Source organism: Salvia splendens, chromosome 12 (assembly GCF_004379255.2).
Source record: "Salvia splendens isolate huo1 chromosome 12, SspV2, whole genome shotgun sequence".
NCBI lineage: Eukaryota > Viridiplantae > Streptophyta > Magnoliopsida > Lamiales > Lamiaceae > Salvia > Salvia splendens.
Window position 1 is genome coordinate 12188139 of NC_056043.1, and position 70964 is coordinate 12259102.

General features: G+C 37.8%; 7 protein-coding genes across 8 annotated transcripts; 4 read left to right on the forward strand and 3 right to left on the reverse strand.

Annotated features, from left to right (window-relative positions):
• Positions 1 to 17896: 17896 nt before the first annotated feature.
• Positions 17897 to 20050, forward strand: LOC121758672 (mitochondrial outer membrane protein porin of 36 kDa-like). Its single transcript, XM_042154051.1, has 6 exons — positions 17897 to 18050; positions 18153 to 18220; positions 18783 to 18893; positions 19054 to 19140; positions 19225 to 19433; positions 19577 to 20050. The coding sequence occupies exons 1-6, from the start codon at positions 17996 to 17998 to the stop codon at positions 19881 to 19883; spliced, it is 837 nt and encodes a 278-aa protein (XP_042009985.1). The 5' UTR covers positions 17897 to 17995; the 3' UTR covers positions 19884 to 20050.
• Positions 20051 to 20302: 252 nt separating this feature from the next.
• On the reverse strand, positions 20303 to 23537 carry LOC121758671 (serine/threonine-protein kinase PBL34-like). Its single transcript, XM_042154050.1, has 7 exons — positions 23418 to 23537; positions 22672 to 23321; positions 21916 to 22250; positions 21677 to 21812; positions 21350 to 21486; positions 21144 to 21267; positions 20303 to 21032 (listed from the first exon to the last, which is right to left on the reverse strand). Exons 2-7 carry the CDS (start codon positions 22853 to 22855, stop codon positions 20506 to 20508), a joined length of 1443 nt encoding a protein of 480 aa, XP_042009984.1. The 5' UTR covers positions 22856 to 23321; positions 23418 to 23537; the 3' UTR covers positions 20303 to 20505.
• A 14517-nt stretch (positions 23538 to 38054) lies between these two features.
• LOC121757023 (uncharacterized protein At1g27050) lies at positions 38055 to 39717 on the forward strand. The gene is made up of 2 exons (XM_042152486.1): positions 38055 to 38486; positions 39132 to 39717. The coding sequence occupies exons 1-2, from the start codon at positions 38148 to 38150 to the stop codon at positions 39417 to 39419; spliced, it is 627 nt and encodes a 208-aa protein (XP_042008420.1). The 5' UTR covers positions 38055 to 38147; the 3' UTR covers positions 39420 to 39717.
• Positions 39718 to 45832: 6115 nt separating this feature from the next.
• On the forward strand, positions 45833 to 49218 carry LOC121757048. Its single transcript, XM_042152519.1, has 4 exons — positions 45833 to 46679; positions 47468 to 47667; positions 48499 to 48573; positions 48697 to 49218. Exons 1-4 carry the CDS (start codon positions 45980 to 45982, stop codon positions 49042 to 49044), a joined length of 1323 nt encoding a protein of 440 aa, XP_042008453.1. The 5' UTR covers positions 45833 to 45979; the 3' UTR covers positions 49045 to 49218.
• Positions 49219 to 53269: 4051 nt separating this feature from the next.
• Positions 53270 to 54105, forward strand: LOC121758170 (thioredoxin H2-like). Its single transcript, XM_042153604.1, has 3 exons — positions 53270 to 53510; positions 53584 to 53706; positions 53788 to 54105. The coding sequence occupies exons 1-3, from the start codon at positions 53367 to 53369 to the stop codon at positions 53917 to 53919; spliced, it is 399 nt and encodes a 132-aa protein (XP_042009538.1). The 5' UTR covers positions 53270 to 53366; the 3' UTR covers positions 53920 to 54105.
• LOC121758169 (dnaJ homolog subfamily B member 4-like) lies at positions 54095 to 56025 on the reverse strand. Its single transcript, XM_042153603.1, has 2 exons — positions 55395 to 56025; positions 54095 to 54834 (listed from the first exon to the last, which is right to left on the reverse strand). Exons 1-2 carry the CDS (start codon positions 55823 to 55825, stop codon positions 54387 to 54389), a joined length of 879 nt encoding a protein of 292 aa, XP_042009537.1. The 5' UTR covers positions 55826 to 56025; the 3' UTR covers positions 54095 to 54386.
• Positions 56026 to 57929: 1904 nt separating this feature from the next.
• On the reverse strand, positions 57930 to 63975 carry LOC121758012. 2 transcript variants are annotated; one of them, XM_042153452.1, is made up of 4 exons: positions 63178 to 63975; positions 60038 to 60634; positions 58351 to 58612; positions 57930 to 58266 (listed from the first exon to the last, which is right to left on the reverse strand). In XM_042153452.1, exons 1-4 carry the CDS (start codon positions 63793 to 63795, stop codon positions 58220 to 58222), a joined length of 1524 nt encoding a protein of 507 aa, XP_042009386.1. In that variant the 5' UTR covers positions 63796 to 63975; the 3' UTR covers positions 57930 to 58219. The 2 variants fall into 2 exon arrangements, with proteins under 2 accessions (XP_042009386.1, XP_042009385.1); XM_042153451.1 differs by having other exon boundaries at positions 58351 to 58633.
• Between the last annotated feature and the right edge of the window lie 6989 nt (positions 63976 to 70964).

A 70964-nucleotide genomic window follows, 5' to 3' on the forward strand; every position in this document is an offset into this window, starting at 1 on the left:
CAGCTAGAACTGGCACTGTGGTCAACTTTTCCTTTAGCAACTGGAAGCTTGCTTCACATTCTGGGGTCCCATTGACTTTAACTCCTTTCTTGAGCTGTTGAGTCATCGGCCTCGCTATTTTAGAAAACCCCTCAATGAACCTTCGGTAGCATCATGCCAGTCCTAGGAAACTCCGAATTTCATTAGGCGTCGCTGGTGACTGCCAACGTTGCACGGCTTCAACTTTAGCAGGGTCTACTCGGATCCCTTCTGTTGTCACTAAGTGTCCAAGAAAGTTCACTTTGTTAAGCCAGAACTCACACTTGCTAAACTTAGCATAGAACTTCTCGGCTCTTAACGTCTCTAACGTAGTTCTCAAGCGCTCCTCGTGTTTCTTCTCGTTCTTTGAGTACATGAGCACGTCGTCTTTAAAAGCTAGGACGACCTTGTCCAAATATGGCCGGAACACGCGGTTCATTAGGTTCTTGAACACGGCTGGGGCGTTTGTAAGCCCAAAAAGGCATTACAGTAAACTCGTAATAGTCATATCTGGTGCGAAGTGCAGTCTTAGGTATACCGTCTTGTCGAACTCCCAGCTAGTGATAACCCGATCTCAAGCCCATCTTCGAGAATACGCTGGCTCCTCGCAGCTGGTCAAAGAGGTCGTTGATTCTCGGTAGAGGTACTTGTTCTTGAGGGTTAACTTATTTAGCTCTCGATAGTCGATACACATTCGCAAAGTCCCATCCTTCTTCTTCATGAAGAGTACTGATGCGCCCAAAAACGATACACTGGGTCTGATGAAACCCAGGTCTACTTATTCTTGTAACTGGATCTTAAGTTCTTCTTATTTCTTGAGCGCCATTCTATATGGTGACTGAGATAATATGACTGATTCAAGTCATTCCTTTAGTAATTCATTTCGTCTGGGTGATGAAGCTATTTCTAATCTTAGATTTCATCGCCAGGTATTGAGTTCTCTAACGCTTGCATCGATCGTAAAGGTAGTCATTGAGCTGCCATAATGATCTCGTAACCTCTCGCTCAGTTGAGGTAGTCTACTTTTACCGCTTTCAAGGTGCTTTTGTGCTTACTGCGACTCTTTCGTCATGATTTAGTACAGACTTGTTCTACTCGCGTCAATCCTTGAATATTGGTTTAGTGCATGTGGAGGTGTTGGCTTCTTTCTCCCAACGCTACTGTCTCCATGCCCCTTTTGGTTCGACTGAGCGATTCATGGTGAAATAATCTAGCATGACTTTCCAAAGTGATCTAGATCTCGTGTCCAGATTAACACAAAACTCTATCGACAGCTCCTTTATGAGCTGCTTAATTGAGACGTGGCATATCGTAGAATAATTCGTCGCATTTTATTGCCAACGTTTGCCCTTGCTCTATATTATAGGGCTCTAAATCCTGTTCTCTTGCGATAACTTCTTTTAAAAGGAAAAATTCAATTTCTCCCTTCATAGTAGGGACGGTGAGGGTAGCGGTGCTATCACGCGTTCCTCTTCCCGAATGTCTCTCCAGCTTTAGCCTTTTTCCTGGCCACCTCTTAGACGAATCCCTTTTGCTGATGGGATTTGTTCCGTCAAACATAAACTACGAATACACTCGTACTTTCTCCATGGCTTTCATTACATGCCCATGATTGAGTCTTTGTTCTTGTGGCTTACTTATCTTACTCGGAGCAAGCATTTTGATCGTTCAAACTACCATATAGGTCTTTTACGTCTTCGGACATCATTTAATCCACAAATATTCCTTGATATTTCTCTACTCAAGGCTAGTTGCTTCTCTATACAACAAAATATTCGATCTTCCACCTGCTGGTCACAAGCGGTACGTAGATTCGAAGTATTTAACGCTTTGCTGTCGGTTATGCGACGCTTCTGGTTGGTGCATCATTTCCTGCACGTGTCTCCATGGGGACGTATTTATTATGCGTATCTGAAAGAAACTGAGACCATGCCTTTTTCTGCTAGCCTCGTATCAATAACTCGATGATTAATCTAATAGTCTTAACTTGGATTATTATTCACACAAGAGAGTATGACTGAAAATTTGAAGGGCTACTGAATACCCAACTGGACTAGAATAACATCTCTTGTTCAACTTATATGAATTTTCGTCGATAATCGACCTTGAAGGTAAGTATTGAGTTCATTCAAAGAACTACGTAGTTCAACTGGTTCCAGGCAAACTCTTAGAAGCTGAGGCTCACCCCTGGTGGGAGCTAGAATTAATCATGAGATAGGTCATGAAAACTGGATGGAAATGAATTAACTGTAAATTCCCATAGTAAGCTGCAAAATAGGACAATACAGTTGTCCAATTAAACTGAAAGGATCTGGGCATCAAGGACAGTGGTTCAAACATGTCATCGCCTAAGATGATCAACCACGAAAATTTATAAACGTAGGCGATTGCAATGAAGGAACATTGATCATGTTTCAAAGGCATCTTGATATGGAATAACAAAATCACATCAATGATTTCATAGGTTCATTAAGGCAACGCACTGAAATGAACTATTCAGAAAAAATCAGCTAGGGCAAGCTTGTTAGGGGAAAGGCGCAATATGCTTGCCTTAACTTCGAGCTGCAGAAAATTCCGAGACTAGAAATAATACATGTACTGGAATCGAGGTCGAAAAATTTCACCTTTGTAGGATTTCAAAATAGGGAGGTAAAAAGTTCCAGCACCACATGAAATTCCCTGAGGAAAATGTTTAACTGTCTTGATCACTCTGGGGATCACAACGTAAGCATCGTAAGAATGAAATTTCATTGCATAGGTCCAAGAAATCGAGATATAAATCTCCAATATTGTGGCTCAAAGGAGGCAACAACAAATAACGATGCTTGGAACATAAGAGTATCCCAAATTTGGGAACTGAAACTGAGTCACCGCTTTCCTGAAGAGAATGAAAGTGGCGTACTACTTGCAGAACGTGAGTCAATCAAAGGTCTTAATAGCCGACAGGACATCGTTGTCCCGGAGGTTCAAAGAATGTCTGAGGAATACGCTCATTCCGAAGATCATGGATATGAACAACTGTAGAATTTAGGGTTTACGACTGGAGCTTAAACAGTCAAAACTTTACTCTTTATGTACGATGAGTCAAAAGGACTGCAGTCCATAAGCTGGAAATGAGTCAAACCTCGCACAGAAAAAGAAACACTGACATGGTACTTGCGAGTCAAAACTAGAGTCTGAATAGACGAGGGTATCGTCCTTGGAAGGACTCTTAGAAGGGATTTCATTGGGAATCCAAGTAAGTACTATTGATTATAATCATCGGTTCTAGTTATGTGACACTCCCTTGTTTTTCTTGTGGAGTTCGCACATGATAAACGCGTTCTGGGAAACCATACATTCCAAGATGGGGTTCCTCGTGCTGTTAAACTGATAACCGCAGCTGGAGGTCATACTTTCATATCGTTCTCGATAACTTAGAACGCTGATTCTGGTAAAACATTACATTCTCCATCGTGCTTCGTAGCACGCTATAAGTATCGCTTCTGGATCACGTAGCCACTTGGGCTTGTTACGCCACATTAGATCACCTTACTAGATCGCGGGTACGATCTCTTTCCGTGTAGGGATGCATCTCCCGAACAGGCTGGAAAGTAAACTATTTTCGTTATAACTTGGTCTTTGTAAAGACATTGGGAACTTCTTGGTTCATCGTCTAGTATACATATATATATGTATACTATCTGTGTGCTTAAAAGAATGGACTTCCTTTAATTACTGTCTATAAGTAGTACAATAGTACTTTTTGGCTCGTCTTTTCTTTCTCATAATTCTTTGGAATTTGAAGCTTGCCCAAACTGATGGGTTTTAGTTGGTCTCGTCGCCCTGGAAGGCGGTAACAAATTCTCGTTCTGCTAGTACTTGATTCTGCATGTCTCACCTAAGGTACTTTTCTAAAGCACTCTAGGTTCACATACATAGTCCTCATGACATCTATACATTCATGTCAAGCTCTTTAAACATAAATCACAGATACATTAAGCATATCTCATGCAAAGTATCAGCTAGCACGTTGCGTCTTGCAAACTTTTCAAATAAACATTTTCGTTCCCATTTAGGGCTATGAAATTTTTTTTTTTTTTTTTTTTTTGAAAACTTAGAAAATTTCATTTTCCTTCTCAAAATGGAAAAATATTTTCTTTCTTTAAAATTCTCTTTTCTGGACGAGCGGGCGTCGACCCCTGTTTCTGGTGCAGTTGATCGTGTCGAGCTGAGGTGTTGGGATCTTGTACTGATCATTCTGTTCACTTTCTAGCCTAGTGCTACTGTTCTGGACTGAGGCTTAGAAAGAAGGTTCTTGGGTCAGAGCGAAAGAAAAGTGCTCTGATACCACTCTGTCACGACCACATCTCCCTAGTCAAAGAAAGTGTAGCTATTTCGCGACTAAACATACTGAACTGTCTTAACTCATCATAAAAGTTACTTAATTCAAGAAAAACATTGTCTGAATGTTATAAAGATAACAAAATACTGAATCAGAGTGAATTCTGGGACATTGTCTTTACTACAACAAGTCTAAGTCTGCGCAACGGAAGAGTTCCAAGACAAGTATAATATGTATGAAGACATACTACACCAGCTATCCTTCTACTTATTTAGCCTTCTGTCCCAACACCTCCTCTGCCTCGATCGATCAACCTGCACATTAAGGAAAACAATATGCAGGGCTGAGTACTTGATATACTCAGTGGCTTATGCCGAAAACTGTTTTCTTTTAATTGTCAGCCAAGCTGAGTGAACGCGGGGTTTTTCTGAAAACAAGTCCCGGTCACTAAAATCTGTTATTTCTTTCTGAAATAGACTGCAGTCTTTTAAACTTCTGATGATATGCCATATCAGCTGTGTGAATCGGGAATGTGGCCACATTATTTTAGGCTTTAAGTAATATACTTAAATTAGGCTTTAAGTAATCATTGATCTTGCATGAATGCATGCCTAAGCGTGTGCTCATTATTTTAATTTCTGCCTTCTAAAATTAGAAGTCTTAAATCTTTAATTAAATCGGTGATTTAATTTATTCTGAATCGGGCATTAACATTTCCCGCATTATCTTAAGTATTTTTTAAAAAAATACCTTCTGTGACCATTAAAGTCCGCTTAATTATTTTTAGCTTTTATTTCACTCACGGCTTATAAGTTCTTTTCTTCCGCGACTTAAGGAATTAATTCCAGAAATAAAATCTTAGGCCCATAGAGATTAATTATTCTGGCCCAGACTATTTTAATTTTCGGCCCAGCTTAACTAATTGGTCCATTTCTCTCCTCCTTCTAATTTAATCTGGCCCAACCTAGTTAATTCCAGGCCCAAGTGTTTTAAATTGGGAAGGCCCAATTAATCATACTCCATTCCTCCATCAGACGATTCCATCCTCATTTTCTCCTTTACAAAATTCCCAATTCGAAAATGGGGAAACCTAGCTCAAACCCCCTTCTCTTCCCCTTTCTTCTCGGCAAACCGCCGCCACAAGGTCACCGGAAACGGCTCGCTTCACCTCGCCGCAACATCTGGCTGCCGGCTCGGCGGGTTTGCGCTGTTGGGGCAGAGGGGCGTCGCTTCCATCCACTGACACGGTTCAGCACCGCCGCCGCGGCTCCTCTTCACGCCGATCCACCTTTGTCGCGGGGTAAACCACCGGCGTTCTGTCGTCACCGTCGCACTCCCCTCGGACAACGCCTCCTCTCGGCTGGAGCCCGTCATCGAACTGGGCTCGGCCGCTGTTCGGCGTGCTTCGAGGTGAGGCCCCGGTTATAGCGGTGCCTCGCGAGGCTTCCATCGTCGTTGCTGATTCGTTGCTGGTCCGAGACTCACGCCGCCGCTGCCGATCTTCTTCAGCGGTGAGCCGTCGCGTGTCACGGTTGTCTTGCGGTCGACTTCCGGCTTCACCGTCTGGTCGCCGCCAACTCCGACTACCTCTAAGCTAAGCCTTCTATTCGTTCGTTACTTAGATTATGCTATGGTTTCTAATCGGCAGAAGCTTAGTTCTCAAACTCTCTAAGTTCTCGTGGTAGATTCACTATGTTCCACCGCTTATGTTTTGATTACCGAGTGTGAGCTCTAATTACGGTATCCTAGCATGCTTGTGATGTCTACATGATGCTATAACTTGGTTAACTGAGTTTGAAGGGGATTGAGGTTACCTTCACTGAACTTGTGCTGCTATTTCTCACTTCTGGCCTTGTTCTCCCTTGCTGCCTCGGTTCCTCTCACTCTTTGACTCACTGATTTGCGATTGCTTTGTGATAACGAGGGAGGCAGAGGCTGAGGCCTTTTATAATTGTTGCATAACTGAAAGCCTGAAACAGGCTGTTATCACTGGCTGGGGAGCAGTCCTTGCTGAGCTGTTTTGGCTGTTACCTCTGCAGCCATTTTGCAGAGTGTACTCGTGAGACTGATGAGCTTACAGCTCCTGGTTGTGCTTTGATATCACAGCTGGATATATGCATTATTCCCTACATTCCTTTGCTTGTACACTTAACTGCATTTGTCTCCATATGAGGTGTAGTACTAGGTTTATTTATTGTTCCTGTTGGTTTGTGACAGGTGTATAAAGGAGATGGTATCTCATGGCTGATTCCTTGACTATAGCAGAGACACGAGCTTCTCATTGGGGTATAGGCTGGATGGAATTGCTTCATTTGTTCAAGCAACTTTCCAACATCCGAAGTAGTCGTTAGGGATTTCTAAAAATGTAATCGTGTAGCTCGACTTTTATTTTCGTCGCCAAAGATTGTAATTTTAGTTTGAGATTCTGAAAAATGTAATTTGTACCCTTTCTCAAGAAATAAAAACACTCTTTCATTCGTCAATAAAAGTTCTAGTATTTTATTTCATAACTCCCGAGAAATCTAAGTCTCGGCTATTACAGACGTCCACTACAAAAAAATGGTAAAAAAAGTAAAATGTGACAAATTTTGTGGGGCGAACAGAAATAGAAATATGTGACAAATTTTCAGGAACGGAGGAAGTAATATTTAGATTTTATAAATATTGTAGTAATTGTTTGGATATGTTAATTGGTTGATACGATATATGGAGTATATTTTAGTGGCAATTATAGAAAGTTAATTTTTTTTAGTACAATGATCACTAATTGCTCAAATGACAATATAGACTTTCATCGAATACGGCTTGCCGTAGAATTCTATATGTATCTAGAATTACAGTGCTTCTAAAACTTTGTTTATGTCCTTACAGATAAAATAAGTAAATAAATCGTTACAACCCGCAACAAGATTAATACAGAGCATGATGAATATGTGCTTGAGATGAAACTTCTAGACCCCGAGAAAAGTTGGGAATTGTTCTTGAAGAAGGCATTTATTAACAACACCAATGGCATATGTCCATAAGAATAAGAGAGAATAGGCCGACAAATCATGGAAAAATGTGATGGTTTGCTCTTAAAGATGGTAATCGAGAGAGGCATTATATTGAAGAGTAAACATGGTGGCAAGAGTAGGAGGGGAGTGTTTTTTGTATTTTTTTTGTTGTGTTTAGTTTGATGTAGAACCTTCCCTTTTATAGGGCTATTACAACTCTTGGACTTCCACTAATTTATTGTTTTGTCTAGGTAAATATCACCTATTTAATGTTGTAACAATTACCAAGTAGTTGGTACTTGGAATTTGGCTAACTAGCCGTTTGTCCCTCCTTTTGACACTCCCCCTTAAGTTGAGCAACGGTATCTCCGATGTTCAACTTGGTCAATATTTCTCTAAAACTCTTTGGATTCACTGCCTTGGTTAGAATATCAGCCAACTATTCTTCTGATGGAACAAACGGGAACTCTATAATTCCTCCTTCCAGTTTCTCTTTAATGAAGTGGCGATCGACCTCGACATGTTTGGTTCTGTCATGTTGTACTGGATTTTCTGATATGCAGATTGCTGCTTTGTTATCGCAGAATAGCCTACTCTTACGGCTTGGGGAAAAACCAATCTCTGTAAGCAATCTTCTTAGCCACATAATCTCCATGAGCCCACTTTTAATTCCTCGGAACTCTGCTTCAGCACTAGATAGGGCAACGACCTTTTTGTTTCTTGCTTCTCCAAGTGACCAGGTTGCCTCCAATAAATGTGAAGTATCCGCCGGTTGACTTTCTGTCGACTGGATTACTTGCCCAATCAGCATCTGTATAGCCATCTACTTCAAGATCCTTTCCCCTTTTTAAGAATATTCCGAAGTTTGACGTTCCCTTGAGATACCTCACGATTCGCAAGGCCGCATTCATATGTTCTTCTTGGGGTTGGTGCATGAATTGGCTAACAACTCCGACTGCATAGGCAATGTCTGGTCTGGTATGTGCGAGATAAAGCAATTTCCCTACCAGCCTTTGATATTTCTCTCGATTTGCAGGCTCAGCTCCTTCAATAATTTTAAGTCCATGGTTTGGTACCATTGGTGTCTCGGCCGGCTTGCAGTCTAAAAGGCCGATTTCTGCCAGTAGATTGAGAACATATTTCCTCTGTCTTAGAAATATTACATGCCTTGATCTCAATACTTCTATTCCCAAGAAGTACTTTAGGGGGCCGAGATCTTTCATGTCGAATTCTTTGAACAGATTGGTCTTGAGGTTATTGATTTCTTCTGTATCATCTCCTGTGATAATCATATCGTCAACATAGATGATAAGGCAGGTTATCTTATCTCCTCTCTTCTTGGTGAAGAATGTATGATCAGAAAGACTCTGTTTGAATCCATGCTTGATCATCGCTTGGCAAAACCTTCCAAACCATATCCTCGGGGATTGTTTTAAGCCGTATAAGGTTTTCTTCAGTCTGCACACCTGTCCAGGCCCAAATTCACCATCAAATCCTGGTGGAACTGTCATATAGACTTCCTTGTCCTTTTCCAATTCTCCATGGAGAAAGGCATTAGTCACATCCAACTGATGTAGTGACCAATCCTTACAAGCTGCAACAGACAATAATGCCCGGATGGTGTCAAGTTTGGCAACTGGGGAGAAAGTTTCATCGTAGTCAATCCCATATACTTGAGTGTATCCTTTAGCCACCAATCGCGCCTTGTATCTCTCGATTGATCCATCTGCACGCCTTTTTATGGTAAAAACCCACCTACATCTGACTGGTTTTTTTCCCTCTGGAAGAGTACACTTTTCCCATGTTCCATTCTTGATCAGAGCGTTGACCTCCTTCTTCATGGCTTCCCTCCAATGCTTGTGCTTGACTGCTTCTTGGAAAGACTGGGGAATTTCTTCTTCCTCATATAGGGCTACCTCGAAAGCTCGAGCCATTTCCGTGAGGTGTCCTCGAGCGATGTTTTCCACTGAATATCTTGTTTTTCTCCCTTTCCAGTCAGGAGAGTATCTCTTGGGAGGAATTCCCCTTGTACTTCTGTAGGGTAGTTCATACTGCTCGTTTCTGTCGTTTCCGCTCCTAGTTTCTCCTTCCCAGCTTATCCTGTCAATGTTAGTGATTTCCAATGGAACTGTGTTGTATTCAGAATCAGTTACCTCAGGATTTCCAAATGAGGTTGATGGCTGGGCGGTGTCCTTGAATTCCATGGCCTGACTAGTGGATTGTGATAGCTCGTTGGTATGACTCTCTTCACCAATTTCTTTTGTGATTGGTTTGGGTTCTTCCCTTGACTCGTCTCCCCCTCGGACAGATTCGGGTTGATGGGTGATGGATTTTGTTAGGATATATAGCCAATTTAGAGGATCACTATGTTGTTGATTCTCCCCCTGACCGCTAGATTGGCTGTAGTAGTATTCGGTTTCCACAAAGTCACAGTTCATAGTTGTGTACATGTGCTTAGTCACAGGGTCATAACATCGGTACCCTTTCTGATTAACCCCATACCCAAGGAAAACACATTTAACGGCACAGGGAGAAAATTTGGTGCGTTCATGTTTGGGAATGTGGACGAAAACCGTACAACCAAAGACTTTTGGTTCAAGAGTGAGATGAGTTGGTTTTTGTATGGTTTCGTGGTTGATAAAAGTATCGATGGGGGTTTTAAAGTTGAGGTTACCTGTTGGGAGACGGTTCATAAGATACACGGATGTGGCTATAGCTTCGGGCCAAAAATGTGTGGGTATTTTGGATTCGATGAAGATAGCTCTGGTGATTTCTAGAATATACCTATTCTTTCATTCTGCTACCCCGTTCTGTTCAGGCGTATAGGCACAAGAATTTTGGTGGATAAGGCCTTTTTCAACAAAGAAAGCTTTCATGTTGGCATTTATGTATTCCCTCCCATTGTCGGACCGTAGGACTTGGATATTTTGTTTATATTGAGTTTGGACCATACTGTAAAACTGGGTAAATTTGTCGAAAACCTCAGATTTATGTTTTAAGAAATATACCCAAGTCATGCGGGAAAAATCATCAATAAACAGGAGGAAATATCGGAAGCCCTGACCCCCATGGATTGGGGCAGGACCCCACACATCAGAGTGAATTAAGGAAAACGGGGTAGACACGTGAGTATTATTTAGTTTAAAAGAGTGACAGTGACTTTTGGCAAGATGACAAGTTTCACAATCAAGAGAGTGCATGCTAGAAGTAAACTTAGGAAACAACATTTTCATATATCCTATAGAAGGATGTCCTAACCGCCGATGCAAAAGCCAAGTCTTCCTTGTAGTTGATCCATGAGTCAGTAATGCCATACTTTGTTGAGCTATCTCGTCCACATAGTACAATCCACTTCGTTCAGTACCACGCCCAACTATCGTCCCCGTCTTGGTATCCTGTAATATGCAGAAACGAGGTTGCATTAGTAACTTGCAGTTGAGCTCTTGTGTCACATGACTGACAGACAAAAGTTTATTTGAGAAAGTTGGAACGAGAAGGCAGTTAGAGAGCCGGAGGGTTGGAGAAATTTTAATGGTACCCGCCTCCTCTACTCGAGCTAAGTCCCCTCCGGCAGTTTGGACATAGGCTTTGGTAGGTTTAGAGATGTGTAGGAAATCGGTTGGGTCAAAAGAGATTGTATTGGTAGCACCGCAATCAAAGATCCATTGACTATCTTTCTTTTCAACGGTAGTGGACGAGGTAAATGCTAAGGCTTTAAAAGAGTTGTGGCATGGTATAGTGGGCTGAAAAAGAGGATCATTTGATTCGGTTGGGGTAATTTTGGATTTTGTGGAAGTTTTGGGGTATTTTCTAGAGATAGTGGAAGTTTGAGGGTAGTTTTGGATAGGTTTATGGTAATGGGGTTTAAATGAAATTTAGAAGAATGAAGGGTGGGGAGTGGGTGGTTGGTTTTTAATTTAGGGAACCCTAAATCCCTAAACGTCCCTAAATCCGCCGCCTCCACTCCTTCTCTCGTCACTGCCTCTTCCATTCCTCCTCCATCTCTATGATTTCCTGGTTTCTTTTCCGATATATCTCCAATCGGTGATACGGTGGGGCCGCCGGTGATGTGGTTACCTTCTGACCATGCCCTAGCGATCGCGGCTGACGTCATCGCTTTTTCTTTGTTATCTCCGTCGCTGCTCGTCGGACGGCTAATCCCCGTCGGTTTCGGCTTGCTGGTGCTGCCCGCCGTGTTGACGGCGTTAGTAGCTCGCTCGCCGATTCCGGTTCTGTCTTGATTTCTTCATATCTTCCCACCAATCGGGAAATCCATGGAGATTGAAGCATGTTTCGGCGGTATGTTTCTTCCCTCCACAGTGGCTGCATGTTAATTTGTTTTTATCCATGATTTGGTGGAATTTGGGCGGCGGCGGTGGTCTGCTCCGTTCGATTGCTGCAAGGCCGACCCCGATTCATGTCTCCTGTGAGTCGCTTGTGGGTTTGAGAACTCGTTCATTTGCAAATTCTCGTCTCACCATCCCATATGCGGTTCTTACCATGGGTAACGGATCTTTATTTAGGATTTCTCTTTTAATGGCATCGAATCTGTCATCTAGGGCCCATAGAAATTGATATAATCTGTGTCGCTGCATGATCTTGTTGTATTTCTCTATTATTGATGGTGTGTCCATAGGATTTGGATCGCTTTCGTCGATGGAGATCCAGATACTTTGGAGTTTATTCCACAGTGATTCGAGGCTCATGTTCCCTTGCTTCATGTTGTACGCCTGTCTGTGCAGATCCGAGACTTGAAATGGATCGGCTCCACTTGCATATGTGATGGCCAGACCCTCCCACAGGTCTCGGGCCGTCGCATATTGTGAGACTTCATTGATGAGACTGGCTTCGACATTATTGATTATCCAGTTGAAGCAGCAGTAGTCTCTCTGTTGCCATTTCGGGTAACTGGGATGAGTGGTTGGAGGAGGGTCGGTTACTCCATTTATGTGAGACAATAAGCCCTTGCCTCCAATCGCTCGTTCCATCAGGGTTTTCCATAGAGGATAATTAACCCCATTGAGTTTACTTTGGACATGAACTTCCCCCAATGATTCTGGTTGGTTTGAGGGTGGAGGTGGTGGTTGTTCTTGGGTTTTTGGTGGTATATTAATCTGTTTGAGGAACTCGGCCAATTGGGCAGCGAACTCCCCTGGGAAATTTATCAAAGGTTGGTTGGTGTTTGTAGTTTCTGAGTCAGATTCTGACATGTCTATTTTCTGATTTTTGCAGGTTTAAAAGTGGCCGGGAAAGGTATATCCGGGACGGTGATGAGAATTTTCTGAGTCCCACACTGCAACAACCTGCTTTGATACCATCTTAAAGATGGTAATCGAGAGAGGCATTATATTGAAGAGTAAACATAGTGGCAAGAGTAGGAGAAGAGTGTTTTTTGTATTTTTTTGTTGTGTTTAGTTTGATGTAGAACCTTCCCTTTTATAGGGCTATTACAACTCTTGGACTTCCACTAATTTATTGTTTTGTCTAGGTAAATATCACCTATTTAATGTTGTAACAATTACCAAGTTGGTACTTGGAATGTGGCTAACTAGCCGTTTGTCCCTCCTTTTGACATTTGCCATTTGCAATTAATGTGGTAGGAGGCTTGCTTGTGGTTGTTCCTCAAGACAAGAGAAGATGGCAATAAGTTCTCGATCAAATAGATTCCAATATCCCCGAAAACACCATACCAAATATTTTGGGGTTGAGTTATCAGAATTTATGTCCCCAACTGAAATCATGCTTTTTATGTCTAGCCTTTTTCAAGGAAGACTTTACTATCCCTTCAAATGAGTTAATAAGCATATGGCACGCACAAGGCTTGATCAAAGAGAAAGGTAGTAGAAGTATTGAGGATATTGGAAGAGGTTATTTGAATGAGTTGATTCATTGAAGCATACTTCAAATTCAGGGTCTAACCATCGATGGTCAAGTCAAAAGTTTTCGCCTCCATGATCTTCTTCGCGATGTATTCTTAATCAAAGCGGAGGAGGAAATGGGCGTGAAGATTGTTAAGGGCTAGGAGGAAGGGTGTTTATCTGAATCCTTGTATAAACCTCGTCATCATGTTGTCTACAACAAATCTTCTGAAACTTTCTCCTCGAATCAGAATAAGTATTTCCGCTCAGTTTTCCTCATTAATGTAAGGGAGGAGCGTTGTCGTATGGATATTCCAACTCCTTACTGGAAGAGCTTTAAACTCCTTAAGATACTCTACCTTGATGGCTTTAGGTTTACAAAATTGCCCAAATCTTTACGATGCTTGCTTGGATTGAAGTACTTGAGAATACATCCAAATATCATTCCTTTGAAGCTTCTGAGTTGGTTTCCTGACTTTAAAAAACTCGAGTTTCTTTATGTTGAATGTGTTGAATTCTCTGATGTTGCAATGAAAATGGAAAGCTTGCGTGACTTCGGCACATATCATGTATACGGCAGAGCCATGAAAGTAGAGAAGTGGAAAAGTATTGAGAGTTTGAAGGGTATCAGGCTAGTGGATTTGGTGGATATGAGCTCAGGACTAATGCCTAATTCTCATCTTCGTGAATTGGGCATATTTGTATGCATATGAATGGCATGGTAAGAAAGGGAAGAGAAACCCTAGAGAAGATGACGAATCTTGTGAAACTAAACCTATATTTAGATACTTGGAATATGGAGGGCAGTGGGCTACATAGAACGCTAAAATTAATTCCCAATCTCGAGAGTCTCACATCACTTAAACTGAAAGCAGATGAATTCACTTTCATATGTCCAGCTGCGAGTGTGTTTCCTCCCAATCTCTCTCGCCTAGCGTTGGCTGGCATAAAAGATATTTTGATGGAAGAGTTGGGTAAGCTACCAAAGCTACAGTATCTCACCTTAAACCATTCTCGTGTTTCTGAACACTTTTCGAGGATGAAGATATTGCAAGGCGGGTTCCCCTGCCTCAAGGCCCTCTCCCTCTAAGAGGTATCGACATAGAAGAAGGTGGAATGTCGTGCCTCAAACAACTTCGTATCCGTAATTGCTCAGAGCTAGAGAGTACTGAGAATCTGCCCAGACACGTCATCATATCATTTGCATAAGCAAGGTAAAAGCTACTTAATTGGTTATGTTTTTATTCCTTTGTATACGTTTATAAAATTGGTCTCATTTCATGATCTGACTTGCAAAACATACATAAAGAAAGTGGAGTTCGAGTGATAAGTTGAACAACAACAACAAGACTCGTGGTGTCTTCTGGTTTATTATACTATCTCTGTCTCACTCAAAATGTCTACAATCTTAAGTGGCACGGAGTTTTAGGAAAAATTATTTAGTCTAATAACGTAGAGAGAGGAAAGGTAGTTGGGTGTTATGATGAAGAGAGATGAGAGAAGAATTTGTTTCCAAATATAAAAAGTGGACATCTTAAGTGGAACAAACTAAAAAGGAAAGGTGGACATCTTGAATGGGACGGAGGGAGTACTATTTCAGTTTTTTTGCTATTGAATGTTGATTGCGTTTGGGTTTTTTATACTCCAACAAGAAAAAGTAGTGAATGTGATGTTAGTGGATTGTGGAGTCCACATTATTATTGGTGTGTAATTGGTTAGAAACTTTCTATATTTAGACTTGATCAGGGAATTGCCCAAAATGATAAAATTAATCTATTGAGGACTGAGAGAGTATTTGTGAACCTCATTTGTAATGCTTTTTATTCTAGGGATAGAGATGGATTTTGTCTGTAATCAATTAGGCTGTTGTGTTGTTTTTGTTTTTTCGCTTGTATATGATTATATATACCTTTTAAACTTATTCAATCTTAAGAGCTTTTTGGGATTGTTGATTCAAGTCTATATTCTATTAGTATATAATTAGAATGATTGTCCAATTACTTATATAATTAGAATGAGGTGTAAATTAGGTTTTCAAGCAGTAGGTTAATATTAGAATTAATTGCCTTAGAGCATCTCCAATGGCGGACGTCCGGTCAGACGTGCGCGACGGGTGACCGGGACGTCCGCCATTGTGGCAGGGGAGGTCGGATACGGACGTCCCGTGAGGACGTCGGGTGTCCTCGGACGTCGGCGCGACGGGCGGGGGGACGTCCGCCATTGTGGCGTGGGTCGGACGTCCGATTTTTAAATTTTATTTAATTTTTTTTAAACTCTATATATACGGCTCGTTGAATTTTATTTCATTCGCACCACTTGTGTTAACAAGTTGTTAATTTTTCCCGTTCGTATTCGTGTTGAAATTTTATTTCTGTAAACGTAAATTGTTTTATTTGTGAATTTGTGATTTTTTTTTATTGCGGGAAGTCCTAGTGGGAAGGGCAATGGGAAGGGCGGATTGTGAAGGGGATGTCCTAGTGACGTGGCAGTGGGATGGGAAGTCCTAGTGACGTGGCGGGAGGTGTTTTCGGGATGTCCTAGTGGATGTCCGAGTGGGACATCCGCCCACTGGAGATGCTCTTAAGGTAAATTTACATCTCTGAAACATCTCTTGAATTTGATATGCTAGACTACACGCACTTTTATATATTTTTAAGGTTTGCACTTCCATACGCGTTACAGTAATTCTTCAACAATACAGGATTAGTGCACTAAGAGCATTAGCAATGGTTGGCTGATGGAGATGCATTCCCCATCGGCCCCATCGGCCAACCATTGCAGGGAAAGGGCCAATCAACCGCCCCCTCCCAAGGGCCGATATATCGGCCCAAGCCGATGAAGAGAGCCAATGATCAGCCATCCATTGTGAGGGATGGGTCGATCATCGGCCTATACCTCTTTTTTGTTTATTCCATTTTTTCTACTATAAATACCACATCTCATTCTTTACATTTCTCACACCAACATCTTATCTTCTCTCATTTTATTTCAATACATTCTCTCTCTCTAGTACAATATCAATGCCTTCCGGTAGCGATTCCGATGACGAAGTCATAAACCGAGTGGATGCGCGTGCTTGCAAGGGCGGCACGACGTCGTGAAGAAGCGGACCAGAATGCGGTTCCAAGGCCAATCCGCCGCCGTCAATCGGTCGACCATGACCACACTGAGGCTCACAACCGGCTGTGGATTACTTTATTTTAGTTTTATGTAAAATTGCATCTTGTTGTATTCTTTTTTCCAATGCTGTAATACAACAAAGATTTGCGTATTAATATTTTTTGCATTTAAATCTATTTATTTTGATAACATATTAAGGATAGAAGTGCTAAAAAATTAAAATAAAATAGTGATGATGTGGAAATGAAATGGAATGGGAAGGCCCTTCCATTGCATGGAGATAGGCCCTTACGTCAAATGCTGATGTGGAATGGGTTCCACTATGAATGCTCTAATACAAAGCCCCTACTAACATGAAGATGTTTTTAAAATTATGAATTTCTATTTTTTTATGCTAAATATTGTGCAACTAATATATGGTATGCAGCAAATTATTTCCCGAATGTGTAAATAATGATTACAGAAAATTTTAATTTTTCATAAATGATTATTGAAGGTTAATTATGTAGTAATACATTAAATTACATAATCATCGTAAATTTATTCTAAATATTAAATACCCAAAATGTCTAATTTTATATGTACAATTTTTTTTATATATATAAAATTGTTTTATTTTACTTTTCTTAAAATTCGTACCAAATTGAATGTGGAATGAACAAGTACTTAGTAATTAAAGGAAGAAGTAACATTTTTCTTATGATATATTGCAAGCCCATTTCCACCCACCAGAAGTTATGACAACAAAATCTACTCTCTCTCTCACCACGTAAATTCTAGTGCAAAATAAAACAGCTGCAAAAAGTTGAAGTTTACATAAATTATAGTACATAAAGTTTCATTTTGTTATTTTCATTTGGAAATATTAATTCTTTGTCTACGTGAAGTGCAAAATATTTTATAATTATTTCATATTGGTACAAAAAGTGTTAACATTGTTTTATGATTTGTGCGTCGTATAAATAAAAAGTTAACACTGTTTAAACACATACGATGAATTGTATTAAAATGAAATACGGATGAAACTTTTTATATGGCTTATGTAAACTTTGAACTTTTTGTATTAATATGAAATAAAGGTGAAACATTTTGTACTTATGTATTTACCCCTACAATATATTTAGAGTAAAGGTCAATATTGGTCCTAAACATATGACTAAAATACAAATTTGGTCCAAAACATTCATTTTTTTAAAAAACAAGTTCATAACAAATGAAAATGGCACCAAAGTAGTCCTTTTTTTACGGTTCCATCAAAAAACTAACGGTCAACACTAATTGCATAGTGGCATGACCGTTGTTTTTTTACAGAACTGTAAAAAAAGACCACTTCGACAAAGATTTCATTTGTTATGAATTTGTTTTTCAAAAAGTGAATGTTTTGGACCGAATTCATATTTTAGTCATATGTTTACTCCTAAAATTGACGTTTACTCTATATTTTATACGAGTAATTAGATCAAATCAAAATTGAATTATACAAAAAGTTAGTAGTACACTATGACCAAAAAATAATTGGAAGGTTGGTTTTTATCTAAAAATCAATCAATATAATTTTAGCTCTAAACAATCTGCATAATTTGACGCAACAAGTTAGGATCAGAAATTTGGAAAGCAGCTCTCCATCAAAAACACTCAATTTCTGATTTCTCTCTTTCTCCAAACAAAACAAGAAGAAAATGGTTTACGTGAAGGGTCCTGGCCTCTACTCCGATATTGGCAAGAAAGCCAGAGGCGAGTTCTTTTTCTTCATTTCCTTTTTGCCGTCATTTGCATTTTCAACTATTTCCTCTCTCTATTCCTTTTAATTTGCCCAATTTTCGTCGATTTTTTCAGATCTTCTTTACAGGGATTACCAGGGCGATCGGAAGTTCACTCTCAGTACTTTGACTTCAAATGGAGTGGTTACATTCTTATAAATCCAAAAATTGTATCTCGACTGAATTGCATGCAATCGAATAATGAAACACATTTTAGCTGTTGTAATTTAGAATCTGTGTGTGCTTGTGCTTAAATTTTCCCCTAATTGCTTTTTTTTTAATTCGAAAAAAAAATTCTTATAGACTGAATTCTCAGAAATGTGATGTATCATTATCTATGCAATCAGACTCCATGAATCCAGAGTAAACATGTTAATGGTGGATTGTTATCTATGCAATTGGCTTTGTTGTATGTTTATGTGTATGTGATGTGTAAACAATTCAATGATATAGTGTTTGCACTTGCAACTGTGAATGATGAGTGCTTGAGATGTGCTTGTTTTATTTAATCCGCACTTTAATGTTTCTCTTGTTTTTGTTTTTTTATAGATTGAGACATTTTTTTCCTCTGATATGCAACTTTCCTTTCTAGGATGATATGAGACTCTTGTTTCACTTGTTGCTTTGTAGTGCCACTTGCAAAAAATTGCGTCGTTTGGTTATTCCCGAATGGATCTGATTGTTGCGCTTGTATTTTTCCATACAGGCCATTACCTCGTCTGGGATTCAGAAGGGTGATTTGTTTCTAGCTGATATTAGCACCATTCTAAGGAACAAGAACATCACGACCGATGTGAAAGTGGATACCAGCTCCAATGTTAGTCGTTTCGATTTTTTTTCTCGGTGATGAATGGTTATAGCTAATCATAACATTGGTGTGTAACAGAAGGCCTAAAAGCAGATGATCAACTGTCCTACTGCAGGTTAAAACAACCTTGATTATGCAGATCATTTATCTGTCGTTATTAATGTTGCAGGTGTTCACAACTATCACTGTAGACGAGCCTGCTCCAAGGGTGAAGGCAATCTTTAGCTTTGTCGCTCCAGATCAAAAGTCCGGCAAGGTCTGTGCTTCTTCGATTTTGTTGTGTTGTTTGAGAGTGAACTGCAAGACTACATTCCGGGCTGTTGGTAACTTGTGATGACAGGTGGAGCTTCAATATCTACACGAGTACGCTGGAATCAGCACGAGCCTTGGGTTTACTGCTAAACCGACTGTCAACTTCTCTGGCGTGGCCGGAAATCACCAGGCCACTGTTGGCACTGACATTTCTTTCGACACTGCTACCGGGAATTTCACCAAATTGAACGCTGGGATCAGTCTCATCGCTACTGACCTAATTGCGTCTTTGATGGTGTGAGTCTTCAGTTCTCATCTCAATTTTTCGTGTATATAAAGATAGCATTGGATATGAGCTTGGTTGTCTGTCCAATTGTCTTGCACGAGTTTTAGCGTTTATTCGATTACCATGTTTGTTGGGATCCACCCTTTTTGGACAGGAACGACAAGGGCCAGAGCGTCACAGCGTCCTACTTCCACATGGTCAGCCAGCTGACGAACACCACAGTAGGAGCAGAGTTCACTCACGGTTTCTCGAGTAACGAGAACACCCTTACGTTTGGGGCACATCATATGATGGATCTTACAACTGGGGTGAAGGCTCGAGTGAATAACTACGGCATGGCGAGCGCGCTTCTGCAGCACGAGTGGCGCCCGAAAGCCCTCGTCACCATCTCCGGCGAGGTCGACACCAGAGCTATAGAGAAGAGTGCCAAGATGGGGTTGGCTGTGGCCATCAGACCCTGAAAAACTCACAAGTAATTATTGGCGGCAGCTTATCTTTTGGAGTTAAAACAGAGCTAACAATAAAGGTGATGGTCGTTATTGACTATGATAAAATGTTAAATAATTCTTTTTGGAAGTTGTAATCTACATTACCATTTCTTATTTTATTTCATCAATTCATTCATAAATCATAACTATTTCAAAAAAATTGATTTGATGATAGCAATACTTTTCAATTTGAAATACTAAAATTTACAAAGTCCAATTTTGTTCGAAGATGCAAGAAAAATATGTCAACAATTTGTATTAACCTTGGGGTGTTTATTTAGTTAATAATATTTCACGGTTTCTTGGTTCCAATTTGCCTAATCTTCTAGTTAATTGGGTTTGGTATTTAATTAAAGTTTTGATATTCTTGCAATGCGATATAGAAGTGGTCATTTTTGACAAGAAATCATCCCAACTCAATGGAAAAATGAATTAGAAAATCAATCAGAAACATGTGGGAGTGTATGAAAATTAGGGCAAAGTATGATCAAAGCCCCCACTTGCAAGAGACACTATCTACAACACTAAATATCTCGTTTTTTCCCTTACCACAACACGAATTCCTTTTCTTTTCACCTTCAACAACACAAACTAGCTATGGTTTACCGTTTGGTTTCGGTGAGTTATGAGCATACTGGTGGTAAGGCGAGGCATTGGACCCGTTCGGTATCGAGAGGCTTCTCGGGTGCTGCTGCAGCTGCCCGTTTCTTGAGAATGATCCCTGCGTTCTCAGCCCGTTGTTCTTCCCATTGGTGTTGGTGCTGACCCGGTCGGCCTGCATCGTCTGGAAGTAGTACGACGAGCTCGCCATGTCCTTGAGGTTTGGGAGGGGCTTTAGGGCTTCGACCACCTCACTCATCAAGGGCCGGGCTTTGGGGTCGCGGCTAAGGCAACGGGCTGCCAGCTGGGCGGCCTTTTGAGCGCCTTTGATGGAGAAATGGCCTTCGAGGCGAGGATCTATCAAACGGTAAAAGCGTTTCCGGTCGCCTAGATGGGGACGGGCCCATTCCACGAGATTGTGCTCCCCATTCGGACGGTTCTTGTCCATTGATCTCCGACCCGTGACCACTTCGAGTAGGACGACGCCGAAGCTGTATACGTCACTTTTTGATGTAAGATGTCCTGCGTGGAATCGGAGACGAGATGATCATAATCGAATTGATCAGACAAATATAAACCATCTACACTAGATAGCTTGAATCAGAAGGCAATGAGAAATGAAGGTTCATTTACCAGTCATGACGTATTCAGGGGCTGCATAACCGTATGTTCCCATCACTCGTGTAGACACGTGAGTTTTTCCTTCATCGGGGGCATCTTTAGCAAGTCCAAAATCGGAGAGTTTGGAGTTGTATTCCTTTAAGAATGCGATAGGGCCGTCAAACGAAAAATCTCAAAATCTAGCAATGATACACGTGGAGACCAAAGGTTAAACTTACAGCATCAAGCAAGATGTTAGACGTCTTGAAATCACGATATATCACTGGTCTTTCTGCCTCCTCATGGAGAAACGCGAGCCCCTTAGCAGCCCCTAGAGCTATTTTCATCCTGATCGACCATGGAAGTGGCAACGACCCTGCAAACAACAATAGTCGTATTATATATGGGTTATATATTGAAGAATAATCAAGAATGACACCTACCAGCAAGAAATAACGAACTATTAGATATACATATGCGCAAACACAAAGACTACAGAAGTAACTACAAAACTTGAATGTAAATGAAGTACGGAACGAGAAACCAAAAGAAGACCGAGGGTATACTTCTGAAAAGGTGGTTCTCCAAGCTTCCTCTGGGCATGAACTCATACACGAGCAGCCTCTGGTCATCTTCGATACAGTAGCCAATTAATTTAACCAAATTAGGATGAACGAGATCACCTAAAAAGTTCACTTCAGCCTGCCAAACAAAATAGCAAGTTGGAATCATCGGACGTATACAACAAACAAACAACACTAGTACTGAAAGAAGAATGAAGAGCGAAATTGGCAAAGCATCAAACCAGCCATTCTTTGTGACCCTGAAGTCCATCATGATTAAGGGTTTTGACAGCGACTGTGAGTCCCGTCCCAGGTTTAACAGGAGCTGTGCCGTTCTCTTCGATCCACCCCTTGAATACACAACCAAAACCCCCCTCGCCAAGGAGAGATTCTGGTCTGAAATTCCTAGTTGCCAACTTGAGGTCTATAAACATGAACTTGCGCAGCCGAGAAGAAACTTTGAGTTCTTCTTCGAGTTTGCTGCTGGAAGAATTGCTTTCAGCATTGCTAGTTGTGGTGGATGGGATTACCGGGGCAACCGGCTGATCTTTACTTGTCCCGTTTGTAGATTTACTTTCTGCTCAAATTGGCAAATGAAGAAGTGCTTGATAAGTAAAACACAAACAGCACCATCATAATAAGCCTAAAATGAATAGCTTGATTAAGCTAACACAAGAAGATTGAAACATTTTAAAGCTCAGACAGATATTTCTCTGCTCCAATCATCCATTCATCAATGTTCTTATCATGCTTCCTCACTCCACCTACATTGTTGCTAACAAAATCTCATATACATACTCCTACCTTCACAAAAAGATTCACATCAAACTACTAAAAACAATAAATCTAACAGCTAATGATCAATTTCTTGTGGATATTTTTGCCACAATCCCCTCAGGACCACCAAATCAACTAAACAGATAAGAAACAAGAAGATAAAAATGGATTAAACTAGAACCATGTTATAATAAGATTAACACAAAATGGGGAAATTTTACCATGAGGGGTGATGCCACTAAGAGAGTTATCAACTTTAGATCTTGAAGAAATACAGCTACCAATAAACCTCAATTTGATCCAACAACCAGTCTCCTCCGCAGCATCATCATCTCTCTTCTTCCTCCCCTTTGATTTCTCAACACCCCAAGATTCAACATTTAAGCCATCATCAGCTAACCCCATCTTCCACCCAAGCAAAAATCATCAAAAGCTTCCAAGATTTCCCAACTTTCCCACCTCCTCTTTGAACACCACTCAAATAATCATCCAAATCCCACAGAATCACCTCAAACAAACCATACCCATCTCAGAAAATAAGTCAAAGATCATTTTTTTAATCTCTCTTCAAGAAACCCAAATCTCCAATAGTCGAGTTTTCCTCTTATTAAAATCCCCCAAAAAGAATTAGGATGCAGGGGACAAAATCAGCTAGGGCCAAACACCACAAAATATTACCAGAATATTTCTCACACCTCCAAGAAACTATCTTTTCCTATCAAATTCAAACCCAAATTTTGAAGAATAAGTGAAAGTCTGGTTGAAAATATTGGCTGAAAATCTCACTGAGAGAAGGGGTACGAAGAGCTCAGAGATTGCAGATCACATGCTTGAAAAAAAAGGTTGCAGTAGCACTGTGCAACAAGCAAAGCTGGAATCAAATGGAAATAGTCAAATAATTAGTGATTATCATATCACTTGGAAAAGGAAAATAGAAAAATTTAAAAATAAATAGTGCCACCACTACCCAGAATTGTCTCCTCTTGAGAATAAAAAGGTAAAACTATCTCAGCTGCGGAAAACACAAAATTATGGTGACTGTTTCAAATTCAATAGCAGAATGAATAGGAAATTTAGTAGTACTCCAATTGGAAAATGTCTTCTCTTTGTGTGATGTGTGTAATAATTATTCATGTATGAAAACAAAAAGAAAAATATTTTTTTCCACAAATATAATCTCATTTGTTAATGACACAATTTTAATATAAATTTGATAAAATATACTAATTGGGAAAGAGAAAAAATAGATAAATAGGCAAAAAAAATAAAGAAAAAGAAAATAGAGTCAGGTATGAAAGAGAAAGATAAAAAGTGAATTGTCAATTAAAAATTACATTCTATTTTTAATGTAAGACTAATTTTGATGAACAGATAAAAATTAGAAAATAAGGTTATATTTTATAAACGATGTTCAGAAAATTGTGTGAAACATCGGTTTGTTTGCTTTTATGTAGAATTAAGATTAGACTAAAGTCCCAAAATGGTCCTTAACATATTGCGTTTTTTTTTATTTTGGTTCAAAACATTATCTTTTGAATTATTCAGTCCCTCACATTTGAAATCGGATCACATTTGGTCCATTTTGGACGGTTCCGTCAAATTTTTGACGGTTTTAATTATCGGGTCACAAATTCCGTCACTAATCCGTCACTAATTGGAAGAAACTGATCCGTCACAAAATCGTCACAAATTCCGTCACTAATCCGTCACAAAACCCATGTAATAAAATAACGTTTTGTTACATGGGCTCGAGAGCAGCATCGGTTCTAAGCCGCCACCTCCGCTCCTCCACCGCCGCGCACGCCCCCGCTCGCCGTCAAGGAACTAACCACCACGATCCTCAACCATGCCCATCCTCGGCCGCCTCTCGAAAGCAATCTCAATCCTCTTCTCTTCTGCGACGCCTCTGCCTTTCTCAATCTACGCTCATCTCTTCCGAATCTGTGCTTCGAGCAAGGCAATCATCGAGACCCGCAAGCTCGAATCCCATCTCGTCAACTTCAACCCCGACTCGCCGGTCTTCCAGCTTAACCGGGCCATCGAGAGCTACGGCAGATGCCACTGCGTGAACGATGCAGAGGAGCTGTTCGACGAAATGCCGAGTCAAGACGGCGGCTGTTGGAACGCGATGCTCACCGCGTATTCAAGGAACCAGGGAGGCAGAAGAAGCGTTGGACTTGTTCTCCGTGATGATTGGGGAAGGGATTTCTGCTTCTGATTCACCTTCCCGCCTCCACCTCTGATTCGCCGCCGCCGCCGCCCTACCTATTGCAATAAATCTCCCCTACTTAAATTAGTGACGGATTTCGTGACGGATCAGTTTCTCCCAATTAGTGATGGATTAGTGACCCAGTAATTAAAACCATCAAGAATTTAACGGAACCGTCCAAAATGGACCAAATGTGATCCGATTTAAAATGCGAGGGACCGAATAATTCAAAAGATAATGTTTTGGACCAAAATAAAAAAATGCAATATGTGAAGGATAATTTTGGGACGTTAGTCTTAAGATTAATAGTAAAGCAAATCGGAGCCTGCCCAGAGAAACGAGCAAACCTTGTTTTAATAACCAAAAAGCCTTCATGTTGTCTAAACAAATGAAATAGTAATAGTACTATTTTTGTCTCTTTTTCACCTTCCTTTTATAATGTATGAATGAAATGTTTATATTTTTGGATTTCTTCATTACACTTTGGTTTTAATTTTGCCTATTTACCTCATTCGCGTTTAAAAGAGCATTTGTCTTTACTTGTAGTCATCTTTCTTTTACCGAAAGTTTATGTAGGATTTGGTTCTACGAAGAACTCTCTTAAAGTTAGAACTGAAAACCAATCTGAATAATTGGATCATAAAATAGATGGTCTAGACAGGGGCGGAGCCACGATGGGGCCAGGGGGGCCCTTGGGCCCCTCAGCCATTTGGATAATACCTGTATATAATATATGTATGTTTAACATATTACGTTCTAGTGTAGTTGGTTAGGGTGCCGCCCTTTTATCTGATGGATACTAGATTCGAATATCCCTTGCAAGCATTCTACTTTTTAGTGAACTGTTCCTCTTCTTTGGATTCATATTTTATTAGAATTTTTGTTGATTTTCTCATATTCACTTATATTTAATGGATTTTTTTCCATTAAAATTTTTTATTGATTTTTTAAATAGTAATTTTGTATAAATCATTTTTAAATTGCATCATAAAAATAATTTTTATAATTTAAGAATAGATAATAATTCTTTGATTCTATAAATATTTTAAAATACTATTATATTTTATGAATAATATTAATTTTAATGTGATGCCATTTATATAAAAAAATTCTGAAATACTAGAAAAAATAGCTTTGTTCTAATAAATCGTGCTACACTCTAAAAAATCTGTTTACTAATTATTTTTTTCATCATCCATTTCTCACGTGTGGTTTTTATATTGTTCGCGTCCGAGCCGTTTCCGTGTTGTTAGCAATTGAACACAATTAGCAAATTTAATGGTAATTTGGGCCCCCCACCGTAAAATTTCTGGCTTCGCCACTGGGTCTAGATTTACTGTTTTTTATTACTCCTACTAGTTTTCATGTTAAGTGAGTATCTGTTTAAGAATATAATTGGAATACAGAGAATATCGGGGACAATTAGTTAAATATAACCTCTTTCCCTCTACCAAAAAAATATATCTCAAAACTTTTTATTCACCAAACCTATAAACTCATTTTTCACCTTTTTCAGACCTATTTATTATGTTTTGAGAAATTTTAATTATCCTTCCATAAAATTAAGTAATAAATAGATCTATGTATTCTTAAATGTGTAATTGTCAACTTTATCTAACTTATTAATTTTATATTGAACATAATTCATATATATAGGCTATAGCTAATATATACTCCATATTATATGGACTGCATATGGTCATACGCAAGTGGAAAACTAGTGTACGACAATGGAACACTGAGCTAGGGTCATATGCTGAGAAAAAATTTCTTAGTCTAGATATATCACATGGCAATATGATATGGTATGACCCACCAATATTATTTTGCTAAATGGAAATATATAACATACATGACCAAATGCTTATAATGGTATAATGTGATGTTTTAAGGAAACTTTTACAATTCCCATATATGAGTATATATAATCATATATCCACACAATGTACATACGCAAAGGTCCATCTTTTTTACTTTGAGTGAACTACACTAATAGTCTCTGATCTTGTCGAAAAATGTACTAATGGTCCCTACAAAATTTTTATAGCCTATTTGGTCCTTAAAAATTACATTTTTGGTACCTGTCGGTCTTTTATACCCTTCTGCATTTGAAAAATCTCCTAAATGCCATGGAGGGCATTTTCGGTATCTGGAAATTACAGTTTTGGTACATCTTTAATCATGCAATTATTTTGGACATACATAAAAGCAAATTTTACAACAAAAAATATTTTATTTTGAATTAATTTACTTAATTTTTTTAAATAATTACTTGAATAATGTATAGATTAAGCTTTATAATGAAAAAATTATTGTAGTTCACTTTAATATTTTTAGTAAAAAAATGTTACTTGCAAGAGTCGCTTGAATTTACGTTAGATATAATTCACTTAAATTTTAATTATTATATTTTAAAAATATTTTTCACTATACTATATTTTAATTAATATAATTAAAATATTTATTTTTCACTTAATTATAGTAACATTTAAATATTTATGTAATATTTTTTAAATAAAAATTTATTATAATTCACTATAATATTCTTCTCAAATTTAATGAATTTAAGTAAACTTTTTAAGTATAAATAAATCCCATAAAAAATTTTCTATAATCCACTTTAATATTTATATTAAAAAAATGTTACTGTTAAATATAATTTTTTTTTTCTTCACAAACATACAGATTAAGTTGTATAATAAATAATATTTAATTTTAAAAATAAATAAAGCATAATTAAAACATTTGATTTCTTATTTAAATTTTTAAAATCATAAAGCATCAAATATTATTTAAATGAAAGTATAATTGAGTTTATAGAAGAAAATGGTGATGGAAGAAAAAATGAAAAAAATTAAAAGGAGAATAGAAAAGTCCAAAATGCCCTAAAACTTTAAATATTCACACTAGTGGTGCCTAGGGTTACTTTATTCTTATCGTACAAAAAATGATATAAATTTTTTTATGGAGCATTGGTGCATTTTTCGATAAGATCAGAGACTATTAGTGTAGTTCACTTTACTTTTAATCAAGTAAATATGTTTTTGGCTATGTTTATAATTAATAGATTATATCTTTATATATATTTAGTTTTATCTTCGTTATTTTATAGTAATTGTTTTTTATTATTTAGTAATTATAGTAGATTACATATTATGTCTACTAAAGTTTTATCTTCTTAATTTTGTAGGTGATGTTAAACAATATAATCTCATTTTAATTGCATGAAATAAGATTGTAATTGTCACACCCCAACCAACCCCTTTGATGTATATTCTTATAATTATATAAATATAAAATTTTTAAGCAAATAACCTACATGTCAAATTCGTAAACACCCATATAAGATAAACCCAGAAATCAACATTTATCTATTTCATATTTCAAAACATTTTGAACTGTATTGAAACTCTCTCACCACTCTATATCTTATACATTGGTATACATGCAAAATGATGAGGAGGAGAAGGTTGCTATAATACGTCAGCCGCCAACCCTGATAACACGCGGAGTTTCTAAAACTCATATCAACCAAAATATCAGCAATATCTTTGCCTGAAAAATATTAGTGGTTTATATGAGCCACAACTCAGTGTATAAAAATTTCACATTTAATTTCACATCACATAAATATCCAGCATATTCTTTAACTATAATATATATATAGGTGTGATCAAATACAAACCCCTTATCTATAATACAAACTACAAACTTTAATCCTACACACTCCTTGTAAGTAATCAACGGTTAGCAATGAGATTCATATGTCAATGTCAACGCCTAATACAAATTCTGTCACTGGGGGGAATGTCAATGTCAACGCCTAATACCAATTCTGTCACTTGGGGAATGTCAATAATGTCAACGCCTAAAGTTTGTATAGTTTGTATTATAGAGGGTTTGTAGATTATCATGACCCTATATATATATATATATATATAGAGAGAGAGAGAGAGAGATGTGATCCTATAATAACTCTCAAATCACGTAATAACCCTAAAACTAAATATGAACCACACATATTTTCTAATCTTGTGGTTGAGATTCCAACTTAGATTTACTTCATAAAAAAGGCGCAGGGGGTAAATATGTCATTTCTCTCATTTAATTTCTGAATTTCGCTCTATTCTTTCATTCTCTCTCAGTTCGATTCTCTCATCTTCTCAGCGATTTTGTTTCCATATTCCTCTTCTCATCGATTTTGTTTCCAGATTTTCTTCCGATTTAGATCATTATTCCATAATCTCCAGATTTTGTTTTCATATTTCTCGCATAATTGTGAATTGTGACCGGTGAGATGTTTTCAATTTTGCGTTCTTATTTTCATTTATTACATGTTCAATTGCTGTCAGAATTTGCTTCGATGGAGTCTGTAGCAAATAACGAAGGTAATAATCATTATCTATTATTTAGCTTATTGATTGTGTTCATTTTTTAATTTATTGATTGTTTTGCTTCGTGTATTGAATTTGATTTTAGATTAATATTAGCTGTCGATTGGTTTATGTTTCTGATGTATTGAACTTCTTATTTAATTATATTATGTATTGCCGATTATGTGTTAAGATGATACTTTTGGCTTATAAATGTTAGGTTTACTGCATAAAATGATAGTTTTATCGGATAGAATGATACTTTTGGCTTATAAATGTTAGGTTTACTACATACAATGATAGTTTTGCCGGATAGAATGATACTCTGAGTTGATAAAATGATAGTTTTGTCGGATAGAATGATACTCTGAGTTGATAAAATGATAGTTTTGCCGGATAGAATGATACTCTGAGTTGATAAAATGATAGTTTTGCCGGATAGAATGATACTCTGAGTTGATAAAATGATAGTTTTATCGGATAGAATGATACTCTGAGTTGATAAAAATTATAGTTTTACTGATTTGTAGGTACGTACATTCCTGTTTGTGATGATGCTTTGAAGCTAATGATTGGTATGAAATTCAATACATTAGTAGAAGCATCTGATTTCTATGAACATTATGCTCGTTCAGTTGGTTTTGGCATTCGTAAACTGGGCAACAAATCAGTTCATGATATTATGTAATTATATTATGCATTGCCGATTATGTGTTAACATGATACTTTTGGCTTATAAATGTTAGGTTTACTGCATACAATGATAGTTTTGTCGGATAGAATGATACTCTGAGTTGATAAAATGATAGTTTTGCCGGATAGAATGATACTCTGACTTGATAAAATGATAGTTTTTCCGGATAGAATGATACTCGGAGTTGATAAAATGATAGTTTTGCCAGATAGAATGATACTCTGAGTTGATAAAATGATAGTTTTACTGATTTGTAGGTATGTACATTCCTGTTTGTGATGATGCTTTGAAGCCAATGATTGGTATAAAATTCAATACATTAGTAGAAGTAGCTGATTTCTATCTTTGTTATCATTTTATCATTTGAAACTATCATTTTATCCCCTGAAACTATCATTTTATAATTTAAAACAATAATTCATCATGGAATAAGGTATGAATTGATGATACAAAACCAAGTATGAAATAAATTCAAAGTAAATTAATCATGTTGTCATATGTAACTCTAAATCTACACTAAAAAACTATAGAATCTAAAAAAAACGAGAATCTCTGGCAAAATGATAAAATCGAGCAAAAACAAAAGTGAAATAAGTAATAAACTTCATCCAGCCTTCCTTCGATGATGCTTGAGCGTTTTCCCTCGACATATTCCAGAATTTGGATGATTTTTCCTTCGAAACTGAAAAAAGCAAGGGTTTGAAATGCGATTGGTTTGAGTGTGAGAGGAATTGAATGCAGCGTTTGATTCACGTTTTCTTCTTACCCGCCCAATTTTATAACGAAATGACAATTTTGCCCTTAATATATCCGAAATATGATAGTTTTATTTGATAAAATGATAGTTTTGTTAGATTAAATCTAGACCACATATTTTTAAAATGTGTGGTGGAGATTTAGTTATAGGGTTATCACACAAATTGGAGTTATCATTATAACGCGCCCCTATTATATATATATATATATATATATATATATATATATATATATATATATGGATGTATTCATTTCCTTTTTGTATCTTTTGTTCTTTGTTCTTTTTAATCTCAGCCCCACGATTTTGTCATCCGACGGTTAGATTGGTGCCACTTGTCATTTAATAATGCAGATTTTCAGTTGAATAATGCACACCGACTAATAATGCACCATTATAGTGTAATAATGCAGATTTTTAGTTGAATAATGCACACCGACTAATAATGCACCATTATAGTGTAATAATGCAGATCATCTGGACCGTTGATGAATGAGATCTAACGGCCCATATTAAGCAGAATAAAGGATCTAAGGGATGAATAGGAGAATAACGGATCTGCATTATTACACTATAATGGTGCATTATTAGTCGGTGTGCATTATTCAATAATTATATATATATATATATAACCAGAAACAATAATTATCATAAACAATTTCATATCCATATGCATATGCCGCTATGATCCTTTTTAATATTCTATGACTAATCAAGTCTGGTATCTGCCCGGGATTTCCATTGTATACGACTCGTAGTTCCCTTTATTTGACCTTTCCACGAAAGCCCATCTATGTATTGACATTTCCACGAAAGCCGATCTTTGTATTGACCTTTTCACGAAGGTCCCTCTTTGCTCTTTTACTTTGACCCATAGATCTATTATCATTGTATCTCAACAATATCATTTCTAGTTAAAACATAACATAACCACCAAATGATACCTTATTGTCTTTTATACTAAATGAAATTTCAAATGGCAGGTAGTCTTCATCCTTGGAAAAGTAGCATGGCCAGAATCGTAACTGAAAGTTAGTAATGTTGTTTTTAGGTGCGATTGTGACCACATTGGTGTCTAATGGTGATGGACTATCTATCTTTTAAAATTAATACCAAGATATAATCTAGGATTGAGTTGTGAGATTATTTTAGTCATAGAGGGTTAGCTATGATTAATTATCTCATGATTATCCATCTAGGATTGAGTTGTGGAATTGAATCTCACGAACCAAACACATTTTATATTTAATCTCGGGTTATAATCTTGCAAACTGAACACCCCTAACTGTAGAATGCATTCAACTATTTCACTGCTATTTATCGTCATTTCACAATTAACTAGTAAACAATTATTTGAAACTTGACGAGAACAATTTTATGATGTAATCCTTAAACAAAATATTTAAAAATTGTACTCCTTCGTTCTTTGGTAATTGAGACACTTCTTTTCAGCATTGAGATTATGAATAGTGTGTTAAGTGGATAGTGAATAAAGTAAGAGAGATAAAGACATACTCCCTCCGATCGCCATTAGGAGTCTCATTTCTTGATGGCACGGGTTTTAAGAAATGTTAAGAAAAGTAGGTGGAAAAAGTTGGTGGAATAGAAATCTCACTTGTATATATTAGTTTTAAATAAAATGTAAGTGAAATGAGTTAGTGGAATGTGGGACCCTGTTACCATTTATGTAAAAGTGAACCGGGACTCCTATTCGCGGACCGACTAAAATGACAAGACAGGACTCTTATTTACGGACGGAGGGAAGTAATAAAGTAAGAGAAATAGTTACTTTATGACATCAGACTAAATTCACCAATCCTAGCGTCAGTTTTTGATAAAGCTGTCTTCCAAGTTTGAGAGGTGGTGTCGTGATGGGATAGGGTAACCCTAAAGTTCTTATACACAGTGGTAATTGATTAGTAAAAGATTGTGATTGATTTATCTTTCACATTAATGATGTTGAAGACCATTCTTATTGGATTTTATTTTGTAGCCACATATTATATTATGTTTTACATATTGAGGCCCTTAGAGCCTCCACAATGGAGGCTAGCGGATATTCTAGCCGATCGCGGGCGCTAGCTGACCGCTAGCCGATCCGCTAGCCTCCATTGCGACAATTGAGGCTAGCCGATCGGTGAGCTCTAGCCGATTTGCGAGCGCTAGGCGATCCGCTAGCCGCCATTGTGGGATTGGAATCGGCTAGCCAATTTTTTTTTTAATTATGTAATTTTTTTTATAATTTACTTTTTTTAATTTAAATAAAATTATTGCATTTTCTCGTATCTGTGTCGTAAATTTAATTATGTATTTGCGTGATTGTAATTTTTAATTATGTAATTCCGTAATTCGTGTGTGGAAGAGGAGTTTTTTTAAAATTAATGTACTTTTTTAATTTTAATATTATTATTGAATTTTCTCGTATTTGTGTCGTAAATTTAATTCCGTATTTTGCGTGATTGTAATTTTTAATTATGTAATTCCGTAATTCGTGTGTGGAAGAGGAGTTTTTTTAAATTAATGTAAAACTTTTTTAATTGATGTACTTTTTTTAATTTTAATATTATTATTGAATTTTCCCGTATTTGTGTCTTAAATTTAATTCTATGTTTTGCGTGATTGTAATTTTTAATTATGTAATTCCATAATTCGTGTGTGGAAGAGGAGTTTTTTTTTTAAATTAATGTAAATTTTTTTAAATTAATGTACTTTTTTTAATTTTAATATTATCATTGAATTTTTTCGTATCTGTGTCATAAATTTAATTCCGTATTTTTTGTGATTGTTAATTATTTATTTTTATAATTTTGTTTAGTTGCTATGGCTGGGCTATTGCTTGTCCAGTTGCTTGTCCTGATGATGTGGCAGGAGGAGTTTTTAGGGTGTTGATGTGGGAGGAGGAGTTTGTGGCTAGACTATGGCTGATCTATTGCTTGTCCAAAACCATTGTGGATGCTCTTAGAGCATTCACATCCATGCTCTTAGACAAGAGCATGGATGTGAGCCCGGACTCACATTTATTCATTTTTTACATCCTACTCTTCTGCAAGAGCACAACATCCACATTCATGCTCTTCCGCAAGAGCATGCTCAAGGGTCGCATCATTCTATTATTCAATTTAAATACTTCAATTACTAAAAACATTTCCACAATATTAAAATGTATTAAAATACCCGAAATACTATTACAAAATTGCTACAAAATTAAAAATTACATAATTAAAATTCTAAAAATTAAAAATTACATAATTAAATTCATAATAAAAAATTTTGAAGTATGAATGAGAGATAATATGATGTAAAGAATGGATAATGAATGTGGGTATTTATAGATGATTTTAGAATAATTTTTTTAAAAAAATAATCAAAACAATTTAAAAAATGATTAAAAATGGCTATATTTTTCAGAATCTGGAAATATTTTTTTTTCTTTTTTATGAATTATAAAAAAAATTAACGGAATAAAAACGAGCCAATCAGGAGGCGCCACGTAGGCGTGCTCTTCGGCACGGCGGTGCTCTTGCTATCGAGCAGGGTTGTGCCGTCGGCAAGTGCACATCGGCGAGCAGGGTACGTGTCGCCGATGCTCTTATATTTAACAAGCTATCGAGCAGGGCCGTGCTGCAGATGCTCTTATATTTAACAACAATTAATTTTATGGATTAATTATTTATCCATTAGTACATTCTATTCGCTTTAAAATTAAAAAGAAAATGGTGTATTTTATTTTATGTCAAGCTATGTTTTCAAATTATAATTATTAATTTTGATTGTATTCGAATTTGTTTATTTATTTGTTTTTAGAATAGATATTTATGATTAGTTGTAATAACAAAAATAATTGGGGCATGATAATATATTATATTGATATCATTATGTAAGAATTAATTCTAATATATTTGTGTAAGTTATGTGAGTGGATCCATTGAATGCTCGGAATATTTTAGTGAAGTTGTTAGTACTTTTTTATTGTTTAAGCCAATAGTAATAAAAATAATTTAAGTTCTTTTAATCTTTTATTATCAATTATATTTGTATTAAGTTTTTATTTCAGGACGAAAAGCTATCTATTCCTCGATTTGTTCATTAACTTGTATTTGTAAATTGCTATTGTTTAACGCAGGTAAAAATTAAAACAAACAAATACCTATGTTGAAATCATGTTTAAATTTATATGTCCTAACATTTAGATAATTAAAATTCACTTTTTTATAATAGAAATTTAAAATTTTAAAAACTCAAGAATATTTATTAAACGTAAAAGTTATATATCTAAAAAATGAAGTTATCTTTAATAGTTAATTTATTAATTAAAGTGAATCATGTAATTTAGGATATTGAAATTTGGATTTGCTCAGGTCAACCATGCCCCAACGCATGTATCAATAATTTTTCCATTTTCTTTTTGTTAAACATTAAATTGTAATCGACATGTGTGTTGTCGTTTGTAGTTTTTATTTTCGTAACATATTTGATTTATGAGTTTGTTTGAATAATATATTGTTATTGTATACATTAGTGAGTTTTAGTCTAGATATCGTGATATTAGTCTCATTTCATAGATGGATTCACAATTCCACTTCGTTCGAATAGAAAATCAACGGGGTCGTGCATCATACGGGTGTGACACTAGTTCATATTAAAACTCACATCGTCCACAAATGAAATTATTTTTCTATGATGAAAGGAGTATATAGTTGAAGCTATTGTGCGTCGGTTATGGAAGACGGGTCGGGCCAATGTCGTATCTATTTATTTATTTGTAAACACTACCACCTTCGTCCTATTTAAAATGAAATATTTTAATTTTAGTAAGTATTACTCCCTCCGTTCCATAATAGAGGAGTCATTTTGCCATTTTGGTACATTCCACATTAGTGGAGTTATTTCATTTTTTTAATAAAAGTCAACACATTTCTTTTCACTTACTTTACTATCTCTTACTTTATTCTCTTTTCATCTCTCTTTACATTTTTCATTACCTACTTTATTTTTCTTTTACTTAACTCACTTAATACAATTTTCTTAATCTTCGTACCGGAAAGAAATATCTCCACTATTATGGAACACAAAGAGTAGGTTTTCTGTAATGTTCTTTATTGTATTAAGCAGAGTGAGATTAAAATAAGATAGAAAATAAAATGTAAGACAAAATAAAGTAGAGAACATGTGATATTTTATATGTGGAAATTAGAATATGTAATTTTGAGTAAGATATTACTCCACTCGTTCCATAGTAGTTGAGTCATTTTGTCAATTTTGGTACATTCTATGGTAGTTGAGTCATTTCTTTTTTTAGTAAAAGTCAACACATTTCTTTTCACTTACTCCTTGCGTCTCACAAGAATATGCAGTTTTTCCTTTTTAGTATGTCCCACAAGAATATGCACTTTCTAATTTTGGAAACTCTTTTCTCTCTAATGAGGTGGGACCTATTCTCCACTAACAATACTTTAATTACTTTTTCTCAGTATCTCTGTTTTACTTTACTAATTTTGCATTAAAACTCGTGCCGAATCCAAAGTGCATATTCTTTTAGGACAGAGGAAGTACTTTACTATCTCTTATTTTATTCTCTCTTTATTTCTCTACTTTTTTTTAGTTTCTTACTTTATGATTCATTTAATTAACTTACTTAACACAGTTTTTTAAAATCGCATGTAATATATTAATTACTGTGGAATGGAGGTAGTATATTGTAATGGCCACAATTTAATTAGCTTTAACTTTATGAAATAATTAATATTATTAAACCATTCTAATTCATATAAAAATATTAATTAGGATATGGAGTACTAAGATTTAGACAAGATGATTAAAAGTTAACTAAAGTCCATCCTCATAAATACAGAATTAAGGCAAGCAAATACAAAGGCATAGATTGTTGAAAAGTAAATGAAACTGGAGAAAAATCATTTAGTTCATTCATGAAAAAAATCAATTACAAGGGAATTAAACAATACTAGTCAAATTAACGCATCGTAACCGGAAATGGAGATAAATACAGAGAAGGAGGTATTTTATGTTGAGCAAATGATCTAAAGCTGAAGCTCCCATTCCTAAAAACACCCGTCACGGCCGGTCAGCCGTCGGGCCGAGAGCCATGGCGCGGGAGGCCGTTTCCAGCCAACTACTCCTTCACCCCTACAAAATGCAAAATGTAACAAAGTAAATAAGCTAATCAAATTGCCAAAAGCTGACAAACATATTAAGCAAAAGAAACAAGACAATATCACCTCTTTGAGGGGCTGATCAAAGGTTGCCGCGAGCACGTTTGCAGCACGGTGTCGCTCGATGCTTGTTAAATAATTAATCCATAAAATTACATAAAATTTTATCATCCAATGAAATATTAGTAGTATTTTAAATTCTTATACTTATAAGTTATAAAAGTGACTACGTGCATATATACTTAGTTTCTTTAGTGTTATTGTCCAACAATCCAATTATTTTACTTTTAAATAAATACAAAAATGGCTCCATGTGTTTATATACTTAATTTTTTGAGGGAACATCATTTTTGGTCCACGAACTTTGTCAAAGTATCATTTTAGGTCCGTGAACTTTGAAAATATCATTTTAGGTCCGTGAACTTTGAGTTAGTATCATTTGAGGTACTTTTTACTATTTCCAAGTTTTTTTGGACGAAAATACCTTCAATACCTTAAAGTGTATATATTTTTAATAAATTTATCATATACTCATATTTTTTTATAAATATCTTTATAATATATTTTTGACAAATTTCCTAAATATAATTTGACCTTAAATATTATCACTTAATTTTGTGACATGCAAGTAAAATTGCTTCTTCAATTTTTTATATTAATTTTTTTTTAAATTGAATAAAGAACTTTTCTTTAATAATAAAAAATTGAATAAAGATCTTTTTATAAATATCTTTACAATATATTTTTGACAAATTTTCTAAATATAATTTGACCTTCAATATTATCATTTAATTTTGTGACATTCAAGAGAAGATCTTTATTCAATTTTTTATTATTAAAGAAAAGTTCTTTATTCAATTTAAAAAAATTAATATAAAAAATTGAAGAAGCAATTTTTTATGTGATAATATTTAATGTTAAATTATATTTAGAAAATTTGTCAAAAGTATATTGTAAAGATATTTATAAAAAAATATGAGTATATGATAAATTTATTAAAAATATATAAACTTTAAGGTATTGAGGGTATTTTCGTCCAAAAAAACTTAGAAATAGTAAAAGGTACCTCAAATGATACTAACTGAAAGTTCACAGACCTAAAATGATATTTTCAAAGTTCACGGACCTAAAATGATACTTTGACAAAGTTCGTGGACCAAAAATCATGTTCCCTCTAATTTTTTAGTGTACCATCAACCAAAATAATCATAGTCATTTATATCTAATTATTTTATTATTAAATTGGGAAAGAAAGGGAAAAAAGGAAATTAAATAAGATTATAAGAATATTGAAAAAATGATTAATTAACAAAATTGTAATATAAATTAATCCATGAAATAACTCATTAATCAGAGTATAGCGATAAGTACAAATTAGATAAGTTTATAAGAATATTTAAAAATGATTGGTGCTCATCGTTTCAACTTAAACCCTAATCCCTAAATTGGGAAAGAAAGGGGGAAAAACGATATTGAAATTGACACCATTAATCAACCATGAATGGCAGGAAGAGAGAGAAGCCCTACTACTCCCGCCATGCCCCTTATTCTCTGCCGAAGCGTCGCCGCCCGCTCACCCTCGACGCCGACGATGCCGACGCCAATTCCAAGCCCGCCGCCTCTAAAGTGCCGACGTCGGTGGTTGTGATCGGCGTGCCCCCGGAGTGCTCCGTGCTCGACCTCAAATCGAGGTTCGAAGTGTACGGCCCCATATCGCGGAGCCGGATGGAGCCTGATGGAGTTGCTTACATCAATTTCAGATCCAACGAGGCCGCCCAATCCGCCGTCGATGCGGCCATTGATTCCAGTTTTCCCGTTTCCCTACATTCCACTCCAGTATGCTCTCTCTCTCTCTCTCTCCCCGCACCTCCTTATTAAGCCTTGATTCGAACCGATTTCAACACAGGGGTGTCGTCTGCTGTAGCTAATTGGGGTCTGTTCAAGAGCTGTTAAAGTTAAACTGGTTGTGGTTGGTGAATCGGTTCAAGAAATAAACTTGTCTTTTCATTGTTTGTATGTGTATTCACGTGTGAGCGAGGGAGATTGAAAATTGAGAATTAGCTAACTAGTTTTTTTTTTATCAAAAGCTAATTATCTGATTTTAGCTAGTAAAGAAATGCAAGAAAGAACAGCGTGTTCTGCATTTTGAGAGTGCGTGTGTGGAGACTGAAAATTTTATGCTTTATTGAAAAGCTATTGAACTGATTTTAGCCAGTTAATAAATCCAAGAAAGACCTTGTGTAGTTGTGTTCTACATTCTGTGTGTGTGTGTGTGTGTGTCGAAATTGGAAATTGGGAATTTAGCCAATCGGGATTTATCGAAAAGTTTTTTCTTCTGAACTTTCTATGTGTGTGAGGGGAGATTAGAAATTGGTGTAAATGTGGAATGTGATGGTTTTCGTAGAGCAAGTTTAATAGTAGTAATTGGTTCACATATGTATGACCTAAGTGTGGTTGATGCCGAACTGTTGTGTTGTGAAGGTTCAGGTGATGTGGGCAACTAATCCAGTTCCACAGCAGGAGGGGGGAGTTGGCCGGAAGGAAGGGCTGTCGTCTAGGCTAGTGAGGCCCGAAATGCCCCTCCGCAGGCATGGAAGAGGTAACAAGCTGGGGTCGGCCATAGTGAATCCTCGAGACGAGAGAGGTGGCAACGAGGCCACAAATAGCAGCCCCAACAACAATGATGGGCTTAATGTTGCTACTGCTGTTGGTGGTAGTTCAGGTACTTACAGGGGCAGGGAAATTGTTGCTTATGATGATATATTGTGATCCTTGAAAAGGGCATATCGGAATCTCCCTTGTCGTAAACATATAAACCAAGAATTTGTAGCATTGTTGGTTTAGTTATGAACTAAGTGAGACTATCGAAGATCATTGAGTGTAGGTTGTATGTGTGTGTAGCTTTCATCCAGTCCTCTTGCTATTCTCTTTTGTTACGAATAGGATATATGTCTAATTTGGGGGTGTTCGGTTTTGTAAGATTGTATTCCGGGATTAAATATGTAGTGTGCTTGGTTCATGAGATTCAATCTCACAACTCAATCCTAAATGGATAATTATGGGATAATTAGTCATAGTTAAACCCCTATAACTAAAATAATCTTACAACTCAATCCTAGATTATATTTGTATTATTTTATCTAAGAAACCGAACACCACATTCGAGCATCTTGATTCTTGAGTATGCTAACAAAACAAGTTGTGGGTAACGATAATACCCGATTCGACCCGCATACTTGAGTAAGTTTGTCAGGTAATGTTTTTCCATGGTATACCCTTTCTCTTGTACTAGTGTCTTTTTTTCTTTTATCTTTTTAAATGTTTATGTATTGCGAAAGATTATTTTGTTGGTTTTATCGATGAGGGAATTTTTCTGAGGTCATCCATAATCCAAACCCAGTTGAAATTCTACATCATACTCCGTCCCTGAATAAGAGTCATGCTTTGCTTTTTCCGTCGATCCCTGAATCAGAGTCATAATTCACTATTAACATAAATGGTAAGTAGACCTCATATTTCAGCAACTTATTTCACTCACATTTTATTATACAATTAATATATATAAGTGGAATCCATATTCCCCTAACTTAATCAATCCACTTTTCTTTACATTTTTTAAAACTTGTGTCATAACAAAATAAGACTTTTATTCCGGACGGAGTGAGTTCAATTTACTTTGCCACGATATAGTATGGGTTGATACGACACGATAACGACTCGAATCCGATATTTCACAATTAAAACCTGATTTACATGATAAAAATTTATTTTCCATGATTAAAACTTGATTAATAGTAATATTATTTCTTAATGGATTATCTGTATCGAATCCGCAATCAACCCAAAATTTTCGAGTTCTTAAAGGGCAAACCCATTATTTTCATGCGAATTTGTGTCTGATTATCGTGTCGGGTCCAAAATTGACATCATTATTATTTTCCCTTATATTTATAGACAACACGACAACTGTTCACATAAAATTCTTTGTTATTTCATATAAATTGCAACTATGTAATTAAAATATTAAATTCTTTGTTACATACTTCTCCTCCTGTCCCACAAGTCATTTTCATTTTAAGCAAAAATTTATTTTTCTAATTTTATTTTTCACCTACTTTATTATTTTCACTCCTCTATTTTTTTCCCTTTCTCATACTTTACTCTTTTTCCTTTATAAAGAGTACTAGTATTTTAAAATTTTGATTTTTGGATTTTCTAAAAATTAAAAGAAAATGTATTTCAAATGCTATGTCAATAATTAAAAAAATTGGGTTGTTAAGAGCGTCCACAGTTGTGCTCGTCGCAACGAGCACCCGCCGTGCCGTCGGCGCGGTGAGTACCCTGCTCGCCATTGTGCTCTTGCCGACAGCACGGACGTGCTCTTGCCAACAGGCTCCGCCGTGCCGGGGCATTGTGATTCGCCAACCGCAATGCCGTTAGCATTTTTCATATATTTTTTTTAATTCGAAAAATCTGATTTTTCAAATTTAAATAAAAAAATATTTTCCCACTTCCCAATAAAATATATCCATTTTTTCTCCACCTTTAATTTATTTTTTTTATATTTTTATCCCAAAATTCACATATTCAACTATAAATATTAAATACCCCTCATTTCAACACAAAAAATCACATCACACTACACCAAACAACTCTCTCATCAATCTCATTATTTCGCCTGCAAAAAATGTCCGGCTCTGGCAAACACCCCTCTGATTCCTGCGGATGGAACCACGATTGGTTCGCCGATTCACCATTCCCTTCTCCGGATACGAATATCTCGTCCGCTCCTCTTACCCAAGGTTCGGAAATTCCGCGTGGCTACCGGCCTTACCTGGTGGACATGCAAGATGCCCCTCGATGGGCAATACGGGTGGGCACCCGAACACGGCTCGGAAGGGAGCAGCTCGACCCAACTATTGTCCCAAATTCTGGAGGGTGCTTTCGGCAGTCACGTCGGTCGTGGTGTCCATGTTCGTACCCGTGGCAGTGTCGGTGACCCCAACGTCCCTACCATGTACTCTCCGCCCGAGATGGAGAAGATATTCGATGCATATGTTGCGATCTCCCAAGATGCGGAGGTAGGCACGAACCAACCCGGGTCAGGTTTTGGTACCACGTTACTCGCCGGTACAATGTCAACCGACCGGCTGGAACGGTGGAGCGAACTGAGAGTATGGTGCGCAATGTCGTCGGAAGAGTCAACGAAGAAATCCAAAATTTCCAGGGGTATTACTTCGAGGAACAGCGGTCGGCAGGGAGCGGCACCAACGAGGTCGGCATCATACAGCCGCCATGTCGGCCTACCAAACAGTACATTACAAACCATTCAAGCATCTCAACACTTGGCAGAAGGTGCGTCATCTTCCGAAGTATAAGGAAGGCGTCCAATCTTCCTTCGGCTCCTCCAGCCAAAAGGTCGAGGTCGCTATCCGACGTCGGCGAGGACGAGGTGGCAAGCTAGCTTGTTGGAGCTCACTTGGATAGCTCCGACGCCGGCCCGAACGGTTCCCAACGCCGGCCGCCGAGAAGGAAAACGGCGACGGCCAGCCACCGTCGCACCGCGACCCCAGCCGAACCGCCGGCTCCCGCTCCCTTTGTGCCCATTCCACCCCGTGCAATGCCTCCAAAGCCCAACACGTTATGGGCCATTTTGACTAACGCCGTTAACGCCGATACGTCTCGGATGACTACCGAGCAAAAAGATGTTCACCATTGGATGATACGAACCCTCCGACATCAGTTGGGGATACCCCCGCCACCATCGAACTAGGATTCTTTAAATTTTCACGGATGTAATTTTTAATTTTTATGATTTTAATTATGTAATTTATATTTTTTTAAGTAATTTGTAATAGTAGTTTGAGTATTTTTAATGGATTTTAATATTGTGGAAATGTTTTTAGTAATTGAAGTATTTAAATTGAATAACAGAATGGTGGGATCCTTGAGCATATTATATAGAATGGTGGGATCCTTGAGCATATTATTGCGGAAGAGGATGGATGTGGATGTTGTGTTTTTCTAAAAAAAGTAGGATATTAAAAATGAATAAATATAGGTTCGGGCCCATGTCGATGCTCTTTCCTGCACTCTTGCTTCAAGCCCAATCCGAGATGGTCAATCCACAAATCTCGAAATTTGTGCAATCTTTAAGTTACGCTACGCCTAATCTAACTTGCAATCTACAATCAGGTTATATAAATTTTGTTTTTTAGATTCACACACAAATCGTGGAAATAAGCGGTATAATCGGTTAAATATATGTTATGCCTAATCTAATTTGCAATCTACAAACAAATTATGTAATTTTTGTTTTTTTAGATGCACGCACAAATCGTGGAAATAAGCAGTATAATCGGGTAAATATATGTTATGCCAATCTAACTTGCAATCTACAATCAAATTATGTAATTTTTGTTTTTAGATGCACACAAATCGTAGAAAATTGATTATATGTTATGCCTAAGAGCATCCACTATAGGAGGAAAGGGGGCGGACGAAAATCTGGGGCGAGGGTGGGGCGGTCTATAGTGGATCGGACGTCCGCCCCGGGGCGGACAAGAAAAATGGGGCGAGGGTGGGGCGGTAGAGGCTTCGCCTCCTACGGGGCGAGGATGGGGTGATGGTGGTGGCGGCGGGGCGATTGGGGGGGGGGGGGGGGCGATCTATAGTGGGGCGACGGGCTATGGACGTCCTTCCCATTTGAGTTTTTTATTTTTTTAATTTTTTTTTTCAAAAATTACATCTATAAATACTCCTCCTCCACCATCCATTTTCACACACTTCATTTTCACACACTTTCCCCGCATTCACTATCTACACTTTCACTCTAAAAAATGCACGGTGGAGACGACGAATCCCCCGGCTCGCACGAATCGGGATATGGCGGCGTACCGTCGGGATATGGCGGCTTTCCGTCTCAGCCATGGAGTTGGAATCAACCTCCCCCGCCATGGGCATCGAGTCCAACTCCGCCACCATCTCAGCCTTAAAGGTCTTCTCCCACCCAACCTTTGGCGAGGAATCTGAGCTGCTCGGCATTTGGAGATTACAGACCCAACCTCGACGCCCTTCACCATGCGCGTCCGGATACCCCTTTCCAATCCAGCAACTCTCCTTTCACTGAGGCAGATCAAGACGCACTGGACATGATGTTCAATCTACATACCGGATACGCCAGTTGCGACGAGAGTCAGAGGGTCCGAACGCGGTGGCGGTGGCGGTGGCGGTGGAGGATCGGGCAATGTCAGCGGAGCCGGCGGATCGGGCAGCGGCGTCGGCTCCGGTGGCGGTTCGGCCAGCGGCTCAGTTCAAGTCGGAAAAAAGCCCATCCACTACACCAAAGCGGAGTCTGTTGCTGTGGCGAGGGCGTGGGATGCCGCCACATCAGACCCCATAGTGGGCACCGATCAGACCGAGTTTAGCTTTTGGAAGCGCGTCGTGCAGGCGTACAACTAGTTCAAACATCGCGACGCCCTCCCGCGTGATGGGGAACAGCTCCGCAAGAAGTGGTCTAGGATTCTGCCGGCGACCCGGCGGTTCGCGGGCATATACGAGAACAACCTGCTCCATGCGGAGAGTGGCCGAAGCGAGGCTGACGTGAAATAACTTTCGATGGAGCAATACCACACGCTCGGCCACCCGAAGTTCACAATGTGGGAGGAATTTCTAGTTCTCCAGGACTGCCCGAAATTCAAGGCCATCTGTGCCCAAGAGCAGGGTCCAGCGACGAAGCGGACAAGACACAACATTGCCGGGGACTACAGTAGCGGCACCGGCTCGCAATCGTTCAACATGAACGAAGAGCAAGCCGTAGAGCCCTCCGCTACACACTCTAGGCGCGCCCGCCCTCCGGGACAACGTGCCTCTATCCGACGCGCTAGAGAAGCCGACGGTTCCTCCCGACGATCGTTGGCGGCTTCTGGATCGCTCGCCCCGCAGCCCGCGCCTATACCGGCTTCAAGGGTCCCTTTTGCCAGCGAGGTCTTGAGGGATAACATATATGCGCAGCGGGCGCACAAATTGAATGATGCCTGCAGCAAATACGAGGCGGCAACCAACCCGTACATCAAGAATATATACTCCGACCTCATACGTCAGATCCAGCGCCGTCTGCGCTTGGCTGATGAGGGTCCTGGGGCAGCGGCGGCCGGCGGCAGCGAGGGAGATGTTGAAGGCGATGGAGAAGGCGACAGGGACGAGGAAGAGGAATCAGACGACGCCACCGATTAGGCGGTGGCGGCGTTTTTATTTGTATTTTTTTTACGTTCGTTGTATAATTTTACCTTTGCCAATACAACGAATATTCGGTCTCAATGACCTCGTTTTATAATTATTTCAATTCAGATGATTTAAAAAAGAAACGAAAAAATTAAAATAAAAATTGGTTATAAAATTTTGGGGCTATTGGAAGTGTCCGCCTATACTGAGGCAATGGAAGAAAAAATTGAGGCTATGGATAAAAAAATAGGGCAGGGCTATTGGGGAAGGCCGCCTATAGTGGATGGTGTAATCTAACTTGCAATCTACAATCAAATTATATAATTTTTGTTTTTAAATGCACACACAAATCGGGGAAATAAGCAATATAATCGGTTAAATATATCCATAATTGACTTATACATTGACCTCACTACCCTTCCAAAAACACTGAATAAAAATCGACTCACCAATCCCTCTCTCTCTACCGCCGCTACAACTACTGATTGAATCCCAACTCCACGCCTTCTCCTCCTCCCGCCTTTTTCTCGCCTCGCCCCTTCTGCTGCCCGCGGCGGCGCTAAACCCTAATGATGGATCCGCGAATTTCTGATGTTAGTGAATGCTGGAAAATACAGATCACGACACAGTGAATTTACGTGGTTCGATTTACTGAGGTAAATCTACGTCCACGGGAAGAAAAGAGGGCAGAGTTGTATTGCTTGATCTGTTTTCTACAGCTTACAAATACAAACTTGCTATTTGATATTTTATCTCTAGAGAGCGAGAGAGAGCGTCCCCCCAAACCATCATTAGTGGTGATGCAAGCCACGATCTTAGTTCAATGTATAAATAGAACTTAGATCAGATAGATTGGGGGGACGCTCTCTCTCGCTCTCTAGAGATAAAATATCAAATAGCAAGTTTGTATTTGTAAGCGGTAGAAAACAGATCAAGCAATACAACTCTGCCCTCTTTTCTTCCCGTGGACGTAGATTTACCTCAGTAAATCGAACCACGTAAATTCACTGTGTCGTGATCTGTATTTTCCAGCATTCACTAACATCAGAAATTCGCGGATCCATCACCTAACCTCCTCGCTTCTACTCCCCCTTCTACGCCCGGAAATGGCGGCGGCGGCAGCTCCACCACCGTCTCTATCCGAAATCGCCAACGAGGGACCAGTCCTCAATCTAATCAACAAGCGCCTCCGCGCGCTGCGGAAGAAGCTCAACCGCATCTCGCAGATGGAGGATTCTCGCGCGCAGGGCAAAACTCTCAACAAAGAGCAGGAGGAAACACTCCGCTCCAAACCCTACATCGTCGCCGGTATTGACGAGCTCGAGAAAATCCGCCAGCCGCTCCTCCTCGCCGTCGATCAGGAAATTGAGCTTGTTCTCACGAAGAACAGCCACAAAACCGACAGCTCGTCCTCCGAAATCGCGAACGATGGAGACACTGCTGCCGAGCCGGAGGGGAAGGAACAGATCGGAGACACATCTGTGGTTTCTGATCTGCTAAATCTGCTCTATTTTGGTAGCATTTTCGATGTGCAGACTCTAATTAGGGCGAATGATAAGATGCTGACGAGGACGCACGAGAGGAATTGCTGCTTGACCTACGATTACGTCACCGATGATGATGCTGCTGGTGATCCTCTCAAAGAGTCGGATTTGGACGTGATTGCAACGGTTGGGGGTTTGTTGATTTCACGGCCGGTGAATCAGAGCTTGTCTCATAAGGACTCGCTGGAGAAGTGTGTGGAGCATGCTAAGCTGTGGCTTGCCAATGCGGACCAACCGATCGAGCCAGGGTCAAATATCACTTGTATGAACACTTTGCAATCACTGTTTGTGCCATTTGCTCTTGATTTGTTTCTCGTTTGTGATTGCTTGACATAGTAGATTCTAGTTTTGGCTGAAGTTATATCTATTTTTTTTACTAGTAGTCAATGTCTTGCAATTGTGATATATTTGAGTAATCATTTACATAGGGATGTTTCCTTGCATTATAACAATATAGCTAGTATTTGTGGATATATTGTGATGTGTGATTAAATTGGTTTTGATTGGCATTATCAGTATTGTTTTCACTTATTGGTCAAAGTACTGCATTGTGTTGTTAATCATTATAGAAGCTAATGCCATTTCAACTCTACTTGTATCTTGGCAGTCATATTTGCGTGTGTTCCTCTATCTATCTGTATGGATACTGAATTAAGTGTTACTACAACTGTAATGTTACTTAATGCTGCTCTTGCTATGATTCTTGATTGTTTTCTTAGAATGTGATTATGTAGCTGATACATTGATTTTATCCTATAATAGGATTTTGTTGCTAGTACCTTGAGTATGTCCTGTAATAAGTTTGTTCCTGGTGCCTTGATTTTGTCTTGTAATGTGATTTGTGTGTTGGTTCCTTATTTCCTGTAACATGATTTTCTTGCTTGTACTTTGATTCTGTCCTGAAAGTGATTTTTCTGTTGATACCTTGATTCTGTTATGCTTTAAAATTTTGTTGTTGAAGTTTATTTTTCATAAGAAACATTTTGGACTATGCAAAATGATGTATCCTGAAGATCCAGTCTACATTTTCACTCGCACGGGTTATTTTAGATACTGGACTGAGGGAAAAGTTAAACAAAATCATGGCTTCGGACTACTTTACAACTACTCCAGAAATAAAAGCTCCAGTTGAAGTGGCTGCTGCTGCTGGAAATTATACTTTTCAGGTGCCGTCTGTCCATGGTTCTGTTGTTCCTCAAGTCAGCATGCCCATCACAGTTGAAGCATCGGTTACTGAGTTTCACCAAGAGGTAAAATCAAAATAATACATCATATATGTATGCATTGCTCCACTGTCCTAGTTTTGTCTGTACAATTGGAAGTTCTATTTAAGGATGTTGAAATTGTGTATGGTATTGTTTGCGGTTCATCATTCTTTGTGCAATAAAATGTTGGAATTCTTGATAAACTATAGCTAAGAGCCTCTGAAGCCTCTATTATGTCATCTAGGAAATTTCTAAGCTAGTAAATCTTGAGTATCATGAAATTGATCAATTAGGTGTCTTAGAAATGTATGGTTGTTGCTGCTGAAAGAATCTCAGAATAATCATTCACAAATCACATCAGGACTGAGGTTATGCCTATTAAATCTCAAATGACCTTGTATTATTGGGGCAATATCAGTTTAAATACCAAACTGTTTCTGGATTAGTATCAAATATCAACCACTCAATCCTCGCCATATCATCCAAAATTCAGACTATCAATCGAATCCTCCACCAGTAAAAGAGCAGAGAAGAGTTTTCCTAGGAATCTTGACAGCCATTATGTTACCATATGAATTTATCTTTAAATCCTTTTATTTAATTTTTTTCATTTCAATACCTATTCAAAAACTCACAAATAGAATATCTTTGTCACTATGGTAGTGAGCACTGAGAAGTGGGTCCTTTTCTTGCACATTTTTTGTTATCTACTACAAAATGAGGGAATTAAGAGTAGATATGAAACTACTATCTGCCAGAACTTGTACTCCTTCAACCCTAGGAAGATATTTATAAATTGGTCTTTATATTTATCATTTGCTATTAGTTGTAATGTTCTTTTCCTTTGCATCACATTTATAGAACCTTGTATTTCAGGAAGAACAATCTCCCAATTCGCACAACAATGAAACATATGTTGATGAAGCTGGACAAGTTGAAGAACTTCAACAGGTAGTCTTTTCCCCCCTTAGTATAAGTGTTCGACTAGCTTAGGTATTCACATGGATTTTGTTCTCTGTTTCGCTTATTATATCTACCTGACCATTCAATGGTGCTCTACCATGTTGGTCTTAGGGAGGAATAGAGGTAGAAAATCAATCAGAAGATCAGGCCCAAACAGAGCATGGCATACCTGATGGTGATGCTTATCAAGACTTGACAGACGCTGACATGAAGGAGCAACATCACGGCCCTCGTAAGCCATATCAGAACTACAGAGGTGGCCGTAGAGGGTACAATAATGGCCGTGGAGGGCGAGGGGGCAGTAGGGGAGGCTATCAAAACGGCCGTAGCCAGTTCTATGATCAGCCTGGTGGCTACCAGCCAAGGAACCATTATAACTACAGAGGCCGAGGTGGCAGGGGTATGGGTGGAAACTTCAGTTACCAGGGCCCGCCTGGCAGCGCTCAAACTGCATCCTAGATCTTGTTAACGGGTGCATATTGGTTTTCTTGTTTTGGGGTAAGTTTTTAAAGTCGTTTACTTATCGATGAAGGACTATGTGGTAGTAGTATCATGGAAACCTTTGCACCTTTTTTTGTAGTTTAATGTGGAAGTACAATGGTCAGTAAATGAAATCTTTTTTGAACTTGAAAACTTTGCATCAAATACTCTTTTTGAGCTAGGATTCAGAGTTAATAATGCACGTTTTTTTATTGATAACTAATTGTGGCCTTGAATCCGAGACCTTAGGTCTTTGACATTAACCACTCTATTATCAGGCCAACACAAGCACACACTTTGCACGTTTATTTGAGATATTGTTGCATTGGTGTTGATACATGTCAAGCAGCATTGGCGGTTAGTGTTATACACTTGAGAATATGAATTGGCTCAAATAGGATGCAGCTGGTAGCTCTATGTTTTTTCGATTTTATTATGTTTTTTAGCTACTACTGAAGAATATTATCTACGGTTTTATAAATATTGTGTAGCACGTATCCTACACTTTATTTAATCAGCTTTAGGGGGAATAACAATATATTTGATTCCCAACATCTAATTTTAAATTCTGGTGAAAAAAATAGAAAAGGGTAAGAGAGGAATAGTGAAGTGTTGTGGTGGGCAATCATCGTTATTTTGTGGAGAAGGATTGCCGTATTAGTACTCTCATTTCCTTTCTCGTTAAAGTTGTTGCACGCCCAAATAGCTAAGTGCATCCATAATGGGGCGCCCTAAGGCACTCCACGTCAGCAGTTTTATCCTCCTACCCTCACCTACAATGGGGCGGGGCGTGACCTATGCATTTTATTTTATTTGAATATTTAAATAACAAAAAATTGGGAAAAAATTTCATTTCATATATAAAAATTATTACATTACAATACGAATTAAAAAAAATACGCAAACTCAACGACGGCGGTTACGGGCTCACACTTCTTCAATCATGTCGTTCATGAGTTGCGCATGGTCTTGTTGGTTGCGCATTGAGGCATGTCTAACTAGAACCTCGTTGAAGCCCGACGGTAATCCTCTAGCGGGGGCTCGGTCGCTGTGTTTGACGAGCTAGATGCACCGTCATCATCGTTCCACTCGGTGATGCTCCCACCTTCATGCTCGACTATCATGTTGTGCATGATAATGCACGCATACATGACGTCGACGATGATTTCCTTGAACCAAAGACGAGCCGGCCCTCTCACAACGACCCACCGTGATCGGAGCACACCAAATGCCCGCTCGACATCCTTCCGCGTCGACTCCTGCTTTTGCGCAAATAAAACCCTCTTCTCACCCATTAGGCAGCTGATCGTCTTTAGAAAAACAGGCCACTGTGGGTATATGCCATCGGCCAAGTAGTACCCCATGTGGTATCGGCGCCTGTTGGCAGTGAACTCGATGGCCGGGCCGTTGCCGTTGCATTGCTCGGCGAAGAGGGTGGAGGAGTTGAGGACATTGATGTCATTGTTCGACCTGGCTACGCCGAAGTACACATGCCAGATCCAGAGCCGATGGTCAGCGACGGCTTCGAGGATCAAAGTCGGGTGGCTGCCCTTGTATCCACTAGTGAATTGGCCTCCACGCCGTCGGACAATTCTTCCACTCCCGGTGCATACAGTCGATGCTCCCTAGCATCCCAGGAAAGCCGTGCGCCGTCTCGTGCATCTTCATCAGGCAATCAGCGGCAGTCGGCTTGCGCAAATATGTGTCGTCGTAGGCCTCCACAACTCCCCTACAAAATCTCTTCAAGCACTCCCGGCCTGTTGTCTCCCCGACGTGGAAGTACTCGTCGAAAATGTCCGCCGTGGTGCCGTATGCCAACTGACGGAGTGCATCCGTGCACTTTGCAACGGTGTAAGGCCGGGTCTGCCGATGCCGTCTTCCCGATACGTGAAGTATTCATCACGTGACGACAACGTCCGGACAATGCTGAGAAATAGGTAACGCGACATTCTAAACCGCCGGCGGAAAACAGTCGGTCCCCACCGTGGTTGATCGGCAAAATAGTCTTCAACCAGACGTTGGTGAGCTGCCGTGTGGTCGCGTCGGACAGACGTCCGACGTCGAATAGGTCTGCGGATCTGCTCCGCCGCCGCCTCCTCCTCCTCGCGGTGCAGTTCGAGTAAGCATTCCGCCATGGCCTCTTCAACGGCTGCATCTAAGGCTGCCGAGGTCTCCGAGTGCGAACTACCCGACTCCGAGGTGCTAGAACTAGTGGTGTCATCGTCGTGGTTCATTTTGGTATGTGAGATAGGTAGAAATGTGAGAGAGGAGCGAAACTAGAGAGGCGAGATATTCGTATGAACAAGCGAATGAGAAACGATGCTTAAATAGAAAAAAAATAAAAAATCGTCCCCTCTTCAACCGCGGACGATGCATCAGGCGTGGGCGTAGGGCGCGGATGATGGCGGACACCCACAATGAGGCGGACGATGCCATCGGGCGTCCCATTGTGGATGCCCTAAGGATCTAATTCAACTAAAGCCATAAAATTTTTTTTATTTCGACTTAACTCAATTTCGTACCATGGGACTGAAATTGTGTTTAAACTGAAATTTTCATGAAATTAAATTTTAAAGAATCGCATTCTAATTCATGTCATTCAAATCTTATACTCCCTCCGTCCCTCTATAATAGAGGCGTTTCATTTTGAACACTCATTTTGGAAAAATTATAATAAATAGTTAAAGTATAGAGAAAGTAAAGTAAAAAGAGAATAATATAGTTAAGAGTCTTCCCTATATTATTCTTTCTCTTATTTTATATTTTTTATATTTTAATTATTTATTACTCCCTCCGTCCCGGGCTACTCGCCCCTTTCCTTTTCGGCACGGAGATTAAAGAATGAGTGTATAGGAAAGTCAAAAATGACGGCTGTAGGTGAAAATTTTTACTAAAAATGGAAAGAGTGCAAGTAACTTGGGATGCCCAAAAAGGAAATAAGTGCGAGTAGTGCGGGACGGAGGGAGTATTATTTTTTCAAAATGAGTGCTAAAAATTAAACGCCTCTACTACATATGAACAAAGAGAGTACTAGCATTTGATAAAATTAAATAGTGATTGATATGAAATTTTAGTCAAATTTCAAATTCTTCATAAATCAACCAAAAATTAACATTTATATTCATTATTTTAAGTTGTTTATATATCTACTAACCACATATTGCGCGCGCACACAGAATACACCTATTGTACTCACATACTGAGTTGTATATTTGTGTCAACCTCATGGTTTTTTTCATTCTTCTTCCATAAGTAGAAAAGCACATTCTACTTCTTCTAATTTATTATAGTTGCTCCAAGAAAAGAGCAATTAGTTGAATTCCACTAACACCTTCTCATCACGTAAAACTGAAGATAAAAAAAGGAATCGCATAGGTAACTTGATCCAACTCTCACATCGTTTGATCGATTCAAGATAACTATCCTCGTACGAATACTAACCTAACCGAACCAAACTTACATATGCTTATTCTCTCCACTCCAGTATTACTACTACTACTTATATGATTATGCACATCTTATGCTTCATTTGTTCTTATTCCTACTGAAAAAAATATACGTCCCACAATAGGAGTTGGGCACGGGTTTTAAGAAATGCAAATAATAGTGGGTTGGAAAAGTTTGTGGAATATGATGCCCACATTTTTATATTGATTTAATAATAAAATATAAGTGAAATGAGTTAGTGGAATGTGAGACCTACTTACCATTTATGGTAAAAGTGAAATGTGACTCTTATTGTGGGACAGATGGAGTAATAATTAAAATCCCATCAGATTATTTTAAAACTTGCAGCAAGGACTGGTTCCGTGAGCTCTATTAGAATAAATAATACTCATTTCGTCCCACAAGAGTATGCATTTTTAGTTAGGCACATGTTTTAATGCAATTGATAAAATAAGAGGTAGAAAGAAAAAGTAATTAAAGTATTTTTAGTGGAGAATGAGTTTAACCACATTAGAGAGAAAAGCTCAGAAAGTGTCATACTCTTGTGGGACGGATTAAAAAGGAAAGAGTGCATACTCTTGTGGAACGAAGGCAGTATAAATATACTAAAAGAATATTAGAATAAAGAATAGCACATAATGATTTTGGGCCTTTATTTTCTGAAAAATCGAATACAAATAAAATCACACTATTATATTTCGTGTGATTAATAGAGAAGCCATCAACTTAAAAAAAGGTTTATTCAAGAACATATTCTGCATGTATAAAGTGGATTATCAACCACTATAAAAATAAGCATTACTAGCAAGCCTCAATTCAAACCAAAATATACATTCAACACAAGAAGAAAAAAGATGGGAGTTGGAGCTTCCACCGGTTATGGGACTTCACCTGCAAGAACTTACGGATCAACGACGAGGAAAGGCCAGGTTGTCGCGTTCCACTCGTCAAAGACCTGGAAAATCCACTTTGAAGCCTCAAAACTGACCCCAAAACTGGTAAGTGGTGCGGCTTGCTAAATTGATTACCTGTACTGTTGTGAGCTTCTAACGATTCCTCTCGTGTTGGAAGCTCGTTGTCGATTTCACGGCAGCATGGTGCGGGCCCTGCCAGTATATTCAACCTGCAGTGAACGAATTTGCAGAAACATACACAGACGTGGACTTCATCAAGATTGATGTTGATGAGTTGGATGTATGATAGCCTATCGTTTTCAGTCAACAATCTAGTCACGTATGTCTAAAAAACTGATCTTTCTGCGATTATATGAAACAGGATGTGGCACAGGAATTCGGGGTTCAGACAATGCCGACTTTTGTGCTGATGAAGAGAGGGATAGAGGTCGATAAGGTTGTCGGAGCCAAGAAGGAAGACCTGAGGAAGAAGATTGACAAGCATAGAATCTAAACATAGAACATACTAGCTCTAGTGAGTTTTCAAGAACTCTAGCAGTAAACAAAGCTATATGCTCGTCTGCAGGCCATCTGGCCCTAACACTGTCGTTTACGAGCCCAGCAGTTCAATCAATATGTTTCTATTAAATGTAAGATGTGGCCAGAAAAAGCTGAAGGAAACATTTTTATTTGATCAAAAGTGACATCTCCAAATAACCAATAAATCAAGATAAATAGTTTGAAACAAAATTACACAGAAATATTGCATTTTACAGATTTTCACATCAATTTCAAGGGAAGGTTTTTGTTTAGCAGCTAAGTCTGAGCTAAAAGATATTCGCTAAACGCGAAAAGGAAACCAGCCTCAATCTGTTTATCCTACTATGCACAAGAACATATATTTCTCCGAAAATAAAATGGTTCAAGAATATACATCGAGTTAACAAGAGTAATTAATAAGCATTCCGACTGACCCCTGAACTAACCGGTTGTCCTGCCCAAGACCCTCCTTAAGTCCGATTTTTGATCAGCCGTGAGCCTCGAGGGGAACTTGATGTCAAACTTGATCCGTAGGTCTCCGTGTTTGCTTGGTTCTTTCGATATAGGCATGCCCTCATTCTGGATCAACATTTCATAGCCAGGTTTTACGATATCCGACACTGAGACAGTGAGGTCTCGCCCGTCTAGCGTTGAAATTTTGAAATTCTTTCCCGTGAGAGCATCGAGTAAAGAGATCTTTAGGTGGATTATCAGATCATTGCCGTCCCTCTTGAAAACCTGATGGGGCTTCTCATCCACAACGAAGATTAGGTCTCCTGGGGCAGCCCCAGCTTCATGGTTCCCTTTCTCAGGAAACGTAATCTTGGTACCCTTCTTCCACCCGGGCTTGATGTGTATGGATAGAACCTCTTCAACCGTGGCGGGCTTGCTGCAATAAGACGACACGACGCTCACATAAAAACAAGAATGCAACAAAAGAAATGCAAACACTTGCCATATCTCTAGCATCACGTATCTGGTTAAGAATTCATTGCATCCTGACAAATTTGTTTATGAATCTAACGTTATTTGGACTTGAAAAGCGGGTGGAAAACGTATACCACGACAACAGCATTTACACTACTAACATGAAGCAAAGTTTAGCTCATCCATGCCAACTATCCAGCAACACCTAAAACAATAAATCTATGCCTTCAAATCCAATTTTTTCTCAAAATAGATAATCAAGACAAACACAAAGGAAAACCTTTACCTCTCTCAGCAATTAACTCATCCACACCTCAGTCATAAGAAGGCAAAAACCCAATATTCCCAAAGCCAAAAACATCATAAAAAAAACAAGCATCTCATTCTTAACCAACACATTACTACTCAGAAAAAAAAAAGCATTCACAAGCAAACACAATTCCCACAAAATTCCGCACAATTCTCATTAGAATTACATCAAAAAATAAAAAATCAACCAAAAAAACTGAAAAAAGCACCTACCCTGAGCCATCAAGAACGATTCTTGATATCTTCATCTTCCTCCTCGAGCCTTTATACAACTCCTCCAAACTACACGGCAGCTTAGTCTCCATCACCGCCGCCTTCCTCAGCCCACCAAAAAACTCCTCAAAAATATCCTCTGCATCTCTAGGGCTGAACTTAAACTCTCGATTATAAACATCGGTAGGCGGGGCGTAGAGGCCCGATTTGAGGCCCTCCTCGCCGTACAAGTCGTAGATCTGCCGCTTCTGCGAATCGCTGAGAACATCGTAGGCCTCGCTAATCTGCTTGAATTTGGCCTCCGCTTCTTTAGTGTTGACTGCGTTCTTGTCCGGGTGCCATTTCATCGCCAATCTCTTGTACGATTTCTTCAAATCTTCCTCCCTCGCGTTTCTCGATACTTTCAGTATGTTGTAGTAATCAACCCCCATTTCCAACTCAATAAAGATTCCACCTTTTTCCGAGAGAAAGATCAATTCGGGTGAAATGGATCAGCGATATTTTCCGGCGAGTAATCGGAATAATTTTGAAGGTGGTTTGTTAAAATAACAGGCGTTTTGAGATTCTGAGGTTACAGAGAACGTTCACCAGATTAACAAAAGTAACCACAAACTAAATCTCTACTCCTTTTAAGCAACCATATTATTTTGATTTAATTATACTTATGCATGGGTGTAGTTATACACTGAAAATCCCTGAACAATATATCGTTGGAAGATTTAAGAGATATTGACACACAATATCACGAAACTTTTTTTAAAAAATTATTTTTTCATAAACTTTGAATTTGGCATATACTCCCTCCGTCCCACATAATTTGACTCAGTTTTCCATTTTGGGCCGTCCCACATAATTTGACCCATTTCACTTTTACCATTTTTGGCAGTGGACCCCACATTCCACTAACTCATTCCTACTCACCTTGGATTAAAAATGGATTGTAAAGTTTATTGTGTACAAATAATTTTATCCGTGTAACATGCTCGAAAAATGCTTTTTAATAGTATGTATATAAATCCTAATAAGACTAAAAATTTTGAAAATGATACGAGTTTTAATGCAAAATTGGTAAAGTAAGAGAAATTAAGAGATAAAGTGGATAAAATAAGAGAGAAAAGTAGTGTAATTAGTGTTAGTGGATTGCGAAGTTTATTTTTTGAAATGAAAAGTGTTTATTTTTAAGTAACGGATTAAAAAAAGAATTTATATTTTTAGAGTAAGGATGGAATATACATTACTGCAAATGAAAGTAAGACTGATTATATCCAAAGTTATTTAATCAATTCAAATGAAAGTAAGACTGATTATATCCAAAGTTATTTAATCAATTCAAAACCTCATGATTGTTTCACTATCGTACTAATAGTCATTGTTGTGAGTTGTGTTAGTAGTATTTTTAATATCTTTTGAAAGCAAGTACTCCTATAAGATTCAACTTTTCACTTTATGCAATAACCGGATATAATTTCTTGTGTGTTGTGTTAGTAGTATTGTTAACATCCCAAGTCAAAAGGCACATATTCAAATTCAGTATGACACGACTTTAATTATAATAAGACAAACAAAAATAAAACTAGCCAATTCAATAAACTGCGAATTTAACGCCGATAAATATTTGTTGGAATAACAAATGCATTACTAGATTCAGTTTTCACCTTAACAAAAAAAAAGACATCCTTTTTAATTTTTCTGACTAAATAAGCCCTAAATATTTTACACACCAAATATAGATATTTCCACAATTTTTTTTAGAATTAAAGAAAACGGGAAAAAAGAAAAGAATTGTTCTGTTTGAGCGTGACAGGCATGTCATGGAAAGGGCAAGAACGTGCAAGCGCGTAAGCGAGTGGGGCCCACGGATCTATTTTTGCGTTTTCATTGGCTGCAACGTTCGCTTTTCTGGTGGGCCTCGTTTTATCATGAAAATATTGGCCCATTTTCATATCTACCAATAATCATGTGGGTCAATACTTTATTTTGTTTGGCCCAATTATTGTCTTAATAGTTTTTATTAGTATTTTCTTTCAATTGTAGATATTTTTCTTTAAATAAACATAGTAGAAAGCACCTCCCTTCACGGAACGTGGCTATTGCTCTACCAAGATTTTGTGGAATTAATGATGTAAGCGATTAGTTTTACAACATTTTTATTTTCTTTTCTTTTCTATATACCAAAGATGATTGAATACTCAATCTACTAGTTAGAGTGAAAACACCATACAGTTTAATTAAAGATAGAGCACATTTTCCATAAATTTTGGTAACCAACTCACAATTTTACTTCTTCATTATTTCTATTCTAGTGTTAATTACTCGTATTTTGATACGATAACATACGACGATGAGATTTTAGGTTGCCGGTTTTCCTTACACAAATTGAAACTTTTAGGATTCAATATTTCTTTTATGAGTTAAATTCGCAGAACACCAAGTTGAGTTGTTTTTAGCCTACCATTTATGTCTTCTGCAATGGCACTTGGTAAAATTTTGCAAGTAAAACTAAAGATTAGAGGAGGGAATAAAAAGGGAGAGGGGTTCGAATCAGTCACTTAGATTTGCAAGTGATGATTGAGACATTATTACATCAATTATTATTACAAATTCGGCAGCTGTCCAAACAGCATTATACTCGATCCTCTACTTGATGTCCTATTCCAACCGTGGGAATATAAATGCATAAGAAACTAGCAAGTACACTTACTGCATTTTATTACCTTGATGTAGTGTATACCCACCAAATATCTTGATGCATTTTAATGTCATTTTCCAAGGTTGAACTATCAAATATAGATTGATGCAAAACTGTTTCCTTTTCTGAATTCCTTCTAAAATACAGGCTCCTCCGTCTCTTCTTCTTCTGATTCTTCGCCAACTGACATTGCCAACCACGAAACACACGAGAAGATGTCAGCGGAAATGTTTCATTTGGCCAATTGAAGTCCAAATAGATGACTACCTTTTGATGAAGGGGGGAGTACGACAACGTGCATGGTGGCGTTGTTGGGAGGGAGGTGGAGGCGGAGAGGGTGGAGCTTCCTGTTCAGCGGGCTTCTGGTGCAGACGGTGAGGCCCGGGATTCCCAGCTCGTCTTCCAGCCTGCTTGCCAATTCGCTCACTTGGAAGCCCTTGAATGCAATGCACTCGACCTCGCCATACTCATTCTCGACCTCGCCATGCTCATTGGCTAGCTCGAAATAGACTAGCCTTCCGTCGCTTGCCTTTCCACACGAATCATCCCACTGCACCATATTATTTTAACACAAACCAACTACATTCATAGAGTAACTAAATTCATAGCTGAAATTGGAAATCATTTCATTATAGGACGGTTTCATAAGTATAAGAGCATCCACAACAGTGGACGGACGGCGTCCGTCCGTCCGTGCCGCTAGCAAGGATGAGCTCCGTTGCCGCTGCGCTCTTGCCGCTGGCACGGACGTGCTCTTAGCTAAGAGCACGTCCGTGCCAACGGCAAGAGCACGAGGCGTCGACGTGGCATGCTCTGATTGGCCCGTTGATTTATCATTTTTTATTATTTTTTTTTAAAAATCGAAAAAATCTGAAAAATTCAAAATTAATAAAAAAAAATATTTTTCCACCTCCTAATAAAATATATCCATTTTTCCACACTTTTAATTTATTTTTTTTCATTATTTTTACCCCAAAATTCATACTTTCATCTATAAATAATCTCATTTCAAACACAAAAAATGACACTATACCAAACAACTCTCTCAATCTCAAATTTTAGGATTTTAATTATGTAATTTTTAATTTTTAGTATTTTAATTATGTAATTTTTAATTTTTAGGATTTTAATTATGTCGTTTTTTTATTTGTTATTTGTAATATTATTTAGGTTTTTTAATGAATTTTAATATTATGGAAATGTTTTTGTTTAATTGAATTTTAAATTGAATTGTGCTCGTCCTTGCGGAAGAGCACAGCTGTGGGTGTTGTGCTTGTGCCAGAGAGCAAGCAGAAAAAGTGGGTCCGGACCCACAACTGTGCTCGCTGGCAAGAGCATGGTTGTGGATGCTCTAAACACACACTGAGAATCATGAGTTGTATTGATTAATAAGTATAAGCACTCCCACTGTCCGTGAAAAAATATCTCATTTTGTCACTCTGGGGTATCCACAATTTAAGGTCCCATTTGCTTTTTAAGTGGTCCCTACTATTTAGCTAAATCATTATACTCCCTCCGTCCCTCTATAATAGAGGTGTTTTTTTTGGCACATGATTTAAGAAAAGTTGTGTTAAGTGAGTTAAGTAAATGAATAATAAAGTAGAAAAGGAAAAAGGTAGAGGGATAAAGAGAGAATAAAGTAGGAGAGAGTAAAGTAAGACAAAAAAAAAGTTGGTGCTTTTAACAAAAAAAGGAAACGAATTAGCTATAATGGGATTATCCAAAAATGAATACGACTCAGCTATAGAGGGACAGATGGAGTATAAAGTAGAGCTCAGATTCCTTTCACTCATTTTCACATTTTTATTCACATGGTCAAACAATTTCATAAAATCCGTATCAAGTAACTCAAAATGACACTATAAATGGCGGACGACCGAAGGAGTAACAAATTAGAAATCAACAAACCAAATCAAAATTGGAAGAAACAAAAGAGCTGAATAATGGAAATTACCTCTTGCCTAGAAAAGCTAGCGGAGTTGGACGACTGGGTAGAGGTCGGCGAGGTCGCGTCCGAGGTAAAACAGTCCTCCTTGGCCACCGCGATTTGCGGCGGCAGAAACTCCACAACATGAACCTCCCAAAAAATCCAGTCCTTGGTAACCGTCCGATGCGGAATATCATGCGTGATCGAATTCCTCCACGGCGGAAGGCTGCCGTTAGCCCGCAGGAAGCGGCCGTATCTGGTCTTCAATTTGACAGCACCGCGCTCCCTGATGGGCTCCCACTCGACGGAGCTGTCGAGGCGCGGCGGAAGCGTCTGCAGCACCTTGCGCCCCGTCATGCGGAACAGGAATGGCTGGTTCGAGGCCGTCAGGTACTTTCCGTAGCAGCTCTTTAGCCGGATTATGGTGTCGGAGCTCTCCACGAACTCCACCTCCCATTTCGCCGATTTGGAGGCGCAGCTGCGCTCCTGCGTGACCGAGACCTCGTCGGCCTCAGCCACGAGGTACTTGCCGTGCGAGCCTTTCAGCCGCACCGTCTTCGCGTTCTGAAATAAGTCGATTGCCGACATTCGTGGCCCGAACGAGTGGAGATGCTGCTCGTGATTCTGCAAGAAAACCCGCACGGGTTACGTGATTTTCACTTACTGAATACTAAGAGTTTTAAACAACTGAAAAAACAAATTAATATTATTATGTACACTTTATTAAAAAAATATATACTTCCTCCGTCACACCCTGAGTGAAGCATTTTTATTATTTTAATTCCATGTTTTATGAAAATATCTTTTTCCAAATGAAAGAAAAATTTAAACAAAATAAGCAAATGGAGTATTTCAGCAGAATGAAAATTTGGTTACATGATCCTCATCCAATCCAAGGAAAATAATGAGTTATGCAACAAATCAAGCAATACAGTTTGATTTAAATATAAGGTATCGATATTGAGCTTAAACAAAATCAAACCAAGTAAATTGCTAGTATAATCATTTTTAAACCTAAGCAAATACTAATACTAATTAAACATATTAGTATATACTATTATTGAATTTGAGTTTTGTCTAATCACACACATATTTTTGTATTTTAAATAATGCAACTCATACTCCCTCTGTCTCATAAAGATTGTCCCATTTTTTATTTCCGTCCGTCTCACAAATTTTATCTCATTTAACTTTTTACCATTTTTTGTAGTGGACCTTATATTCCACTAACTCATCCCTACTCACATTTTATTATAAAACTAATATATAAAAGTAGGACCCACGTTCCACTAACTTTTTCAACTCACTTTTCATTACATTTCTTAAAACTCGTGCCCGGTCAAAGTAAGACAATCTTTGTATGACAGAGGGAGTAATATACACCCTACTCATCTGTAAATAGAAGTTTCATTTACTATTTTGGTATATTCGTTAATAAAAATCTCATTTTACTTTTACTTTTACTTTTATTATAAATAAAAATTCAGTACAAATTTTAATGCAAAATTAATAAAGTAAGAGAGAAATAGGAAAAAAAAATAATTAAACTATTGTTAGTAGAGAAGAGTCTCATCTCATTAGAGAGAAAATAATTTCTAAAATTAAAAAAATACATATTCTTATGGGACGAACTAAAAAGAAAAAAAGTACATATTCTGGTGGGTTCTCGTGTGACGAACTAAAAAAAAGTATATGTTATGGTGGGTTATCGTGGGACGGAGGGAATAATTAGTTTTATCGAAATGATTATCACTTCAATTTTTCTATAGTGGCATTTCAATCAATTGTGCACCGTAGAAAGAGCAATATTTTTTGCTTTATGAAACGGTACACGCAATCCCATTTAGGCCGTCATTTTACAAACTAGCCTCACAATTAAATTACAAGAATATAAATATATAGTAGAACGTGACGTGTGTAGTATCATAGCATGAATAACCCAATTGATAAATTAATTAATACAATACTAATCGTCTAATTATATTAAGTAATGAGAGGTTAATGACGCCCTACGCAATAACCACACCAACATAATTCCTAAAAGCGGCACAATTACGGCCGTTTCTTAAACTATTATTCTCTATAAATATTTGTCAGTTTTGTTGGTTGTATATGGAGTACTTTTTAGTGGTAATCTGCCAAGTGAGAACATTAATCAGATTTATAACATTAACTAAAAGCAATAATCTTTATGTTGCAATCAATTAGTAACTCTAACTCAATCTATATCATTAAGGTTTTGGGATTTTCAGTCTGAATTATATCTTCAAAATACATTAATTTATGACTTTAATTTTCTTTAAGTGAATAAATAAAAGAAAAAAAGATGCTAGTGATTTTTCACGGTTCATATTTTCAACAATAGAAAATCTTTTGAATAACTAGGGGCCACAAATATGGACCAGCCATGAATGAATAAATCATGGTAAATAATGTTCATTACAGTCAACTTTCATATTTAATGATATTTAATGTATGAAATTCCTATGTACAAATTTTTGACATTTTCCTTGATAACTACTTGCATAATTATTTTTTACTTATATGACTGAAATGACAAATTAGAGTAGAGCTTGTACTTAACAATTAATAAAAAAAATAAGACTAAATTATCATTAAATTAACCAACCTATTTGCATAACGCATTCATAGAATTTATTACCCAACTTATTTTATCCCGTCCTATTCCCTCACTATCTCCCTCTGGTCTTAAAAATAGTCTTATTTGTAGATCCTCTAGTCTTAAAAATAGTCTTATTTATAGATGATATAATGAGAAATTGATAAGATATAAGAATGGAGTAAGAAGAAAATGAAAAAAGTAGGAAAAGTAGAAAATAGGAGCAAAAGTAAGGAAAATAAACAAGAAAAATGTTATACTTTTAGAAATTAGATTATTTTTTATAGATATGCTAAACGAGACTATTTTTTTTGTGATTAGAGGAGTATAATAACTATATCTGACATTTATTCTCTACTTACTTTCACCATTTTCTACCCGTTTCCCAAATCTTAAACTCAATTAACAAAATCCTATATTAGTAATATTTCTTCAAACTTAAATCTTTATAACTACCTAAATCCGAAAGAAATATCAAAATTCATGATAATCTAAAAAAAAATCTCAAATTTAGTAAACAAAATACTAACTAAGAAATAAAACATACCTTCTTCATTGACCACCACCGCAACGGCGTCGCCGGCGCAGGCGACCACACTGAAACCGGCGATTCGAAGCCATAACCACCGATATCGAGCCCCGAAATCTGTTCCGCCACCGGCGAGAGGCTCGACACCATCGACCAGTAATCCACCACGGCCTCATCCTCCGCCACCTCCACCGCCTCCACGTCCCACACCAGCCAATTCCCGGGGCCAGCGGCTCCGCCGTGCGTCACCATGTTCCGCCACGGCGGCGCGGCGCCGTTCGCCCGAAGGTAGGTGCCGCAGCCCGCCGCCTTGAGCTTGACCTGGAAGCCGTCCCTGATCGGCTGCCATTCGATCGTCAAATCCCTCGCCGGATTTTCCGGCAGGGTTTGGTGCACCTTCCGGCCGAGGAAGATGGGATCGGCGGCGGCGGCGGCGGAGGCGGTGAGGTAGCGGCCGTGGCAGCTCTTGAGGCGGACGACGTGCGGATTGGTGTCGACGAGCTCCACCAGCCACCGCGCCAGCCTCACGTCACCGCAGCGGCTCTGCCGCGTCGACGACTGGTCTTCGCCGGCGGTGAGGTATCGGTTGAGGTGGCTCTTCAGCCTCACGGCGGGAGTCTTTGTGAAGAATTCCATTCACTTTCCTTTGTTTGGGAAAAAGAAAAGAGAACTACATAGGGGAATAATGTTGAGACATGCAACAAATTAAGTAATAGGATTTGTGAAAAGAGGAATTTAATTAGTGTGGTGATTTTGTTTCTTGGGGTGGGAGATGTTGAAATTGGGGAGAAATGGGAAAGAGTTGACGTCTTTGAAATTTTGATATGGTTTCATAATTTGGAATTTAATTTTAATTGATAGTAGGAACAATTTTTTCAGAACCTGTTTATATGCATAGGGGGAGAAGTAGGGGCTTTTTTCCCAAATCCCAAATTTAAAAAAGGTAAATTATAAGATGAGTCTATATATTCAGCAAGATCCATCACACAGATATGCAAATTCAAGCCATATTAATTACATATACTCCATTTGTGTTATAGTAGTAGTATGTAGGAGTATAATTTTTGGTCATCATATATGATTTCATCCAGGATCGACTCATACTCCATTTGTCCTATAAAATAGATATTTTTAAAATTATATGAATTTTAATACAATTAATAAAATAAGAAATGTAAAGAAAAATATTGAAATATTATTAATGAAGAATGAGATTCATTAAGAATATTTTTTTTAAAAATAGAATTGACTAATTTTAAAGAATGAACATAAATGATAAAAATTGTGAGTGAAAAATTTCAAGAAAGCTAAGTGTAATGTGTGCATCTGCAAGATACACACTACACACGAAACACACATTTTGGAAAAAAATAATAATTGTAGACTATTCTACGTGGTTTGTATCGAAAATAAATAATAATTGCAGATTTACAAAATAATAATAACAATAAATTTACGGTTAGAAAGAAATGTTGGTCTATTTAATGGGGGGCACGGAAAATATGGTAGCGTTTGCCAAGGTTGTTGAAACTTGTAAGATTATGACTAATTTTTTATAAGTAATTAAGAATTTGTTACCTTTTTTTCATTCTTAAAAAAGTACACAATATTATCAATAAACAATGTGTACGGTTAAGGCACTACAAATTTGTAGGTAATTTTATTTTTACTTTTGCTCATTAGGTTCTTATATACTACGGAGTAGTAATTTTTTTTGTTTTAGCAACTCTATTTACTATATTTGATATCTTTTCATCTTTTTAATAAAATTATTAAATTTTCTATTATAAACTAACATATTATTTGTTGATTATTTTAAATTAACTCCACATAATGTAATTATAAAAAATTAATTTTAAGTTCAAACAAAAAAAAAGCTCTTCAACGTTTTACTATCTACACAAATGAATGTATTTGGAGGTATAGTGGAGAGAGGTTATCAACACACGCAATCATTTTTATTACACATGGTTTAATTCGATTCATTAGGATTAGACAATTAGAAGCCACCAACAGCTCAACTCATTTGATTCTGCTCAAATCTAATCTTAATTAACATGTTTCATAAATTTTGCTTTACTTTAATTCTTGTATTGCAGATACAAATTTTCTTCTCATACCTCTTGTTTTCACCAGCCGAGTTCTTGTTTTTTAGGCAAAATACTTTTACCAAATATATAATTTATTAGAATTTTAATTTATTAATGTTTATATTATCATGATAACAAAAAAAAGTTAAAATCCAGTAAATAAGGATTTAATGAAATAAAAAGTAAGCGTATAAGAATCCAATAAAATTAAAAGTAAAAACAAAAGAATTTTAATAAAACAACAATATAAAATATAGAGATCTTTAAATGTGGTTTTCCGTTCAATTAATAGATAATTTGATATATCCATTAAAATTATATTCTAAAAATGCATACAAAAGACAAACTACTTGAAGGACCCTTTTTTCTTGACTAGAGTTTTGTAAAGAATATTTATTACATTGAAATAAAAAAAATTAAAGTATAGGGATGTCTACATATATTTCTGCCGTCCAATTAATAGAATTTGACCTTCCTTCCGTTTCTTAAAAAATAAAGACTCTTTTTTTTGGTCTTTTTTTTAAATATAAAAACTTTTTATTTAATGGAATAAATCTACAATCCACTACGATCCTAAACCCTATTAAAATTAAAAAAATTACTAAAGTATAGGGATATCCAGATATATTTATAATCCTAAACCCTATTGAAATTAAAAAAAATTAAAAATTAAAGTATAGGGATGTCTAGATATATTTCCAATCCTAAACCCTATTGAAAAAAAAATATTTAACTTATAGGGATGTCTAGATATATTTCTGCCGTCCAATTAATAATAGAAATTTGACCTTCTTTCCGTTTCTTAAAAAATATATTTTTTTTTCTTTTTTATCTGTTTTTTAAAAATAAAAATATTTATTAAGGAAATAAATCTACAATCCACTACCGTTCATTAACACTAGTTCACTACTTTTTATCTTCTTCGTTTTTACTTTATGTATTTTTCTCTTCATTTCTCTTACTTTATCAATTTTAAATTAAAATATGTGTGGTTTCTAAAGTTCATATTTTTAGGAACGGAGGGAGTATATTCATTGAAATTATATGTTGATGCATATACAAGACAAAGCTACTCGATTGAACTTTTTTTCTTAAATAAAATTTTGTACGGAAATATTAGTTACATATTTCTTATATGTACCCACGAGAAATATTAGTTACATATTTCTTATATGTACCCACAGGAATAGTTAAGCAAAGTGTCAATTATATATATTTATACTTTTTTAATTAGAGAAATATATAATGAATATGAAACAAAAATTTAAACTTGTGAAGCAATTTTGGCATCCATTCACTGGCCTCAATATCCGAGTAATTTTTTTCCAATTCACCACAAAGAAAATCTATTATCACCTTTCGTCATACCTTTCACTTATTTCTTTTTCGCTACATTATTATTCACCTTACAACTCATACATTCTCTCTAACTTCTACTTCAATAATTTTAATATTTACTTTATTAATAAAAAAGTACCACTATAAATAACTAAATTACTTCATTGAAAAAGTAGTACATACCATAAATTACAATTCTAAAAAAATTAATAATCTTTGAAATTATAAATATAAATTCTAAATTTCAAATTTAAGTGAAATTGGGTTGTATTTATAGAATTTTGAATTACAAATTAAAAAAATTTCGCCCCCATACAACTTCTGGAAGATGTGGCTTCGCGCCCATAATGCGAGCCCCACACTTAGGCCTGCATCGCCAGTCCCACCCGATGCCCCTCCCCATCTCCAGCAATGGGGGCGCACCGCACCGCACGGTGTGGCGCCCCCTTCTTATTACGGATTCAATCTCTCACATCGGCCGTAAGAGCAACTGATGTGGGGTTTACAAACTAAATGTGCTCTCTCTCCTAGCATGCTAGTCTTTTGAAATGAGTTCTTCCACTTGGTTAGTAACATTGGTGCTTTCATTGAGAACCCAAATGGCTTGGAGTGGTGGCCGGGTCAAAAAACTCGCCGTGGCCAATGAGTACTTTTGGGGCTGACTCAGAGTGGTGGCCGGGCAAAGAACTCGCCTTGACCAATGAGAATATAACACCCGTCCTTTTTGAACCCTATTCAATCCAATATCGCCTTGCATTAGTTGTTATTCTAATTTGTTCGTGAATCAAAATACGCGCGATCACGATGATAATAAAGAAAACGTTTAATAGTTTTACTAAATGTGGTATAAAAATCTATGAGTTCTTTTAACACAAGTTCAAATAGATTTTGAAAAGTCCTATGTTATTACAATTTGAAGATTGAGAATACAACAAAAAGAGGAGATGCGCCCCGAGTCTCGACGGGGGTGGACATCCCTACCAGATAGCCGTAAAGGCATCGGGCTGACGGTCGGGGCCGACTTCGAGCCGGGCAGCCCCGAGCTTGCCTAATCTCCACCTTCATTTCGTTTTCCTATCAATCGCTACACTGCGCACATCCGGAACCAAGAAAATAGAGAGAGATATTAGTCGCATCACCATCACATTATTCAAATCAAGACAAGATGTTTGATAATTGAATCACATCAATCACGTTTCCCAAATGACGATGCACGTTTCCCAAATGACGTTTGTACTTGTTAGCCGTCATTTGTTCGTGAATCAAAATACGCGCGATCACGATGATAATAAAGAAGACGTTTAATAGTTTTACTAAATGTGGTATAAAAATCTATGAGTTCTTTTAACACAAGTTCAAATAGATTTTGAAAAGTCCTATGTTATTACAATTTGAAGATTGAGAATACAACAAAAAGAGGAGATGCGCCCCGAGTCTCGACGGGGGTGGACATCCCTACCAGATAGCCGTAAAGGCATCGGGCTGACGGTCGGCACCGACTTCGAGCCGGGCAGCCCCGAGCTTGCCTAATCTCCACCTTCATTTCGTTTTCCTATCGATCGCTATACTGCGCACATCCGAAACCAAGAAAAGAGAGAGAGATATTAGTCGCATCACCTTCACATTATTCAAATCAAGGCAAGATGTTTGACAATTGAATCACATCAATCACGTTTCCCAAATGACGACGCACGTTTCCCAAATGGCGTTTGTACTTATTAGCCGTCATTTTGTATGACGAGACATAAGATTCTTTTCAAAAATGGTAGTGTCAATGATGGGTGTGACAACTTACCTCTTTTGGCAAAAGTCCTAAACTTTTTTTTAAAGGAGGAAATTAGAAATAAACTCCTATACTATAGAAAGGAGGAAATTACAACTGATGTCAAGAGGGCTCGAACTCGGCACCTCATACAATAATGTCTAAGCTCCTTGCCGCTAGGACAAAAGCTATGGACTGGCAAAAAGTCCTAAACTCTTGGACAACACTTTGCTCTCATAAATTATGGGATTATTCATGTAAAACCATGCACCCTCTTTGCCTATAAATACTCCACCACCTCCATTCATCTTTCTTTTGTGCATCCAAGAAAAATCTCCAACACATTCAGTTTATCAAAGAATAGAGCAAGTAAGATTCAAATAGTGAGTTCGAGTAGAATAAGGAGAGGATAGTAAAAAGGAACAAGAGGATCAAGCTCTCTCATCCGTCACCCTTTACTCCAGTCTTCATCGAAGGTAAATGCTCTTCAAACCAAGCTTTATTCATAGCTTATTTGTACTACCATTTTTCCAAGCATGATAGAAGAAAATAGCATGCTCAACATAGTATCATGAACTTAGGTATCTCAACGCATTTTCTAGTGCAACAACTAAGCATTCGAAAATTTAGAGAAAACCAAGCTCACGTTCAAATTCTCAAAACTCAATAAAGTATAACACGACCATTGCAATAACCTTAAACATGTGATATCCATAACGAGCAAGAATCATGAAATAAGACTTAACCTGGAACGACGAAGCCGCTGTCCCGCTGCGTCCCTGCACGACGCAGCCACTGTCCGAGCTGTCCGGTGCCGCGATGAACTGTCCAGATCCCGAGACACTACCCCGTGCACTGGTGCACTTTTTATTAGCACTAAATAAACCTGCAAGTATACAGAGTATATATAGTGTAGGTAAAGATCAGTATCAGATATCAAACACGGGGAATAAAATCACAGACTGACTACCTTCTACTAAGCTTTGTTCACTATTTGGAAAACTGAGAATTTTGGAGATTTTGAAAACTAAAAACAGTTTGAAAGCAATAAACAACTAAATGCAAATAATTAAAGAGGTAAAAGTATGAGAGATAAGAGAATTCCAGGGATGTGCGTCCACAATTATGGTTATACAAATTACAACTACAATACCTTAGCACAGTTTATACTTCGATAGAACGAGTCACATAAGATTTGCCCATGCGGTACAAGCATATATTACTAACACTAGGGTTGTCAATCCTAGATCCGTAACTCCTAAAAGCTCCTAAGACCCTTATAAAGTCCCCACTCTCAATTAACAGTGTCGTTTTAAGGGAAGCTAATTGTAGTGTCTACTAAGTGGATCTGACTCGTCAACCTTCTCTCACGATTATGTAGCAAGTTATATTAAATCATCACCGAATATGCCACTCAAACGTGAAGTATTGTAGAACGACTTAGGGAAGAAACGAAGTAAAAACAAAATGGATATTAAATAGTAAAACAGAATTGTATAACCAAAGTCGTTACTAACACATCCCTAGAATCCTATGAATTTAGTTAAACATAATTGAATAAGCTAAAAACATATAATGAAGGGAAAACAAAGTGAACATAAGAACTAAAGCAATAAAACTCTCTCAATTGAATCCTTGTAGCATTGATCTTCTTTTGATTCATTCTTCAACCTTTTGCACAATGAAGAACTCTCTCAATTTTATGCTCTAGAAATATAAGGCAAAAAGAAGATGCTAATGAAGAGGTTTGAGGGGCTATTTATAGAGGGAAAATCGAGCTCCATCAAATAAGGCAAAAAGTGGCTAAGTTTGGTAAATTTTGAAGAGAATGTAGGTCAATTTCGTGCGCTGCGTTTTCGCAGCAGGCCGTTGTACCTTGGCCAGCGCTCGCTGCACAATGATCCGTAGCCTCTACCTCTTGGATAGCGGTCGCAACACTGTGTTGTAGCGGTCGCTGTGAATATTCCAGTAGCTTCAGAAACTCTTCGAGCGGTCGCTGCGCACACCCCAGCGGTCGCTGAGCGTGTTCTTTGTTTCAGCACAACTTTCTCCGCAGCAGACCGCTACTGGTTCGGCGGTCGCTGGGCCCCAGTGGTCGCTGTGCATGTTGCAGCGGACCGCTGGGCATCTTGAATGCTCCAGATTTCCAACTTCGACTTTTTGCTATCTTTAGGCTAAAGTATGCACAAATCTCACAAAACACGTCAAAATACCAAAATAGAGAAAATATGCAAAATATGGACAATAATTGTGGTTTTGATATTAAAAACGGACCAAATAAAGGCCTTAAAACTGTGCAAAATCCGAGCGTATCATGCACCGCTGATGCTCGAACAGAGTCGCTGCCCCTAACAGCCCCAGCGACGCGGCGGCGACTGGACTCGCGCGCCGGCAAGCCTGGCGACGTCATTGGAACTGGAAGGTCACGAGAGAGAGAAAGAAGAGTGAGTGGTGGTGTGATAGAACTCATACCTTTTAGTTGTTGAGTAAAATATAGAGAATGGGAGGGTGAGGAAAACTTATCTTTAGGGTGTCCACTATAAGGCGGACACGCCCAATAGCCCCGCCCCAGTTTTTGTCCATAGCCCCAATTTTGTTGTCCATAGCCCCAAAAT

Bases quoted from the DNA above. Each gene is read 5' to 3' on its own strand.
- LOC121758169 (XM_042153603.1), bottom strand. From the start codon at position 55,825: ATGGGGGTTGATTACTACAACATACTGAAAGTATCGAGAAACGCGAGG. The intron at 54,835-55,394 runs GTAGGTGCTTTT...GTCTTATTGCAG, and splicing joins ATCGTTCTTGATGGCTCAGG to CAAGCCCGCCACGGTTGAAG.
- LOC121757023 (XM_042152486.1), top strand. From the start codon at position 38,148: ATGAATGGCAGGAAGAGAGAGAAGCCCTACTACTCCCGCCATGCCCCT. The intron at 38,487-39,131 runs GTATGCTCTCTC...TGTGTTGTGAAG, and splicing joins TTTCCCTACATTCCACTCCA to GTTCAGGTGATGTGGGCAAC.
- LOC121757048 (XM_042152519.1), top strand. From the start codon at position 45,980: ATGGCGGCGGCGGCAGCTCCACCACCGTCTCTATCCGAAATCGCCAAC. The intron at 46,680-47,467 runs GTATGAACACTT...GGGTTATTTTAG, and splicing joins GCCAGGGTCAAATATCACTT to ATACTGGACTGAGGGAAAAG. The intron at 47,668-48,498 runs GTAAAATCAAAA...CTTGTATTTCAG, and splicing joins TTACTGAGTTTCACCAAGAG to GAAGAACAATCTCCCAATTC.
- LOC121758671 (XM_042154050.1), bottom strand. From the start codon at position 22,855: ATGGGGTTAGCTGATGATGGCTTAAATGTTGAATCTTGGGGTGTTGAG. The intron at 21,813-21,915 runs GTTTGATGCTTT...TTTGTTTGGCAG, and splicing joins AGGGTCACAAAGAATGGCTG to GCTGAAGTGAACTTTTTAGG. The intron at 21,487-21,676 runs GTATACCCTCGG...TGTTGTTTGCAG, and splicing joins GGAGAACCACCTTTTCAGAA to GGTCGTTGCCACTTCCATGG.
- LOC121758012 (XM_042153451.1), bottom strand. From the start codon at position 63,795: ATGGAATTCTTCACAAAGACTCCCGCCGTGAGGCTGAAGAGCCACCTC. The intron at 60,635-63,177 runs GTATGTTTTATT...GTTTTCTTGCAG, and splicing joins GGTGGTGGTCAATGAAGAAG to AATCACGAGCAGCATCTCCA. The intron at 58,267-58,350 runs GTAGTCATCTAT...TGGCAATGTCAG, and splicing joins ACTCCCCCCTTCATCAAAAG to TTGGCGAAGAATCAGAAGAA.
- LOC121758672 (XM_042154051.1), top strand. From the start codon at position 17,996: ATGGTTTACGTGAAGGGTCCTGGCCTCTACTCCGATATTGGCAAGAAA. The intron at 18,221-18,782 runs GTTACATTCTTA...TTTTCCATACAG, and splicing joins CTTTGACTTCAAATGGAGTG to GCCATTACCTCGTCTGGGAT. The intron at 19,141-19,224 runs GTCTGTGCTTCT...TTGTGATGACAG, and splicing joins CAGATCAAAAGTCCGGCAAG to GTGGAGCTTCAATATCTACA.
- LOC121758170 (XM_042153604.1), top strand. From the start codon at position 53,367: ATGGGAGTTGGAGCTTCCACCGGTTATGGGACTTCACCTGCAAGAACT. The intron at 53,511-53,583 runs GTAAGTGGTGCG...TCGTGTTGGAAG, and splicing joins CAAAACTGACCCCAAAACTG to CTCGTTGTCGATTTCACGGC. The intron at 53,707-53,787 runs GTATGATAGCCT...TATATGAAACAG, and splicing joins TTGATGTTGATGAGTTGGAT to GATGTGGCACAGGAATTCGG.